Genomic DNA, 70363 nt, shown 5'->3' with positions numbered 1-70363 from the left:
TCCAGGCTCTGAGCTGTCAGCACAGAGCCCGACGCAGGGCTCGAACTCACAAACTGCGAGCTCGTGACCTGAGCCGAAGTCAGACGCTCAACCGACTGAGCCACCCAGGTGCCCCTTGCCACCTGTGTTTTTAACTCTATTAGATGATATAATTTTGCATGTTGGGGGACATTAAATAAATGAAACCGTTCTGTACATATTCTTCTGTCACTTGCCTCTTTTGCTCAATATCCTATTTTTGAAATTCACCCATGTGTATATGTGCTGTTGGGGTGTCTTCATTTTTTACTGCCGTATGGTGTTCCATTTTTTTGGACATACCACAATTTACCTATTCACTATGCCATTGATGGAGATCTGTTTTCCTCCAGTGATTTTTTGTTTGTTTGCTTTTCGCTATTGTAAATAATTTTTTTAAGTGAACGTTTTTGTACCTTTATCCTGGTGCACATGAACAAGAGTTTCTCTGGAAACTATCTAGCTAGGGGTGCCTTTGCTGGCTTATAAAGCTTGAGCATGTTAAGCCTCACTAGGTAGAAGTAAACTCTTCCTTATGGTATTTCCAATTGACCCTGCCTTCAGCAGTGAATAAGAGTTCTGATTGCCCCACAGTTATACTCAAACTTGAGTTGACAGACTTTTTAATTTGGGAGATACGAAGTGGTGTTCTATTCCGGTTTTAATTTGCATTTCCCTGATTACCGAGGAAGTTGGACTTTTTCTCCCCATATGTTTATGGACCATTTGTGTTTACTGTGAAATGCCTATTCAAGTCTTCTGATCGTCTTTGTATGCTGCTGTTTGTATTTTTCTCGTTGACTCGTGGTTGTTCTTTATATATCCTTGATAATGATCCTTTTTTGGTTGTCTGTGTGGCAAATATCTTGTTCCGCTCTTTGGCCTGTCTTTTTACTCTTCTGATGGTGTCTTTTTATAAAAAGAAGTTCTCTGTTCTAATACAGTCAAAATTAGTAGTTTTTTCTTTTTTAGTTTTTTCTTTTACTCTTTTTTAAAGAAATACCCCGTTTTAAACATTCAATGAACTTAACATTTTTTTTAAGTTTATTTATTTATTTATTTATTTATTTTTTTTAACGTTTTATTTATTTTTGAGACAGAGAGAGACAGAGCATGAACGGGGGAGGGGCAGAGAGAGAGGGAGACACAGAATTGGAAGCAGGCTCCAGGCTCTGAGCCATCAGCCCAGAGCCCGACGCGGGGCTCGAACTCACGGACCGCAAGATCGTGACCTGAGCCGAAGTCGGACGTTTAACCGACTGAGCCACCCAGGCGCCCCAATTAAGTTTATTTATTTTTAGAGAGAGAGACACAGAGTGTGAGCAGGGGAGGGGCAGAGAGAGAGGGAGACACAGAATCCAAAGCAGGCTCCAGGCTCTGAGCTGTCAGCACAGAGCCCAATGCAGGGCTTGAACCCACGAACCACGAGATCATGACCTGAGTCAAAGTCGGACACTTAACTGACTGAGCTATCCCGGCACCCCAATGAAGCTTTTATTTTTGAGTAGTTTTAGATTTATAGAAACGTTGTAAGAGTATCAGAAACAGTTCTTATATATCCTATGCCCAGTTTCTCCTAGAAACATTTTACATTACTACAGGACATTTGTCACAACTGATAAACAAATATTAGTACATTGTTACTATCTAAAGTCTGTATTTTATTCAGTTTGCCTTAGTTTTTATGTTTGAGATCCCATCCAGGATACAACATTATGCTTCGCCATCAAATCTCCTCTAGACCATAACAGTTCCTCAGACGTTCCTTGTTTTTGATGACATTGACAGTTTTAAGGAGTACTGGTCAAGTATTTTGTAATATGTCCTTCGACTGCGTTTGTCTAATGTTTGTTTGTTTGTTTTTTTCATGTTAGACAGGAGTTATGGGTTTTCAGGAAGAGGACCACAGAGGTAAAATGCCATTTTCATCACATGACGTTAAAAGTGTATGCTATGGGTGATGGGTATTGAGGAGGGCACCTTTTGGGATGAGCACTGGGTGTTGTATGGAAACCAATTTGACAATAAATTTCATATATTGAAAAAAAAGTGTATGCTATTAGCATTACTTATCACTGATAATGGCAACCTTGATCACCTAGCTGAGGTAGTGTTCATCAGGTTTCTCCACTGCAAAGTTACATTTCTCACCCCTTCCCATCCTGTACTCTAAAAAGAAGGCATAGTGTGTGTACCATACTTAGTGAGTAGGGAGTTATGCTCTACCTCCTTGAGGAAGGAGTATCTATAAGGTGTTTGGAATTTTTCTGTAGAGGATAGTTGTCTATTCTCCCTCAGTTATTTACTTATTCAAGCACTAATTAATATTTATTATAGATATTTGCTTAGAGAACATGGATTGTGGGAGACAAATTTCTCACTATTGGAGAGGGAGGTTAAGGACAAGCAAGGGAACGTGGCTCTGGATGAGAGCTGGAGAGGTTAACATGAACTCATGTCTTGCTTAGCATAAATACTGGTGGATAGAAATAGAAATACTTATAGATGACTGTATATACATATATAGCATACATATATGTCTTTCCTAACTCTGTCTGTTGAGAGGCTCTACATTACCCCAATAGCAATGGGCACATCCAGTGCTCAGATCCAAGAATCTTTGGAGAAATGACTGATTCTAGGACTGGGCAGGAAATATGCAAGATGAGCCTGGAGTGTCTTACAATGCGAAAAACGTAAGGATGTGCTCAAACGCTGCCCCGCCCCCCCCATCATTGGGGGGTATGTCAAAGGGACACAGAAACCTTCAGAGCTCTCCATGGCCAAAGCTAGAACAATTGGAGCAACAAAATAAACGATGCAGTATTGGATTATAACCAATACTTATATAGCTATCCAGGTTTCTATGTCTTCTGAAGTCAGTTTTTGCAAACTGTATTTTTCTAGGCTTTATTCACTTCCACAACTTCAAATTTATTGGCATAAAACTATTTATAGTATTTTCTGAACTGTTTCATTTCCACAGCATCTCTAGTTGCCCCTTTAGTCCCTCATATTTTTCTCTTGCATCTTATCTATATTATTTGTCTATATTTTTAGTTGTTTTTAAGACCCAGTTTATGATTTGATTGATTTTTCTCTTTTATATCTTTTTCAACTTAGTTTTTACTCTTTTTATTTTTTCTTTTCTTATATACTGCTTTTTGGGTTGTTTTGCTTTTTTTTTTTTAATGTTTATTTATTTTTGAGAGAGGAGACAGAGCATGAGTGGGGGAGGGGCAGAGAGAGAGGGAGACACAGAATCCAAAGGAGACTCCAGGCTCTGAGCCGTCAGCACAGAGCCCGATGCGGGGCTCGAACTCATGAACTACAAGATCGTGACCTGAGCCGAAGTCAGATGCTCAACCTACTGAGTCAACCCGGGTGCTCCAAGAAGACTCATTCCTAAGTGTTGTTGAAGATCTAGAGCAACTGGAACACTTTTATGTTTCTTTCTTTCTTTTTTTTTTAATGTTTTTTAATTTATTTTTGAGAGAGAGATAGACAGAGACAGAGCATGAGCCAGGAGGGGCAGAGAGAGGAAGACACAGAATCCGAAGCAGGTTCCAGGCCCCGAGCTGTCAGCACAGAGCCCAACGTGGGTCTCGAACCCACAAACCACGAGATCCTGACCTGAGCCAAAGTCGAACGCTTAACTGACTGAGCCACCCAGGTGCCCATTCCCTCCTAACTTCTTAAATAAGATTCTTAATGCATTAATTCTGAGCCTTCAAATTTTTTCTAATGTAAGCATTTGCAATCATAACACATGGACCCTGCAGCCTGACTGTCTGAGTCCAATTCCTGGATCTTGCTGCTTGCTTGCTGTGTGGCTTCAGGTTGCTCCTCTGTGCCTCAGTTCCTCACTGACACCTGCCTCAAGTGTTGTTATGAGAATTGAATGAGTAAAATATGTCGAGCACATAAAACAATGCCTGTCATAGTAAATGCTAAGAAAATGCTAGTATGGTATATTGCTTCTAAGTACTAAAAACCTGCTTCTGTAATTTTGGATACAGTGTTGTTAATAATTATTAAGTTCTATGTGTTTTCTCCTTTATGTTAGAATTTACTCTTAAGAAGTATGTTTCAAAATTTCCAGTTGTAAAAGGTTTTTTCCCCTGAACGTTTTGGTATTAACTACCATATTCATCATTATTTCCAGTGTGCCTGTCTTCATGGACCTTTGGGAGGATTACACTTCACTGACCCCTGACGTCCTGACGTTAGGCACAGCCAAGTGACTTACTTTGGTCAATGAAATGTGAGTAGAAGCATTTAAGAAAGCAGCTTGCAATTCTCTGTGTTCTCTCCCTTTCTCTGAGCTCAGTTCCCCAGGGATTGGGGAAACATATGAGATGTTGTTAGTACATTGATGCTGTTTCTATAGCATGATCTATACTATTCTACCTGATTTTATTTTATTTTTATTTTATTTTATTCTTTTCTTTTCTTCTAATTTCATTTCTTTTCTTTTATGTTATTTTATATAGTGAGAGCATAACTAGGGAAAAGCGGCAGTAGGAGAGAGAGAATCTTAGTGTAGAGCCCAGTGGGGGGCTCCGGCATGACCCTGGGATCATGACCTGCGCCAAAATCAAGAACTAGATGCTTAACAGACTGAGCCACCCAGGTGTCCCAGATATTTCTATTGTAATTGAATTATGGTCAAAGAATACAAATCTGTCTGAAAGAGATCCTTTAAAGTTGTTGAGACTAGCCTTACGACCTAACATGTGGCAGATTTCCATAAACATTCCATGTAGGCCTGAAGAGAGTATTTGTTCTCTGATTGTTGTGTTGTGTGCAGTATTCCTTTAATGAACATTAGATCAAGTTTGTTAACTGTCTCCTCTATCCTCACCGATTTTTTATGTCTTTAATCTATCCCTTCCTGAGAGAGATACGTTAAAATCTCCCATTATGGTAGTTGATTTATCATTTACTTTTCATCCTGTTATTTTCTTCCATATTTTTGAGGCTATGTTATTAATGCATTTGCATTTGGAATTATTTTAGCCTCCTAATTATTGTCCATGTCTTTGTCTTACTGGGCTACATTCTAGATAATTTTTCAGTCCTAGTTTCCAGCTTACTAAGTTTTCCTTCAGCCATGTCTCATCTGCTATTCAATCTACTCACTGAGTTTTAAGATTCAATGCTTTTTATTTCTAGAAATTATTATTATTTTTTTCCAAGTCTGATTAGTTATTTATAGTCTCTTATTCCCTGGTAATGTTTTTGAGCTTCTTTTTCATTTTTTTAAATCTATTAGACTTAGCTATCTTATGCTTTGTTATTAAAAATTTAAACATCTGAGGACTTTGTGGGTTAGTTCTGCTGATTCCCACTCAGTGTGCTTTGTTTCCATTTTGTGACTTTGACCACGGACTGTAGTTTTCCTTGAAATTTCACCTGTCGCAAATCCTTGAGTACTGGGATGAGGACAAGTTTACATGGAGAGGATTAAATTTGATTCAGCCAGTTACCTGAGTTATTACCACCAACCTAGAATCAGTTTAAAATTTCTCCTTGAGGGTTGTTTTTGTTTTGTTTTGGATCACCCAGGATAAGAATTTGGACTACGAGCCTGGGTTTGTGGTTGTGAATTCTAAGGAAATATTTATGATTTTTCCTGTCATCTGGAGTAACTTAGGCCAATTTCCTTACTATCTCTTTCTATGTGAAGGTTTATTTCTCATTCTCCCTACATAAAGAGTTTTGGAGTGTACCTTCTGAGAGCCCAAGTTTATGCAAGATAATCCCTTGACTGTATCTCTTGTCTCCACACGCTGTGAAGCCACCATCAAAACTCAAGGTTTCCAAGATTCAAAGACACTTTCAGGTTGAAGACCAGTTTTGGTCCTTGTTTACCAATCTCTGCTCCTACTTTCACTTCATTTTGAGTTCTTTGGATTTCTTTCTTTTTTTGTCAGTGTGGTGATACATTTAAGATTTAATCTTAATTAAGATTATTTAATGTTATTTGATTAACGTTAAAATTGTTATTTCAACTGAGAGGGTCATTGAGGGTATCTGATTCATTGCACTGGTAGAAATGAAACCTCTTTGGGGCACCTGAGTGGCTCAGTCAGTTAAGCGTCCGACTTTCGATTTCGGCTCAAGTCATGATCTCACCATTCATGAGATGGAGCCCTGAGTCAGGCTCTGTGCTGACGGTGTGGAGCCTACTCATGCAGAGCCTGTTTGGGATTCTCTCTCTCCCTCTCTGCCCCTCCCCTGTGTGCACGCGTTCTCTTTCTTTCAAAATAAATAAATAAACACTTTTTTTTAAATACTTAAAAAAGAAAACGAAATGAAACATCTTTTTCAAGGCTGGGGTTGAGATGAAGGTAACACAACCTTGACACATACAATTCTTTGTCGATTGTTCTGGTTCCAACACCACTTGTCCTCAAATGCCCTCTATTTGAAGGGTGTGCGTTGTTTGGGAGAAAGAAACATGGCAATAAATCTTTAATGACTGCAGATCAAATGTCAACGGATAGTCTAATGCAGTAAGATAACAAGAGGAGAAACTATTATTAATCACAAAGCAGGGATTGTGTCTACTCACATTCAGGGCTTTGAAAAGGAAGTAAACCAGCTGCAGGCACCAAATCAGCCTCTCTATCAGGCAGATTGCGTTGTCACAACTGACAGGGTATACCATATCAGTCCAAAGTTTAAGTCTTATGGAATGGGGGAAGAGTTGGGGGAGGGGAAGGTGATGTAGCGACATGTGTTTCTCTAGAGTTCCAGCTCCCAATATGGCGGAAGGGGTTGAATTACTTTAATGATATCTAGGAACCAACAGTGGAGATTTTGACATTTGCCTTTGAGATTCACTTCTAATTCCTGTCAAGACCAAGCATTAGGTTCTTGGGAGGAGGAAAAGAGGACAGGAAACTGAGATACTGAGATTACTTTGAGGACATAGAACACAAACTCAGTTGTAGTAATTCATTGTTCTGGGTCCAGCATCCTGTTCAGAACCTCTATTCCAACCCAGTGAGGAGCCAATAGCAGGCATTTTCATGACTGAGCCCTGAACTACTTGCTTAAATGTTTTCTTTTGACCCAATCCTCACCCATGCTTTGGGCTTCACTAGAGGGAAAGGCACAGAGAATGTGGGGAGGTGTTGGCAACTGGAATATTATTCTATTTCAACAGGTCCTTGTCATAGACTCACTGACCATCAGCTTTTAAACTCCTCACCAGTTGACAGATGAGAAGTCTGGTGATGAATAAGACACAAAGATACATGAGGTAAGCTGGGAGCAGAGGGAGGTCAGGAATGAAAGTTCTAAGAAGGCATACTTGGCCTGTCTGGACAGAGAAGGGTGGGGAGGAGAAGGTTTGGGGTAAAAAATCCACCGAGGTGAGGCTTGCGTGTGAAGAAAAGATTGAACCCCTTGGTGGTTCAGGCCTCTTCACCATGTTCTTTCTGGGCTTGGCAACTACCACTCAGAGGTTAGTCAAGCTGGAAAGCCAGATTCTATGAAACCTAACTGAGCGACAACTCTCCTTGAGAATGTGGGTTGAAGTCAGGTCTTTGGTGGTGGCCAAGCTAAGAACGTAAGGGCTACTCTTGTGCTACTAAATATGCACAAGAGGCCACCACAGCCTTCCCTGCTAGTAGCCAGTTTCGGGAGAACTTGTCCTGTTTGCCTCTCTGGTTTAATCTCTTGGGGGCCTGTGGCATCTGACTTTTGGCAGCTGTGGTCCCAGACACAGTCCACAGTAGATCCTACATGGATCTTGCCTCAGGCTTTGCTTCAATAAGCCAAGCGGATCAAAGAATTCAGCTTCTTAGCCTTCAAGAGCTTCTCTCTCTCATACTCAGTGTGCCTCCATTTCTTCACAAAGCAGAGAAGAAAGGAGGCACAGGGTGATACAGAGAGCAAGACCTGGATTTCAAGGCAGTAGACTTGGCCTCTAGTTCTGCTTTGCGACTCACCGGTTGTCAACTTGGATGGGTCACCTAAACTTGCTGAACCCTCATGGTCTATATCCTACCTCTCTGTTATCTAGTGCAGAAGTCTCCAGGGGAGGATGTGCTACATCATCTACTGGATACAGGGGGACAGTGTTAGAGGCTTTCTTTTTTGTTTTTTATCTTTTAAAAATTAAGCTTTAATCATTTAATATACAGATTGACACCAGCACCCTCACTTGGTCCTTCTTTCATTTGGCCACATGTCAGGTATATTGGATGAGGTATATGAATGCAAAGAAGGAGTGTCAGGGAAGTGAGTAAAAAGTTTCAAAAGTATCAAGAACATCAATTGAAATATGAAATTATGATTTGAAATACTTACATTTGTTAATGTTGATAAAGAATCTCCCCCTGTGTAGTGTGGCTTGAGATATGAGGTAATGATAGAACTCTAAAAACCATATTCATGTATGGGGATGGCAACATTTTTTGCCAATAGGTTTTTATAATAAAAATGTTTAGAGGCCACTTTTTGGTTGTAGGACATGTGGATGATACAAACCAACATGAGCCCACTATCAAAAGTCTATTGGAAGTGGAGGTGGACACCAGAAACAAGTTTCAACAATGGTGGCATTTTTAATGACAAAGGACAATGAGGCACATACAACAAAGGGGCATCCATGCTATGCAGTGTTTGTCCTAGGCCAGAGGCCAAAGGCAAAGGAGAGGAGCTGTCAACAGCCACATCTATCTGGAGTTGGGGCCCCAGGGGAGAGTTGTTTAATGCATTCCTGGACTGCTTATGGAATGTCCTTCCTGTTCTGGAGAAAGAAGCAGGCTTGCCCAGGATGAGGCTTGTGGGGCTTCTGCTCATTGGTATGAAGGAAAGGAGCTCATTGTCTAATTGCCTTCGGACACTCCCCTCTGCGGAAGGGGGCTTCTTTTGAGAACAGTCAGCTTTCCCCTGTGGACCTTTGCAGCAGTGATAGGACAGTGCCCATGCTTTCACCTGCTCCCAAGACTCCTTCTCTATGCCATTGGGCCCTCCATTTACATCCCCTACTAGGTTTTCCCCTAAGACACTCTTCCGTAGAAGAGCAAAATAAGAGTTGTCCAAAGACTAGGGGCTAGGGGTCTCTTCATCTCCTACTAGAGTGATTGTAGTTGTTGCAAAACTTACAGCCACGAGCAGTTGTAGAGGGGAAAGGATCCCGAGCTTCTAGTTTATTCTGCTGGTCTCTATGGTTGGAGTCGGGGCTCGAAGAGTCATCACTGTCTGCTGGGGTTTGGATGGGAGCCCAGCAAATACCTGGGAGCTTGGGAGAGCTCTGGAGCTGCCTCTATTTGGAGGTGCAGGTGGGAGTCTATACCTTCATTCATCCGGCCCCTAGGCTCTGCTTTACCATGCCAGCAGATGCTGTGTGTGGGCCAGCAGGCTGGCAGCCTAGGGCTCAAGGATGTGGGAGCAGGTGAGAAAAACAAGTGCCAAAAGCCCCAGGGATGGAGACATGAGCTGGGCTACTGGGAATGGAGCCCTGGAGCCAGATGGATTTGGACTGAATAATGATCAGTGCCCTACTCTTTCTGAGCAGACTCTCCACGGACACTCACTATGCCAGGGTACACAACTCCTCCAGAGCTGTCCTGTTTGGGAGAAATCAGGATTTCTGAGATGCCATGAAACTTCCTAAGCCTAAAAGAACCCCCTCAAAGCTGGGAAAGATGGTAAGCATGGTAAAATAGCTGAGTTAAGGCCACAAAAATTGAGGGGATACATACTGTCTCAGTGACCTAACCTTGACCATGTGGCCTTGGAGAAGGAATCCTCCAAAGCCTTGGAGCCACCATGGATTCTGAGGGCGCGGTGTATAAGCCAACCTGGTTTCTCAAAGGCCTTTCTGGGAATCTCATGATGCAGGTTCTAAATGAGGGGATCCCATGGCGAGAGGGACTTTTTAAACTTCAGGTTAACTGATTGTCAGTCATAAGATCAATTTGATGGGTCTCCTTCCCAGAAGTAAGGCAGGCAGGCAGGAAGGGAGGGAGGATAGGAAGGAAGGGTGGAAAAAAGAATAGAAAATACTGCAGGGCATCTCTTGTTTCATAAAACTTATATGTATGCATGGGGACACTAGGTCATAATTAATACCTATTTCTTATTATGGGTTGCAGTTAAAAATATGAAAAACACTGTCCTGGGGAGACTCTTTTGTTTGGGTTGCTTTCACTGCTTACAGCTTCTTGCATTTATTCATTCCATTTTTACCATCTGGAACATAAACAGAGTGAACACTCCTATCATGGGTTGGAAGACAAATGAGTTACCCTTTCTGGACCTAATGTTTTTTAATCTCTAAAACAAGGAAACTGCAAGGAAGCCTGGTGGCTTCTGTCTTTGGAACCCATGACTTTGTGTCTCTCTGAATGTTCTTTGGGAGTTTGCTGAGAGTCTTCCCTTCATTCCCACTAGGCTCATAACTATAAAATATTTGAGGGAAAAGAGCCCTAAAAAAAAAGTGGAAAAGCAAACAGATGGGAATGCTCCAGAGAGCTCAAAGGGCACATTTTTACCTGGACTGCTGCCTCTGGACAGCTTATAAACTGTCTATAGGGACAGGGTCTGCAGAAACTTGTGGGGACTGCATGATCCACTCCAGCTCTGGTACCATGACGAGAGGTTCAGAGAGGGCCAGGCAGCCTCAAGGACAGTGAACAGGGGAGCCCAACAGAAAAGGGGAGCCCATCAGCTGAGGATTGGCTACAGGCCTGCCTAGACCACCACAGACACCGGAAGCCTGGTAGAGAGGTTGAGAAGCCAGGCTGTGCCTTTCCCCAGATTTTGTAAAATGAAGTACACAGGGGTGGCCTCAGCCTGGCACCTCTGGAATCTTTCCTCCTAGGCAAATCACACCTGGAAGGGCTCTTTTGTTTCTCTACAGCCCCTTGGGTCTACAGCACTATAGCATGGCAAGGTGCACACAGCAAGTGCCTACTAGATATTCCCTGATGTAACTTTTCAGAGATGAATACTGACAAAAACACAATATGAGCATCCTGTAAGGACCACTACCCCTCCCAGGCACCATGAGAACACAAGAAATGTTAACGTCACGGAAAAGAAAGAGAAAATTTGTGTTTTCTGCAGAGGTTCTAGCACGTGTCAAATAGCAGTCAAGCTAGAAGAGTTCAAAGCTATTCTGTAGCACAGGAATGCTGACTGTCACCTCTTCACGAGAACAGGGTCTGGAGTATTTTCTACTCTGCCTGACTCAAAAGGTGGCGATGAATGTCAGACAGAGAGCTGTGAAGAGACTAACGGTCAATGGCTAAGGAATACTCAGCAGTCATCTTTTATCCCTTTGCGATAAGGTTTATTTTCAAGATGTTAGGTTCACTCATCTGGCCAAGTAAGCACCACGAAAGTGACTTCTTCCAGAGGCTCATGGAACTCCCTGAGAATGTCCCAAGGTGTTGGTTATTTGAGATTTCCTGTTCTATTTTTCTTCCCATGAGAATCACTGCTGGCTTTCCCATGATGCTTTGGGCAAGGGGCTTCTTTCTTTTATTTTCATTACAAGCGGGGAATCTATCCATCAGACTGGCAGGGCCCCCAAAGGGGCACTTCCTTTCATCTGTTTCTCAGGGTAGATGGGCCATTTCTCAATTCACCAGTCTGTGTCTCTTCTATTTTTTTTTAAACCTTTCCAGAGAGAAAGTTTCCATGATATTCTCTTAATCAACTGTTTGAGTGCCTAACAAATTTTGCTGTTTGAAGATTCTTCTTTCTGTTTAGCCTCAGTTCATTTCTCCTGACCCCCTTATTGAGAGTTTGAGAGGGGCTGGTTATCCTACAGTCTAGCAAAACTGTCTCATAAATGGTTCAGAGGCTCTTGTACCAGCAGATTTGCTGGGCTGTACTACTGTCCCTCACTGAACAGCTGTGTAATGTTGGGCAAGTCACTTAACCTCTCTGTGCCTCGACTTTCCACCTGTTCAGCTTGTCCCTCTGAGCCACGGTTTCCTCCCCTGCCTAAAGGAGCTCACCAACTGCTGGATGGCTTCGTGGGCATCTCTATTATAGAATATTATATTGTAATTACTATTTACTTATACATTCTCCCACCGGACAGTGAACTCGAAGGAGGGAACCCCATCTTTTTTTTATCTCTCCTCCAGATTCGGTGCCTAGCACATAGCCAAGGAGGCGGAATAATTTCTAGCCAAAATTTTCTATGGCGTATTTCCCCCCATCTACTACAATTCCAGGTCTCATGATAGACTTTTTTTCACTCCTCTCTTCTCTTCACACCAGTGTCGTATAGAACGGGTGGCGGGAGACTGGGGATTAGTCCCGGGAAGCTGACACTAAGCTCGCTCGCTCGGATGAGGTTCGCGACAGGCCGAGAACGTGATCTGCCGCGGGCGAGGGGGGACGATGACGCAGCTCCAGCCACTTTGGCCGCGTTTTCCGTTTGCGCTTTTATCCTATCAAGTGGAGTCGGGCTGAGCTCCCAGGCGCTCTGCAGAAGCAACGCGACGGCGAGCGGCGCCCGGGATTTCCCACGAGCGCAGAGGCCCGACGGTGCCCGCGGCAGACGCCCCCAGAGCCCGGCAGACCGTGAAGTCCGGGTCGGGTCAACCCAGGTGGGGGTGACGCACCTGGAAGAGGCGTGCGCAGCAGTTAGGTGGAACCCCGGCGGCGGGAGGTGGGCGAACGCATCACAGATTAACGCGGGCAGAGCGTGGATCTGCACACACATCACCCTCGAAAACTCTCAGGCACAGAGAAGCAGCATGCCTTCCTCTGTGGACCGCAGCCGTGGAGGACTACCCCGGGCAGAGTCTCCCAGTGGTTGATTCCAAGTCAAGATGGTTGCGAAGCCGCCAGCCTTCTCGGGGAGCGAGGCAGGTCCGCTGGGCGGGGCCAAGGGGGAGGGGCGGGCCCGGGGCGGGGCCTCGAGAGGGGCGGGGCCAGGTGCTGGGTTGTCTCTGCTTGTCAAAAGGCAGCAGCAGAGCGGGAGGCGCCGGGAGCGCGGAGCTGCGTGCCCAGCCGCCTGACCAGGTGCGGAACCGGTAGGAGCGGGGAAGGGGGGTCCCAGAATCGGGATTGGGCCCGGGGTAGGGCTCCGGGGGGGTACCGGGCCTGAGTGCCCGGGTGCAAACACTAGAGGGTAAATCGCAGGGGCAAACTTGGCTGCTGAGATCCGGGCTGTCGTGCCATGAGGCTGAGGCACTGACGGTACACTGAGGTCTGAGAAAGCTAAAGTTCGTGCCAGGTTGGCAAGAGGGACAACGACCTCGGTGCTCAGGCGGTTTATCACACAAATGCTCTGCTACACAGTGCTCAGCACTTGGGCAACGAGAAGCATTTGTTTCCTTCCTCTGTTGGGGAGCCTTGGCACTGAGTGAAGGAATAAGAAAGGGAGATCGACTGTCGATGGTACTAAGGTCCGCTGGAGGCGGAGTGTGTGAAGCTTTATCATCTTCTAGTACCTGTGTACGGTCACCTGCCATGGTGGAGTTGGATCTTTTAAGTAGAGTTTTTTCTTTTCTTTTTAAACCATCAATGATTTTAGACCTAGTTGGCCCTAATGCACTGTATTTATTTTTTCAGGAAAGCCTGTCCATAGATGTTCAGAGGAACTCAGGGGCAAGCATCTAATCCGGGAGGGAGCTCAGGAAGTAGTTTCTGTTTGGGGAGTGAAGGGTCCCTCGTCTGTGGGTGGTGGGGGAGAGTTTAGGGGAAGTATCTAGGAGGGAACAGCATGTGGTCTGCAGGGAGCAGTGGATCCTGACCCCCTCTCCCCCCACACACCCCCAGACCACTGAAGCTGAGACCCAGGCTACCCGGTCTGGGAGGGCACTAGGTCTCCCAGCCCAGGCCCTTCCCGCATCTCCTCCTCCTCCTTCTCCTCCTCCTCTTCCTCCTCCTCCCTGCGGTGAGTGAGTCAGCCTCCTGTCTGGGCTCAGTTGCAGCCAGAGGGGCCAGAGCCCAGGCAAGCAATTGGGCAGGCATTTTCTGAGCATTGCAGAAGCTCTCCTAGGCAGAGTCAGCTCCACTCTAGCTCCCTGCTGGAAGGCTCTCTTCCTCGTGGCCAGTGGTGGCCACTCCTCTGAAGGGAACACCCAACACAGGGATGATTATGGGATCGTTGTGGTATGATTCCAGAAGGGTTGACGGTGAAGAGCTTGTGGATTTGCGGTAAATCCGCATCTCTTATCCTTCTCCTAGGATCAGGAGGTACATCCAACACGGTACACTTCCAGCCTCCCATTCCATTTCTGCCTAGTGATCTTGTTAGCAGCCCGGCTCTGTTAGCCAGGTGGGTGTGCACAAGAAGTCAGGAAGGTTCTGGGACTAGGGAAGGCATGGTGTTGTCAAAGAAAGTTTTAAGCCAGGGTAAGAAGTGGGGTTTGTTGAGGTGGAAATGGATTGTCTGGACACTGGAACCTCAACTCAGTGAACTGTGGGCATTGTGTATTGGGGGGGAGGAGGGCTTCCCCATCCCGTCCTTGTCGAAGTGCTGGAGAGGACTGAGGGTCCTTCTGGAACGGTATACAGACAGACCCGGAGGTAGTAAGACTGTACATTTCTCTCTGGCTTTTCTTTTGGGTGCTTCAGACCCTTGAGCAGAAACGGGAGCCCCAGAGTCCATTGCCCCCCACTCAGTGGCCTCTCTGGAGCCATATGAGACAAGCCCACAACCAGGCTGTGGTGCGGGGCTGACTCAAACTGCAAAATGCTGGGGATTCACAGACTGTACTCCGGCTGGGCCCCATGGCTTCAGTTTGGCTGGTGCCTCATTAGCCACGACTTGGACCCTTTCCAGGGTAAAGAATAAGAAAGGAGGGAAGAGAGAAAGGGTAAGAAAAGAGGAGAGTGAGATAAGGAAGGAGGGAAAGAGAGTTAGGAAGCTTTCCTGACCCCTCACAGCTCCTCAGTCAAGGCCATCACACTTCATTTGTATAAACATCGTGGAAGGCCTGGTATAGTTTGGGGTGCCCTGGTTATTTGTATTTATGGTTTCTCCGTCTTCTCTCCCATCCCCCCTCAGAACTGATCTTTTTTGGGACTAAGTCCCAGAGGAAGTACCAAGAGGCCCTCCCGGACCCTCACCCTCCACTCTCAGACCAAATAGCCAGTGTCTAAAGCCAGTGTCTTCCATGCTTGACTTGGGGCTTGGGGGCCAGATCAGGCGGTCATCCGAGCAGGAGAGGGAGTGCCACTGTTCAGTTCTTCACCCTGCATCCCCAGGAGGCGACAGCCATCCCAGCCGAGATCTGCTTCTGGAACCCCTGCTAGAAACCCCCTGTTGTCTTTGTCTAGCAGTTGGGTGCTGGTGGCTGGAGGGCCAGAGTCAGGAGCACCTGGAAGTCTGAGCCAGGATGATGTTCCAGTCTGTTGCCGGACAGGAGGAGTTGTAGTGGTCCAGCTTTCCGTTTGGCCACGGCTGCAGGTCTGCTTTGGATGCAGGTAGAGGGAAGTAAGGAAATGACAAGTTTTGATTAAATGCCTTTTGTGCACCCAGCTTGGTGCTAGACCCTCTGAGGGATGACAGGAACAGAACCCACCAAATCAGCCCTCTTCCTTGAGACGGTCTGAGCCCCAGGACGGGCAGCTGCTGTCGGTCCAGTTCTGAAAGGATCCAGGTGGGCAGAAGCTAGCCTGGCTATTGCTCTGGACCTCAGGGCCTCGCTTCCAGTCATGCTTTTCTCTAATTCCCTCTTCACCCTCTGCTGTGTCAGTGCCCTCTTGGTGGGCCAGAGAGGGGGAGCGTATAATTCCCTGTCGAAACTGGGAAGCTTTGAGAGTGCAAAGGGGTGCTGTTAGTAGGTTCTGTCAGGACAATTGACATAAACCACAACTGTCTCGGGCCAACTGAAACATTTAGTCATTATGGTGAACAGCACTCTGAACCCATCTGAGGTTACACTGACGAGGGGAAGATGGGTGGGAGTGGGTTTAATGAGGAAGACAAGGTGGGGAAGGTGCCTAATGACGAGGGGAGGATGGAAGTAGCTTAATTCTCAGGGCAGCCCCAACACCCCAGCTTGCTCCCTGATATTATCACCCAATTCCAGTGTTTTCCCTGAGGGCAGCTCCGCTCCCAGCCACCTTCTCCTAGAACCCAACCTACCACACTCGCTCGCTCTTGTGACTTCCCTTCACCCTTGACTTATGACTGGCCTCACCTTCGGCTTTCCTGCCCCACCCCTACCTCCGATAGGGACAGGAAGGCCTGCCAACTCCCCTTCCGCTGCCCCTGGGGGAATTGGGATTTATAATGGAGCCAAGACTTAGCCTCATGCTTCCTCTTCCCTCTTCCCCCGTATCTGCAGCCTCTTCATTTTGTCTCTCCAGCTTCCCAGATCTCTGGGGGACACACCATACCACAGGGAAGTCCAGCTCTCCAGTGGGTAAACAATAAGAAGGGAAGGGTAGTCAAACCTTGCTCATGTGGATAAAGGGCGCAGGTCACTTGCAGTCAGGTTCCGGGGAAATGGTGAGCAGGGTGGAGGGCAGAGCCAGAGAAAAACTGCTTAGCAGGAGAGGGAGTCGGTTCCCCCGGACACTGGAGTTTGACTGTCTCATCAGGTCTGAATATTGGGGAAATGGTCCAGGGCGGGGACAGGCTGTTCTTGCTCAACCCAAGCTATAGGCGTTGGTGGCAGCGACTGCATCGTGACGCTGTAACACGTAGAAAAGAAACTGCCCTCCCTTCTGCATCCGAGGTCCTCGTGGTCCAGATGCTCAGGGCGGGCTCCCTGGAGAGTCCGCAGAGGTCCAGCATGAGAGTGATCGGGGCACCTGGTGTGGGGGTGGAGCCTCCTTAATGATGGTGTAGTGACTGTCTTACTCTGGCAGGAAGGAAGTTGTTCTCATCGCCAACAAATGAAAAGGGCAGGTGAAGACCTCTTGGGAAGTCCCACCCTTTGAAGTGACTTGTGGGGAGAGGGAAGGGGAGAGACTCCTTGGGCTGGCAGGGGGAGGAGCGGGGGTGGCCTGTCAGTAGATGGCAAAAGTGAGAGGCAGAAGCAGCAGGCACTAGGGGAGTCTGAGTGTGTGTCATACGTTTGCAAACCTGCCCTGCAAGTCCTGTGCCAAGGAATAGACCAAGCAGTGTTTCCAGAACCAGGTGCCACACAAAGTCCCCATTCTGCACAGGGGAGAGTCCTGGTCCTGAGGAGGGTGTGGGCAGCTACACCAGTGGGCAAGTGGAGTTTGGGAAGGACCCAGAAGCCGGTTCCTGGGAAGCTGCTGCCTCTCACTGGCCTTCTGACCACAGGTTGAAGCTTTGAGGTGTTACGCAAGGTGTGACATTCCAGGCACTATGAGGCACCCGTGAGCCCCTAGGCTTTGCTGGCGACACATCCAGTGTGTGCCACCTGCTGGCACTGGAGTTGCAGCTCCAGGAACAGCTATTCACTGAGTGCTCAGCTCAGTTGCACCAGGTGCTGTGCTAGGTACGTTGCATGCAGGGCCTCCCAGATCTGCCACAACCTTGTGGGATAGGAACCACTGTTATGCTCCTTTCACAAATGGGAAACTGAGGCTTGGTGAGGTTGAGCCATGTGCCAAGGTGCCACAGCTGATGAATGGGACAGTCAGGACTCACACTTGGGTCTGTCTTAACTTCCATAGAACCCTACCACTTCTGCATTCATGGGAGCCCACAGGGCATTTAGCACCATGCCTTGGACATAATAGGCCTGCAGTAAATGTTTGTGAGTGGCAGGGTTAGATTTACTAACTGGTTTGAACAAGTTGACCTGGAAGCAAGCTTGGTTTGCCCAGAGGTTACTGTGGGGACAGTGGCCTCTCAGAAGGAGGCTCCCTCTGCCAGTACCCTCAGGCCTCAGTGCCTCTCCAGCACTACTGGGTACCTAACTTGGGTAAAAACAGCAGACAAGAACCTGAGAGAGAGAGAGAGAGAGAGAGAGAGAGAGTTCTGTGCCGAGAGATTGCATGGGATCAGATAAGATTTGAATGGTCTAGAAGGCAAATGACAAATACTCTTTCAATGTCAAACAAGCCACTTCATTGATAACCTACTTTGGACTAAGGGCACCAAGGAAAGACCATTGTCCCTTTGGCCAACTGGAGCTAATCTCATCCTGTTTGCCCTTTCCCCTCCTAGCTACCCCTTAAGGAGCACTCGTGAGCCTAGCCTGCCTGGAAGGGGAGATGGACTCTGGCCACATATGACAGCCTCTGCCAGCCAGTGTGATTCCCTTCTCTCCTTTCATCTTGACAGCTTCTCCTTGGAGGAAGCTACTATTACTCTCCCCAGCATGGATATGGGAAACCAAGGTTTAAAGAGATGTCGTAACCTGCCATGCTGTAGAATTAACCCATGACCACTGAGCTACACTGCTGTTAGTGCTGGGCTTGGCCACGCGAACCACTCTCCGTGCCAGAGCCTGGAGACGGGGTTAGAAGGAAGAGAAAGTGCTCAGCCTACCCCTCAGCTGTGCCCCCCCCCCCCCAGGGTTCCTTGGCATATCTCTGAAATGTTAGGTAGTGCTGTTGGAAGCTTTGCCAATAGCCTCGAAGAACAGGAAGAAAGCGGGGTTGGAGTTAGACACGCCTGGGTTCAAATCCCAGCTTTGTCACTTTCTAGCTTGTGACCTTGGGCAGGTTTCTTAATCTCTCTGAATCTCAGTGTCCTTATCTGTTACGTGGGATAAGAATAACTCCCTTGTAGAGCCGTGTGAGGATTCCAGATGACCCAAGTCAAGTGTCTGGCGGGCAGTAAGCCTTCGAAAAGCGTGGGTCGTTCAGTAGATATGCGTTGAGGACCTACGGTGTGACAGGCATTATTCAAGACGCTGGCAGCTTCACAGTGAAAAGTAAAGACTCTTGCAATTGTTCCCAAATTTGTTAGACCAGAAACTTCATCATTGTGAGAGATCCCTTTAGAATCCAAGAATGGCTGTCTTCGCACCTGGCTGAACTCGGATTTGGTACATTTCTCTTCCAGCCATTTGTTAGCTGATGAGCTTGGAAAAGTTGGTTAGCTTCTCTGAGACTCAGGTTCTTCAATTCTTTTTATTTATTTACTTATTTTTTTGACTGTGAAATATATCATACGCACACGGGTATACCATATGCTTATGTATAGATTAAAGAATAATATAGTATATTCTGTACACATCACCCAAGTGCAGAATGGAACGTCTGCAGCGCCTTCAAAGCTCCCGTTCCTCTTCCCATTTGCATCTCCTTCCTTGTTCTCCACCCCACCCATATTTTGAATGTTAGTTAGTTATTTCCTTCCTTTTCGTCGTAAGTTATCGTCTACGTGCGTTTTACAAAACAATATATTGTTTACCTTCACGTGTCCATGGAGCTTACCTATATGCATGTTCCCTGTGATGTGCGTCCTCCACCTTGTGTCGTGCCTGTGAGACTCCCCCCACTGTGTTGACACACCCAGAGGTAGTTCATTAGTTTTCACTCAGGGTGACGTCCACTGTAAGGATGTGCCACAATTTGTATGTCCTCCCTCTTGGTGATGGACGTTTGGGTGGTTTCCAGTTTGGACTTATCATGGTCATACTGCTGGCAGTAACTGTGCTGGTCTCCTGATGTGCGCGTAAGCGGTTCTCCAGGGCACATACCTGGGGCCAGGGCACCTGGGATTCTGTGTTTGGCATTGCTCCACAGCGCCCAACTCTTTTCCACAGTGGTTGTACTGAAAAGCATTCCTTTCGGCAGTGGCTAAAAGTTCCCATTGTTCCCCATCCTTTTCAATACCTGACATAGCCTTGATTTCTAAAATGAAACGGTTGTCCGACTAGATGAGTTTCTAAAGTCCCTTTCAGCTCTCATAATTGAATCATTCTCGGCCGGTTATATGTGTACCCCTGTCTGACGTGTGGTACACGCACAGGTGGTCCTGTACAGGTGTCAGCCTGACTCTGTGAGCTCTGCCCAGGGTCTCCGGGTGCGGCTGAAGCCCTTCCTTGTAACCTTCCAGCAACAGTTAGGGAGGGATCCCGTGGCTCCAAGCCCATCCCGGTACTTAGCGTCCTGTTCAGTTCAACCAAGAGCCTAGTGTCAGTGCTGAGCACATACTAGGTGACCAGTTAGTATCCCCTGGATTGCATTTTTGCTAAGGGTATTGAGACGGTATCTTTTCCTTGGGTATCGATTTTGAGAACAGGACGTGGAAGTATCAGAACTTTGTGTTTGTTAGCTAATCAGAATTCAGGGTGCTGGGGGCAGTGATGGGATTTACATCTGTCCAGGGCTTTTTGGTCATCTGAAAGCTCCAGGTGAAGTAAACTGAAGACTAATTGTTCAGAGTCTGGCCTTGATCTCTGACCCACTGACTTGTCCAATCTGAGAAGCAGAGGGTGCTAGAGGGTTGCAGTGGAGAGAACAGAGGAGGCACCTTGGGGAAAGGAGCAGAATGCCCACAGAGAATCCCTTCCTCTTCCAAGGTTGAACACTCTGCCTGGGGGTGCTGGGTTGAGTAGGTGTTAGGTAGACCCGGTGTTCTGGCGGCCACATAAACAGCCAGCTGCCCACTCACCCAGCCGCCCACAAAAGAATGTGGCTTGCTGGGCAGTTGCATGGGACACCCGAGGCCGCAATCCTGCAATTACCCAGCCAGTCTGTGCGTGTCAGCTCCAGGGGCAGGTGAGTGCCTCTGCCCTGGGCCTCATCTTGGTCACTAGACCCATGCTGGGCTCGGTGGTAGGGCCCCACCCATTCTTCAATCACCTCCCACCCCAACTCTGCCCCAGTGTCTCTCTGTACACCAACCTTTGACCTTTGTGAGGCTGACATAATCATATATCATATAAAAGCTGACAATCGTAATAAACCAATGGCTATTCTAACTTATACGTTCCAGGCACCGTGTTAATTTTTTTCATGCATGTTCTCACCCGGGCCCCTCAATAATGCTATGAGGTAGGCAATACTGTTATCCCCGTTTCACAGAAGAGGAAATTGATGTTGAAAGAAGTTAAGAGGTTCAACTTCTTGCCCAAAGTCATTGAGCTCCTAAGTCAGAACCAGAACTTAAATTTGGATCTGTTGTAGCCTGGGCCATCTGCCCCTGCCTCACCTGCCCACGACCTGTCCTGCACAGTTGTTCGGCTCTGTTCTCTGCCCTCCTCTTCCTGTCTGAGGAGGGCTGGAAAAGAGGCAGTAGGTGGTGCCAGCCGAGGGTGAATGGGACAGTTCCAGGCTGGCCAGGATGATGCTGGAAAACACCTTCGGGGCAGAGTTCTTTGTTCCAAACAGCTCTCAATTTCCGGCCTTCTGCCAGGGGTGGGAAGGTACCTCTGCCCAGCCTATTTGGCAAGCACACCGACATCTTGGGTGCCATGATGTGAAGAAGTGGGGGGTGGCAGCCTCAGGTAAAATTCCACTGTAATGAACTCCATCTGAGATCCAAATGGCTTTGTTGAGATGAAATTATGTTAACCAGTGTGCAGTGGAGGAACTCAGGTGTGGAACCTGAGAAACTAGAGGGGGAAGTGGGGCTAATTTACCTGTAAGTGTCTTTTAGTAAAGCTCTGGAACGTTTTGGAACCTAGGAGGAGAAGGAGAGTCAGAATCACCCCTGGTTCCTCCTTCAGTGCCAAGCTCCCGGGTGGTTGGGGCAGGGCCCGGAGGGGAGAGCTTTGTGTTTGACTCTACCTGGCAGGGCTGTGCCTGTCTGTTCGATTGTCCATGTACCCGCTGGGTTGCGAGGCCCTGAGAACAGGGCTGGGTCCTATATCTGAAGTGTCCTTACTCCACGCAATACTTAACTCATCACAGATATGCTCAATGGCTGTTGATTGAATGGAAATGTGTTTGTAGGTAGACCGGGACCCCTGAGCTATGTAAAGAGAGTTGAGGTGCCCGGGTGGCTCAGTCGGTTAAGCATCTGACTTCAGCTCAGGTCGTGATCTCACGGTTCGTGAGTTCGAGCCCCGCGTCGGGCTCTGTGCTGACCGCTCAGAGCCTGGAGCCTGCTTGGGATTCTTGTATTTCCCTCTCTCTCCGCCCCTCCCCCACTCGCACTGTCTCTCTCTGTCTCTGTCTCTCTCTCCTCAAAAATAAACAAACGCTAAAAAAAATTCTCTTTTGAAGAGAGTTGAAGGGCAGGAGCTTTGTGTGACTAAAACGTTATAAAAAACTGGGCTGCAACTCAGAGGACTTCTCTCCCATTACTGAAGCCAATCCTGCAGAATAACAAGCACTAACATTGCCTGAGCAGGTACCCTGTGCCGGGTGCGGTGCTGAGCCCTTGACCTGCATTATCTCATTTGACCCTCACAGACAAATGAGGTAGGTTTTGCCACTTTTTTCTCATTTTGCAGGCAAGGGAACGGAAGCTTAGAGAGCTGCGGACACAGCGGGCAGGAGGTGTGTGGGGAGGCAGGGTTTGCTGTTGCTCAGGCTGCCTCCAGACCCTCTTCTCTTACCTGTGTCTCCCTGCACACAGAGCTCGGCTATCGCTGAGGGCTGGTTGCCGGGTGGGGGGGTAGGGCCAGGTGATGAGTGAGGCTGGAGGGCTGCAGACCCTGGTGGGGTGCAAGGGCGGGGGGAGGGGGGAGTGGCACAGCCTGGTCTGGAGGGTTAGCTCCACCTGAGGCCCGCAGGGTTGCCCTGGGAACTGCAGCCCGGTGTGGCCACGTTAGCCTTTTTTTTTTTTTTTTTTTTAAGGAGGAAGCTGGATATCCAGAGTTTTTCCAAAAGTGAAATCTCTCCAGTTTTCAAAAACACTGACCACTAACTAAAAAATTTACGACGACCCGGTGGCGATGGTGGGTGGTGGCAGAGTGAACACAGTCATGGCTAGGTTTAGCCTGCAGCCCTGCCCCCCGCCCCCCACCGGCCCCGGATGTCTTCGGGTAGTTTCTTTCTTTGAACATGGGACCGTTAGACAGAGTGGGACCGGTAAGGCCCTTGCTGATGTAGAATTTCTCACGAAAGGCATGATCACCCACCCTCCATGGGTCCCCTTCCTAGCACGTGATAATACTGTATCATGCAGACCGTCTCTTTCTGGAGACTTATAATGAAATCAGCCTAAAGATATTCCATGAGTGAATCCCCTCCTTCCCCACTCCCCTGCCCGCCCCCCCCCCCCAACTCTATATTCCCAGTTAGGTGTTTTTCCAGAGGTGTTAGCAGGCAAGTTCTGTGTAGAGAAATAAAAAAGAAACTAACGGTTAAGCAAAGGGTCTCTAGGGAAACAAAAAATAGAAAGAATAGTGGATGGGGAGCCTGGGTGGCTCAGGTCATGATCTCACGGCTTGTGAGTTCGAGCCCTGTGTCAGAGCCTGGAGGCTGCTTCGGATTCTGTGTCTCCCTCTTTCTCTCTGCCCTCCCCCACTTGTGCTCTATCTCTCTCTCAAAAATAAACATTAAAAAAATTTTTTTAAAAAAGAAAGAATAGTGAAATGTGGGGATTGGGGTTGGTAGGCAATGAATGACGAGCCCACCTACGCTGCACTTCGGGGTCTCCCAGACTGTGAGGGCCTCATGGTGCCGTGAGGGTCGTGCTCCCTGTACTATTGCAAAGTGTGTGTTCACCGCCTTCTCCTTTCCTGCCTGAATTTCCTCCTCCTCTTAAAACCTGGGGCAATAATGGTCAACCAGTAACAGCTTTATGGAGTATCACGATTTCATAAAACACTTTAAATATTTTGTCTCAGATAAATATTATGAGGTGTTTATGCTGTGAGATAGACAAATGGGTGTAGAATCCCCCTTCTGAGGCTTGGTAAAGTGGCGCTGTTTTCTCTCCCTTCTTCCTTCCATTCCACAAGAGAGGAGTAGTCATGGAGCACTGCGGCCCAGGGTGCAGGCAGCACAAGGTCCCCACAGGCCTCCTCATCCCCGCTGTCCTCACTCCTCACCTGGGGTTGACAGGTGGGGGAAGGTGCCTCAGCCCCTGATGAAGGTCCCCCTTCCCTGAAAACCCCACACCAGGGGGAGTATGGAGCGGGCATGGGGATGGCCCCAAACCTGTGGATGGCCCATGGCCAGCTTCCTCCCCACGCCTGCCTCCCCTGCCTGCCACCTCAAGCCATTGTTCCCAAAGCTGGGCAGAAAATAGCTCACTCCAGGGAATTATTTTTGTCTCTGTTAAACTTCAATCCTGAGCTCCTGCAGAGCCTGGCTGCAGAGTTGTTTTTGAGGTCAGGGGGAGCTCTGGCAAAAGTAAGGTGTAGGGGGTGGATAAAGGGAGGCGGTGGGAGGAGGGGGCCATGATGGGCCACAGGCCCCTGGACTCTTGCCCTTCCGTGCTGCCCACGGGCTGCCTGACAGAGTGGAGCCTGCCCAGCCAGCTGGAGTGAGGTCTCCTTCCCACCTCCTTTGAGCTGGTCCCTCAAGTGCCTTCTCCAGGGATGTTTGCTGCCGAGGGAAAGAGTGCTGAGTGAAGGAGCTGTGACTCTGTTACCCCGAGCAGAGGCCCAGGTGGGCAGCAGGCCCTGCCCCAGGGCAGCGGGGAGGGCCGCACACGGCTGACTGTTGAGGAGGGAAAGAGGTGGTTCCTCTTGAGACCCCGGGGTAGCCCCTGCGTGCCCTGCGACACCACCGAAAGGGGCTCTGTGTGGCAAATCTGCTCCATCTTTGCCCCTGGGTATCAGAGGAAAACAAGGAAGAGGAAGATGGCCAGTGGATAGGGCTGGGGGAGGGGACTATAGTTTGGAGAGGGTTCACAGGTTAGGACAAAGGCAGCTATTTCCTACCACTTGGTGGCTCTGGGGAAGAAGCCTCCTGACAGATTCGGACGTTTGGGCCTGAAACCTCGAAACAAGGTCATCTTCAGTTATAGCTCTGAGGGGAAGGCCCGGCATGTGTTGTTGCCAGCAGTGAGCATGGACATTCCGACTCAGGGTACGGGCTGGTGTGTGCCCACACAGGTCGGGACTTTCCACAGGTGTCCGTGGTGCAAGCTGTTTGTGAACATTGTGTGTCTGTGGCTGATGCCCTTCCTTACAGCGATTCCTGGCAACAAGGAAGTGACCTCGTTGACCGGGAGAGAGCAGTGAGCCACGTGGAACAGTGGAGGCACGTTCGGGGATTGGGCGGCTGTGTGTAACTCAGCAGTCCCCTTGCCGAGCAACCGTATCCAGCCACCCTGGACAGACTGATGCGTTAAAGAAGGATTGAGCTGGTGACATGCAGCTGAGTGGGTCACCAACTTCCGTCTGCCCTTATTGAGCCTTTTGTTCTCTCTTTGGTTTTCTCTCAGAACACTTATTTTCGCGTCCGGCCGGGTTGAGTTTTCCAGAACTGTCTCCTTTGTCTCTGCCTTTCAGCTCAGTTATGCTGGTCCTACTTGCCCCCCGCCCCCCGGGGTAAAGGAGCTCCCCTGCAGGGTGGTGGCCCTGGGTGTGCACCAGCTGGGACCTCGACTGTCTAAAGAAGAAGCCCACTGCTTTGCTGACCTTGGGGCACTTTCTCAATAAATCAAGGGGAGAGAGCCCTACTTTTACTTTCCGTATAAGGCTGGAGCTCAGTTCAGGTCAGAATGGGAATCCGATTGGACTCTGAAAGTCTTCAGTTCAAATATCATTACAATAATTAAAAATTCCTGGTATTCAAGTCTCAACGGGTAGAAGGACTCAGTGGAGGAAAGAATGGAATCCACTTTCTATTACAATGAGTGTGGTCAGTTGGTTCATCTCTTCCTGGTGCTCTCTCTCTTTCCAGCCATGCAGAACCAGTTTTCCTGCCTCCAGCCCTCTCTTTCCCTTTTGTCTCTTGGCCTTTGCACACTCGCTGTCTGCCCGAAACCCTCATTACCCTTCTTACCACTGCCGTGTTGAACTGTGATCCTCCCTGTCTCTGTTAGCGGGCTAAGAAGTGACCTCCTCTGAAGAGCCTTCTTTACCCTATGGGCACAAAGCCAGGAGCTCTCCTGCACACTCTGGTCACGTGTGCTTACCTATATCGTAGGATGGATCCTACCTGTCTGTCCCCCTCAGTGGACTGGGAGTTTCAAGAGGGCAGGGTCTGTGTGTGGCTCTCCATTGTGTCTCTGACTTCCAGGACAGGGCTTGCCATGGTCTCAGTGCTTAAAACCAACCAGGGGTCACCATCAAAAGTAAGGCATCGAAGGCCAGAACCAATGCCCACCACGGTGTGAGGCCAAGAAAGAATGTTACAGCTCCCTGGCCATCCGATGGGGTCCCCAGGAAGAAATCTACACAGCAGGATAGCTGGAACTCTGACGAAACAGAAGTTCTGGAAAAGACCGTTAGGGGGAAACCATTCTAATCAGAAACTGAGGAGCAGCTGGTGTCCCCTTGGGGTGACTGCACTGCTCCTCTAAAGTGAATGGGAACCTATTTGGTCTAGGCCCGGAAAAGCTTCATGAATACATGAGGAGTGTCCACCCCCTTGCTAGTAATCTAGAAGATAGAGAGGATGCCTTTGGGTAGATCAGTACCTTTGGAACTGGAGCCGTCCTATGTATCTCAGAAGACCCAGGATCCTTCACTGGTTCTGACACAGGCCTAATAGTGTAAGTGAAAGGTGTTCCAGGGCCCCCCGAGGGCCAGAGGCAAATAAGAGTCCAGGCCCCCTGAGCCAGAGCCAGCCCAGTGTCTGGGTTAGGGGCCACAGTGGGCCTCCCTATTGCCAGGGAGGCTGCAGCCCTCACTGCTGCCTCTGGGCTCCAGCCTTTGGCTCTCCACCTCAGTCTCCCCTGCCTTCTGCACTTTCGGTGGTAGGCAAGAGCAGCTGAGGAAGTACCACTGCCCTGATGACACACAGGCAGCCTCATGGGGCCGCTGAGCCTCAGGTCCCACTAGGGGAGAACAGATATGTGACAGATGCATGACAAGCCCCGGGTGACAGAAGAAGTAGGAGAGAGATGGCATTGGGGGACAGAGGGAAAGGAAGGGAAAGGCAATGGGCCCAAGGGCTTGGTACTCAGTGGCACCTCGGGAGCCACGGGTCTTATCCTTCTTGCAGAGGAAAAGTCCAGATGTGTAGCTCAGCTTCTCTGCATATAGGGGAGAGATTAGCCATTGGCTGTGGCTTCCAAAAATCTGGCTGGGAAAAATTTCCCCACCCTGAGAAGCCAGATTTTTGGAAGCCACAGCCAATGGGTGGGGTGGTCAGTTTTTTCCCAGTTCAGTGGAAATGTGGCTTTCTGGGCAACGTTTGTTTGGAGTAGCATGTTTGGGGCTGAGAGCAGGCCTGCTGCCCTCCATGGCACCTCTATGGGGCCTGAAAGTTTCCTGATTTTCCAGGCTCTGGTCTTGTACTGACAGCAGTTACAGCTTTAGTAGTGAGCTCCAGCTGACATCCAACCACACTGTGCCAGAGACTGTGGTGAGCGCTAGACAGAGAAGTTGGTCCTGTAACAGCCCTGTGACCCAGGCGTTCTCTCATGTCCGCATTGGCAGAGGAGGATGCAGGAATGGGCTTTGGGGTACGCTGGACGGTAGTCACATTGCCAAGCGCATCAGGCTGGCCAGGGCAGTTGTGGAGGTAAGCGAGGGATCTGACGCCCAGGATTCTGAGTATTTCAGTGCCGGCAGGACCTGGCCCTTTGGGTACTGACACAGTGCAGAAAGAGTGTGAGTGACACAAAGACTGCATTGGTCCCAGAGGAAAATGAAGAGAAGAAGGCTGGCCGGGATGGACGGGTTTGGGGGCGGGCGGTGGGCTCAAAGCTATCTGTCTGGGCAGGAGCAGACTCAGGTCTATGTGGACCTGGGCCGGGGACCCAGCAGTAAGAAAGATGCTTAGTCTGGGTAGAGGGCCACAGAGACGCTAGAACTGGGCTTGGGAATCTCTTGGGAGAACGAAGCAGCTTTCTTCTGATGTCCTGAGGCCATTGTTGTTGTTTTAAATCCCATTTAGCCATCACCTACATTAGCAATAGTAGGAGTTGAAGTCTCCCCAGAGGAGGGCTAGAACCACTTCCCCTGTATTCTTGGTGTTCTCCATTTGGGCTGCTCCAATTTCTATTCTTTGGTCTCCAAGTAACTGGACCAAAAGCCTCCTTGTCCCATCAACCTTGATCTGGAACACATATCCCAGGGAAGAACCCCCATCCTAGTGTCCAGGAGAGGCTCCCAGAATAGTGAGAGAGCACACCAGGCACATCCCACTTCCGTCTAAGATCTCCCCTTACCTCTCTGGGTCTGGGTCCATTTCTTCAGGCCATGGAGGCCAGAGCCAGGAGCTAGAGCTGGTTGGGCAAGAGCAAGTGGGTTACCCTCACTCTGTTCCTCTGTGTTGCTTGTCTGGGATGACATCGGTGCTGGGTGGTCCCACTGCAGTGTGCTTCAGGGCCTCCCCCATGGCTTCCCACAACTCCCCTCCTCCAAAGATGACATTCATGCCTCCTCCCATGGCCCATTTCTCTCCCACACCACTCTGACCCCTGGAAGCTGCTCGGGCTGGTGATGAGAGGTCTTGGGACTTGCCCAGGGTGGAGGTGGAAAAACACTCTCTTTCCTTTGTACTCTTGGGACAAGCCGCTCCCCCTCTGATGGCCCCAGTTTCTTTGCTCTAAAACCAGAGAGATTGGACTGCAGATTATGAATGGGCAGCTCCCTACGCTTCAGCAGACACTGTCACTGCCCACACTTTCCAGCAGTGACAGGGCCTGGCCTGCTTGTTACCTGGAGAACCGTAATCAACCCAGAAATCTTGTTGACAAAGCTAAGGGCAGAGTTTCCATTGGAAAAAAAGCAGCTTGCAGGAATAATTGTTGTCGATAAGAAGTGGAACTATATCTCAGCAAGCTATGTATCTCTAGCCCCACTGTCTGGGGCTGGGGCCCTGTGTGTTCCTGCCTCTGGGTTCTGCTCAGCTCCTAGAAGCTTCCAGCACTCCCAAGAATAACAGGACAGTCAGCCAAGAAAGAGTCTCAGTGGATGGCTGATAGAATGGGAGCTGATAGCATGGTTTCTAAGGAGTGACCCACTAACCCTTGGCATTGCGTGGGATGTCTGTCCATGACCTTTATCAGGTTCTCAAAGGTGATATATATATTCCCCAAAGGTTTGATTTAGAAGCACTTTCAGGATAAACTCCTTCCTGCGACTGTTGAGTCATCAGTCACTTAGATAGTTAGATAGTTAGGGACACATTGCCTGTGTTCTTAGTGCTGTAGTGCTGGGGGCCAGGCTCCCCTGGAGATGGCTGAGCCAAAGACAGAAGAGGGCAGGCAGGCTTGGGGGAGTGTATTCAGCTACTCACACTCTCCCACAGAGCCCTTTTCTTGGACTGGAAACTCTTCTCTCCAGGTGAAGGCCATGGAGGCAGACGCTGCACTCATCCCCTTATTTACTGCCCTTGTGGGAATCACGATCATACCCGGGAAGTTTATGAAGTCTGAGCCAAAATTAAATGCAGCCCCCGTTATCTTTTCTGCTTTTCCCTTGCAGTCTCACTCACATCATAAACATCATAGATTTTTCTACTTTCTACAACAGTTTTCTAGCAGATGAGGAATGGGCCCTTTTCTAATTTGCACGATGGCGCCATGTGGTGGTCTGGCCAAACCTTCCTCCAGAGACGCTGTGGGAATCGCTTAGTAGCTTCATTCTATGTCCATCTTAGATGTCCATCCATCTTAGATGGCTGTAAAGAGTTTGTCTAGGACCTGTGATTGAAAGCTACAGGGGCTCTTTCATCTTGCATAGTGAAGAACTTTCTAAGCATACAGTCATCCAAGGAAAGTAGCAATTGCCATGGGAGATAGTGCTCCATTAGGAAAAATATTCACGTACAGGTTAGAATATTATAGAGGGGATTTAAGATGGTTGGACTAGGTAGAGTTTCCTTCCGATCCTGAGATGTCTGAGACGACTGACTAGCTAGTGGGTTTTACTTTGGACATTACGGTCTGCAGAAAATAATCCAACCATTCTCATCCATATTTAAAATATGTGTGTGTGTGGAGGGGCTGGGGAGACAATGAGGCAAGGAATATTTAGACAAGTTCTATTTATATAATATGCTTTCCTCTCCCCCTTCCCTCTTTTTCACTCTGTTCCTCCTCAGCTGCTTCTGGGAGGCAATGCTGAGACTGTTCTGGAAAAAGAATGTGTATATATGTTGGGGATGGTGGGAAGGAAGAAAAGACATCACCTTAGCTGGCTGTGACATTGCTGTGCCTGAGTTACACTAGAATAAAGAGATGACCAACACTAAGTTAGATCCTACAGTGCTGAGCACTCTGTGGACAGAGTTGAAAGGATGATGAAGTGAAAATCAACGAGAAATGGCTGTGTGCACATAAGCTCACGTGCAGCATGGCTGGCCTACACACTCCAGAGAGAGCCCCCCACGTGGTTCATTCTGTGTGTGCCAATTTCAGGCAGAAGAATTTTTCTCTCCCTTTTCTGGGAAATCACTTAGCTTTCCGCTTCTTTCTAGAAGGAGGGGGAACTCTGAGCCAATGTCAACAATTAGAAAGCTCAGTTTCGGTCATTCCAATCGCAGCCCAGCTGAGCGTGGCCCCCTGTCCTGGGCTCCCGTTCTCCATGGGGCCCATTAGGGGCCACACTGCTCATGTCCTTCCTGGTCCTTGGCATCTGAGGATGAGTGAACCCCCCTTGCACTAGCATGGTGTCGGGGCTCAACTGAGGGGTCCGAGAGAAAGCTCAGTGAGGGAATCTCACTTTCTGAGTGGTCTTAAGGCCTCATCATGATGGGAAATCTGGCCTTGGAGTTGCACACTTTCAGAGGTGGAAAAGACCTTAGCAGTCAGATCTCTTGTCTACCACTTATCCTCCAGGCCATAGCTTTACGGCCCTCAGGACTCTGAAGAGGGTTCAGTGAGTGTGGTGGGGTTAAAGTGAGTCTAGCAGCACTTTGATCTTTGTCTTCCTAGGCTCTTCCCAGGACACCCTGTAGCCACCATATCACGAGACTGTTCTAGGCCAGCCTGCCCCGGTGATGCCCATTTAGCAGAAGCCCCGGAAGACGGGGTGTGTGTTGTGTGCACCGACAGGCAGACATATAGGAGAGGCAGTGGTTATGGCTTCGGTGACTGGAACGAAACATGTTATCTCTTCACTTCTTGCTAAGGCAAGGTCAGGACTGGGTCAGGCTCAGGCAGGGGTTTTGATGTGGGATGCAGTCCCCGGAGGAATGGAAGCCAGGGGCTTTCTGCAGACTTGAGCTCCCACCATGTTTCTCTGAGGCTCAGTGTCAGGGACTTGGGTATTTCTAATACCAAGAGCAGGAGGGGGTTGCTCTGGGGACAGCCCCAGTAGAAGCAATGGGATGTCCTGTGTACTCAGAACATGAATTGCGGGCAGGGGTGGGGAGCTGTATGATGTGGCAAAGGAGGGTGGTATTAAGCGCTTATTTTTCCACTTCTCCTTTGCTACCCTGTATCCTTGACCCACTTTCCTCGCACTTGGAACTTTAGGCTAAATCTAGGTTAACCTCTCCTAAAAGGACCATCCAGTAGTACGCGGTTGCATGGGGAGGAGCGGCCAGCGTGTTGAACGAGGTTTTCCTGGTAAGAGGGGATGGCTGGCAGAAAGGGGATCCCGGCTAATGCCTGCCACCCTGAGACTTTGGGAGCTTTGGAAGGAAAAGCGCCATGGCATTCTTCCATCATGACCTGTGGGGATTGTTCTCTTCTTTGCCCCCGGACTTGGTGGAAGCGAAGGGCCTCCAGGACTTAGGGCTGATGAGATGACTGAGATATCTCCCTTAGGAAAGGCAAGCAGAGGGGGGACTCGAGGCAAAAGGGTCTAAGTTCAAATCTGGACTCCAAAGACAAACAACTTCCCTGAGCCTTAGTTTTCCCATGGCCAGAAGAGGGATGATAACGGGACCCGCCTGATGAGGGTGTTGTGAGGACTGAATGAGAGAGCATACTGGAGAACCCGGAGCGGGGCTCAGAGCGGACCGCCGTGTCCCCGCTGATGATTATCACTGGGATATGGGAGGGGTCAGCAGGAGACAGCAGAAGCACGTGGACATGGCACTAAGTTTGCCTTGTGTGGCCCCTGGCCCCCCACTTGCCTGGCCATGGCGCCCTGGGCAAGTCGTCCTGGACTTTGGTTTTGCCATCTGTAAAATGGGACTGCTCCTCACCTCACGGGACTGTTATGAGGCTTATGTAGGTCATGCGGCTAGAGCCTGGCAGGTTGGCACATAGTAGATACTCCATACACTCTTTTTTCTTTTTCTTTTTCTTTTTTTTTTTTTAAGCTCAAGGGTGGTAGTCTAGCTGGGTCTCGAGTCTGGCTTTTGAAAACCTTAGGGGTTGAGGACAGGAAGCGGTGGTCCTTTCTGTGCCGACTTGGCCCTCACCTCAGCCTCTGAGGAGCAAGCGGGGATTCTGGGAAATCGATAAGGCCATGGGGTAGAATCCAGAAGAGGGTGGTCAGCCGGAGGCGATGGACGGCACAAGTACGGGGAGCAAAGGAGAGCCTGGCTTGGGGGGTAAGTGACAGCATGTCTGTCCCCAGCAGCGGTGCCTCGTCCCACCCACGGCCCTTGGGAGCCGGCCGACCTGGCTCAGGTTATTTTAGCGCATCACCCACCGACATTTTCTTTTCTTTCTTTTCTCTTTTTAATGTTTATTTATTTTTGAGAGAGAGAGAGAGAGAGACAGAACGTGAGCGGGGGAGGGACAGAGGGAGAGGGAGACACAGAATCCGAAGCAGGCTCCAGGCTCCGAACTGTCAGCACAGAGCCTGACACGGGGCTCGAACCCACGAACCGTGAGATCATGACCTGAGCCGAAGTCACGCACTTAACCGACTGAGTCACCCAGGCTCCCCCATCCACCGGCATTTTCCTTGGGTGTTTGCTGGGGGCTGGCAGTGCCCAAGGGGATGGTCAATAGGCTCGGGGAGCTGACAGCCCCAGGGCCCACAGTTTGTAATTCCCATGGGCTCTTCCCTTCCCTGCCTAGTTGGGCCTCTAGGAGGCAGAGGAACAAAAGCTAGGGGTCTGGACCTTCCCCATCTGGGGATTAGCTTGAAGGCTTTTGCCAGGTTTCAGGGTCAGGCACCTTCTGTTGGCATCAGGGAAGGGAGGAAGTGTGTGTGTGTGTGTGTGTGTGTGTGTGTGTGTGTGTGGTCTGTCTGTCTGTCTGTCTCTATGGGTAGACAAGCAGGGCTGGATGTGGGTAGAAGTGGGACGGGTGAAATTCTGCCAGCCCCACCTTGGTGACCCAGCATATGCCAGTAGCACACAGACTCTGGGCACCAGAGTCAGCCCGCCTTCAGCCCTTACTGAGGTCGGGGGTGTGGAGCATGTCTCAGGAAGAGCTAAAAGTGGCAGAAAACATCCTGTTTGAAAGCAGCGAGTTGCTGTATTTAACCCCTGCAGCGCTCGCTCCGCCTACACCGTCTGCACAGACGAGGATCTCGAACACCTGTCTGTGAAGCCGTCCCAAGAGGCCAAGCCCTGTGCCGCAATCCCAGCCTGCACCCTTCCCAGCGCGCCTGAGGGGTCTCGGCAGTCCTAGCTGGGGTGGGATCTCTTTCCTGCCATCAGCAGTATGCTAGGCCATCCTCTGGCTCTGCTCCCCCCTCCCCGAGGATCCTTCAAATCTGGGGCGGGTGGGGGGTCCGTGGGAGCAGCAGGAGCCGCAGAGCTCCCCTAGATAAAAGCCCTCCCTCCCTCTCAACACCCTCTGCAGTGGAAGAAATAGGGAGGCTCTTTCCATCTGCCTACATGCTGGTCGCTGCCCCCCCCCCCCATCCCTCCCCACTGCTTCTTGCTACTCCCAGCCTCGTGGGAGGGCTGGTCCTGGCTGCTGCCAGGCTCCACCCCCTCACCCCTGCCAGCGATGACATGGCACGCCTGTGCCCAACAAATCACTCTGTCAAGTTTTCAATCCCTAATCTCGGGACTAAAGTCTCTTGAGAGAACCTCCTGTACCATTTATTGGACTCGCCAGAGGACTGGCTATGAGGTCAGTGCCAAGCTGTAGACGAAGTGTTTCCCCTTTTTCGTTTCAGAGTCCTTTTGGTTGGACGTGTCTGTGAGGTCACAGACGGGCATCCCCTCCCCCTTGCCCCTTCAGGTGGGTGTTTCCTCATTAGTCACAACCTCTGTGGCTGGCTGTTTTCCAGGAGCAGGTGCGGGCCATGGGAAGGAGGGGGGACAAGGGAAGGAAGAGGATACTACCCCGGGCTTCACAAATGCGGGTCGGATCCTGTGTCAGCAGAACCGGCAGCAACCCGCAGCCCAGACCCAGAGCCAGCCGGAGGCAGGGGAGGGGCTCAGAGAGGGGCTCAGAAGGGAGAGGCCTGCTGCCTCTCAGGCCAGGACACCAGGCAGCTGTCCAGCATAGTGACATTTCCTACTCAGCTCCAGTCTGCTCTTTGCCTCTCCTGCCTCCACAGTCTCTTCCTGCCAGCTCTCTGGCCATGTATGCCTGGGTTCTCTTTTGCACCTCTGGACTCCGGTCCCGGGCCCTGCCTCCTCGGTAGCAGCAAATAACCCCAAGCCGGCTGAGTTTTCTCTCAGCTCACCTGAAATGGTCCCGTTTTCTGTGGGCCTCCAGCTGATGGGTCCAGCCTTCTGTCCGGCTGGACTGGGGCCCCAGGCCCCCCAACCCCTGGCCAGGAGCCTTCCTGATGTCAAGGTAGTAGCTCAGCCCATTTCAGGAAAGCACAGTTGCCATGCCGGGGTAGACTGTTGTCCTGATGCCCTTGCATCATGACGTCACCAGCGAGCCCGGGTGATGATGAGCCCTCGTTGGGCTGATTCGTCTGGCATTCCCCCCACGCCCACATTTGATTTCTCCTTTTTCCACCAAAGCCACCAGATGTTTAGTCGCCTGGGTGACACAGACCCTGTAGCAACATCATGATGACTGAGAGTTGCACCATCTCAGCTGACCTGGGGTTAAGCCACAAGCATCCTAAACAGTTTCTCCTATTGCCCCACAATGGTATTGGGCCTCTGGGATCCCTGCCCACAGCTTGGATGTGTGCGGCACTCTAGAAGCCCTGGGGAGTTGGCTTGGCCTTGGGATGGGCTACAGGGACGATGTTGACAAACCCACGGGTGCTTTATCCTTGCTTTTTAATTCTTTGAAAATTGCGAAATGTTTTATATACGCAGACGGGCATATTAAACGTAAAATCCTATTTTAATAATTTTTGTAGTTTATTTTTTTTGAGAGTGACAGAGAGAGCAAGCAAGGGAGGGGCAGAGAGAGAGAGGGAGAGAATCCCAAGCCGGCTCTGCACTGTCAGCACGGAGCCCGAATGAGGGCTTGAACTCACGAGCCGTGAGATCATGACCTGAGCTGAAATCAAGAGTCGGACACTCAACCAAATGAACCACCCAGGAACCCCATTCATAACAATAAAAATATAAGACGCCTATACCTACCACTCAAAGAAATAGGATATAGTGCCTATGTAAGGCCTCTGCATGCCTGTCCCCGATCTCAGTCCCTCAAAGGTTTCTATTAATCATTCCCTTGTTCTTTTTTTTTAGAGTCTTTATTTCTGTGCATGTGCATATGTGTGTGTGTGTGTGTGTGTGTGTGTGTGTGTCTAAACATTGCAGTTTAACAAGTGTCAATCTAGCTGTGATGGGGACAGGCAATAGTGTCACTATAAGTACATCAAAGTTCCCAGGAAAAGAAAAGCTAAGAGAGACGGGATCTACATCCATCTGTGATCAGGGTCCCCTCCACCCTGATCCTTATCCATCCTACTTCCTTCCTTCGTTTTTAGAAAATTAAAAAAAAAACCTTAAGTATTAAAAAAAAAAAAAAAAACTTAAGTAAGATTTGGGCTTCTCTGGGCCTCATTTGTAAAGAGTGACATTAAAGCACTTACCTCCCGTTGGGTGATTTGAAGAGCAAATGGGGTAAGACTCAAACGGGCTTTGAAATGCCAAGTCGTAGCCCCGGGATTCCATTGGAAAGAAGCTCAGAAACTCCCAAGGGTCCTCCGGAAGCTACCTCTCTCACTTCGGGGTGGGAGAACATGGTACTGGTTCATAACTGGCTTTCTCTCTTCTATTTCTTCTGCCCCGAGGGACCCTCCTGCCCTGGGGCCAAGCAGCCATGCGAAGGCCCTTGTGACGACTCAGATAGTCTCAGACTCAGATAGACTCAGATAGGAGGCAGCAAGGTCTGAAGCATCTTAGGGAGGCCTGAGGAGCTCTGAGTCTGACCGCGTGGAGCCAAGGGCCCCATCTGCCTAATGGAAGAGTTAAGTCAACCGCTTCCCGAGAAGGATTTCCGAAAGCTAGTAGGTTGTGTTCCCTCGGTCCTCCCCACTCCTCAAGTGTGAAATCCATCTCTAGATGGTAATGCTTATTTATCAAAGCCATCTCTGAAAACAAGTTTAGTTCACTGTATATGACTCGCGGTATTCGGAAGGACGATTCGGTCAAATCAATGTGTTATGTTTTTGCTGGAGAAAAAGAAAAGAGAAAAGAAGAGGGAACAAGATTTTGATTACCTCGGCGCAGGGACACGGGGCTGTCAGTTCCGAGCCACGTGGCTGTGCGGAGCGGGGGTTGGAATATCAAGGTCTGATTCGGGCATGTGAGCTAGTCCGTTCCCCAGACAGAGGGGCTGGGGGCTTCTATCTGCACTTGAGGGGGGGGAGGGGCCCCTTTTCTCTTGGGGGGGTCGTGCTGGGTAGAATAGAGGCCTCTGGCCTGCTTCAGGGCTGCTCCTGAGGTGAGTCGATGCCTCACAGCCTGTAAAGGAAAACGCCACTCTTCGGGTGAGGGTCGCAGGGTACAGAGAGGCTAAACACCTCACCCACAGCAGCTTGGCTAGTAGGCCGCAGATGCAGCCTTTGGACGCAAACCACGCTCTGAGTGGCCTCACCACAGCGCCCCCCGCAGATCGCTCCGGACTTGGGAGAGGGAGCCCATCTTCTGCTCCACAGAGAGTCCAGAGGGTAAGCTGTGGTGTGGCGCGTCACGAGACGAGGGCGCCAAAGAAATCCTGCTCAGGCCTGCAACCTGGGGAGCTGCCCGACCTCGCCGAGTTCCTGGCAGATGGGGGTAGGGGTGCAAAGGATGCCAGCCAGCCCTGGCACTGACTCCGGCTCTGGCCTTGGCCTGCCTGCTCTTCTTGCAGGGACGGAAGCGATGGCAGCCAGCACTTCCCTGCCTGACCCTGGCGACTTTGACCGGAATGTGCCCCGAATCTGTGGGGTATGCGGAGACCGAGCCACCGGCTTTCACTTCAATGCTATGACCTGTGAAGGCTGCAAAGGCTTCTTCAGGTGAGTCCTCCCCAGGGGCCAGCGGAAGGAGAGGAAGCAAGATTTCCCTGCATGAAGAGAACCCCTGCATCTTCTCTGTCTCTGTCCTTCCCGTGCCCATGGAACATGCGAGCTCTTACAGCCACCGGGAGTAACAGGGTCTGGGTGAGAGTATCTTCTTCCTCCCCTCCTTTCAGCTCCAGCTACGTCCTCTGACCTTCTCAGAAATGGTTTTCCTGAGGTTTCTGTCTAGGTCCCCACTTTCCCATTACCCCTTGACCCATAGTCCCCTCTATTAACCCACATGTCTGTCCTGGAGTGACAGGGCCTCCTAACAGATGGATGACCACAGGCGTGCCCTTGGGGGAGTCCTAGAACTTGGCCTCAGAGCTTGTCCTCCCATCCACATGAAACCATTCCTTGGAACAAGGGAAATAGCACCCTGGTTGGACCTCTGTGCTTGATCTGTGCCCATATCTTCACCCATGGCTGGCTGTCCCAGGATGGAAAGCTCAGGCGATGTCAGCAAGGTGCCAGCCGTCCTGTTCAGTCAGGGCCAGTTTCTCTACCCGCTGCCTCTCCTCTTCTCCAGCGAGCCCAGTGTCACAAGTGCAAACAGTATGGGGAAGGTATTGGAAAGGCTGAATGAAGGGTGTTCCCATCCAAAGGCAGGAGGGAAGGATGGGAAGGTGATGAATCGCAGTATAGGACTGAGAAACATGAAGAATGAGCATTGGGCATATATTGGAGAGAGAGCAAGCAGGAGAGAAGCCTGGAAGAAAACATGAAAAAAAAGAGCTTCTGTATAAGAGTCTTAATTGGAGGTGAGTAAAGAAAAGGCCAGCAAGAGAGGAAAGAGTGAATCAGGTCCAGAACAAGAAGGCAGAGGTCGGCCTGGTTGTCTGAACTGAAGGGCCCACCCACTGGCTTCTGAGGGCAGAGTGAATCAGAGCCTGGGACATTGTGAGATACCTGCCCTGCCCCCTCCTCCCCCTACCGAGGACAAGGACTCGTGGGCCGTCTGTGAACACAGCTCCCAACTCACCTGCCCCCTGTCCTGGGAACCAGCTGGCCTGGAGTTTCCCTGCCTTGAGCAGTCGCTGGGCAGCGGGGTTTCTGTGGGTGCTAATTGACTGTTTGGCCTGGCGCGGGTTGCCCACTTGGCTTCCTGGCAGGCTGCTCCCCAGCTTGGGGAACCAGACCTGCAGCATCGCTGGCTGCAGACTCTGCTGCCGTGCGGCTCATTCCTCTGCACTTCCTGCAGGGTGGGCCTTCCAGAGCCCCACCTGGACCCTTTCCTGCCACGGCCTTTGAAGTAATAATGGGGAAGGAGGGTGTGTGCGCACATCAGGGCTGCTTCCTACCATAAAAGCAGCTAGAAGTGTGTGAGCTATAGCGGTGGCCATGCCGTTGCCCGTCCTTGCTCAGATCTTTTGACTTCTCTGTTTCAGTTACCTCAACCACGCACCTGACTTTGTATATCTGACTCCTCTTGTATATAGTGTTAGTCTGGGGATTGATTCGATGACATATACAAAAGTACTTTAAAAAACATAAAGTATGATATGTTATTTTGGAACCTGATGGGTCAATACTTACGTCCTTCATGGAACGCTGCCCTCATGAAATAAACAAACGTCTCTCCAGCCACACACCTTCCTTTTGTTTTTTTTTCTTTGACACATTCACTCAATGGATTTTAATGAGCATCTGTTATCAAGGCACTGGGCAAAGAGCTGGCAATATGGGGACTCTGACCAAAGGTCATACGTCACCCATCTGCAACCCAAAGGTCTCCAACAGCTCTTGGGGCTGTTTGGTTAATTCCTAGATCCCTGTCCCCAACCCCCTCTCTTTCTAGGTCACCTATCCCTGGGGTTCAGCTCTGGGAGATGGGACTCTTAGGTGGCTGCCTATTGGGTTCTGACATACTGGAGGTCAATTCCTTGCCAGAGTGGCTCCAACTCCCATGCACCTGTGCTTCCTCCCCTCAGACACACCACTGCTCCTTGAGGCAGGACCATGATAGGTAGGCATCTAGGTGGAGGGAAGACAGGTTCCCTGATGCCCAGGGCTAGGTGTGGGAAATGGCAAAATGGACAGGGATGGTACGTTTGTATGTCACCCACCCTTAGCCCCTCTTTCCAACAACCCCTGTGTGGAAGTGCTGGTATTACGGGCAGCATTCTGCTTTTGTCCTGTTCCCCTGTCCTTGTCTGCCTTGTGTCTTTACTGTCCCTGCTGTGATGACTGGGCCAGGATGCACTTTCTGAAGAGCCAACACCTCTTGTTGTTTGTCTTGATTTTGTTTGATAAAAATACACACCCACCCACCCACCCCCCACCTACCCACCACACACACACACACACACACACACACACACACACACACACACAATCAGTCAATCTTCGTTATTTGTAGATTCTGTATTCACAAACTTGGCCACTTGTTAAAACTTCCTTGTAGTCCCCACATCAATACTTGCAGAATTTTGTGGTCATGGTGGTGTCAGAGTGGTGAAAACATCAAGACCCACGACGCACACATTCCCAGCCAAGGTGGAACAAGGTGACATCCTGCCTTCTTGTTTCAGCTCTCATGCTACAAACAAGTGTCCTTTTTGTGGGCTGCTTAGTACCACAGTTTTTGCATTTTTGTGCTATTTGATGGTGATTCCACTGTTTAGGATGGCCCCAAGCATAGTGCTGAAGTGCCATTAAGTGGTCCTAACTAAGCACAAGAAAGCTTCGATGTGCCTTATAAAGAAAACAAGTGTTCAAGAAGCTTCATTCAGACATGAGCTATAGTGCTGTTGGCTGAGTTCAGTTTTAATGAATCAACAATATATATTAAGTAAGGTCCTTTTAAATAGCACATGTGAAACAAGGTTATGTATTGATTGATTGATGAAAATGTTATGACCAGAGGCTTCCAGGAAGCTAACCCTGGGAACAGTGGTTCAGTATGTGTTAATTCAGTGCTCATGGTGCCCTCACAGAACATAACTGTTGCCAAAAAGAAAAATCAATTAAATATACATAATTGCTCCTCTTTTCTCCCCCTTCCCCTTGCTTCTCCTTTACTTCATCCAAATTCTATTTGGTATTTTTCTATTTTTAGTCTATTTCAGATAGAACCCCCTTGCCACTTATGTCTGTTTGTGAAATCCTGATCCCAGGAAGAAAGGTCTACATTGGCGGGGGGGGGGGGGGGGGGTACCTTCTCTGTGTCAGGTTCCCCATCCTTAGGAGCACAAAGATAAGTGCAACCAAGTCCTTGCTCTCGGGGAGTTCACTCAACCCTTTCATGGTGTTCTCAAGGAAAGAGGATCCCTTTCGTGCTGAGTCACTGGCTATTTACCAAGCCCTGGGGACCAGTCTGACTGTTCAGTCTTTGGTTTGACTTCCAAGATAGTCAAACTAACCTACCATAGGAGCTCATTGTGGTCATCCCAGCAGGTCCAAAATTCATAATCAAACCAAAATGGGATTATGAAGGTTGGACAGTGACCACAGTTCTATTGATCTATGGTCAGACCATAGAGACCATTAGAGACCACTGTTGGCCAATTTGTCCTACAAGTTATTTCATGCTGTTTCTGCTTCACGTTCCTCTGGAATACATGGATATCCTGGGGGGCAAAATGATATGTCCAATGTGAATAAAATGGCATGGGTAGGCTTGTAAAAGGCTATATGTCTTGGCTCTGTTAACAGCCAGAGCATAAGTAAGGGCCAGAGGGGAAAAATACGTAGGTCTACTACAAAGGATATATATATATTGGATGATCTGTGGATGTGAATGAATCTCTGGTCATGAGTGGCTTAGTTCAGACTCTAATATAAAATAAAGGAAAAGGTATAAAGGACCGAAGAAAATCAGAGGGACCTCTTTGAAGAAGAGAATTAAGATATGGTGAAGTTTAAGAGGTGGTCCTGGGGGGTGCCTGGGTGACTCAGTCAGTTAAGCCTCCGACTCTTGATTTCGGCTCAGGTCATGATCTGGCAGCAGTGAGATCGAGCCCCATGTCAGGTTTTGTGCTGGGCGGGGAGCCTGCTTGAGATTCTGTCTCTCTGCCCCTCCCTTGCTTATGCTCGCTTTCTCTTTCTCTGTCTCAAAACACAATAAAATAAAATAAGGGGAAAAAAGAATACAGATAAAAAAGGTGGAATAAAAAAGGTGGTCTTGGAATGCAGGGTTGAGAAACAGATCACTGCCTCTTCCTCTTGTCTTCTTCCTCCTTGTTGATGCCTCCTTAATCCAGACACTGTGAAGGCGTGCATTGCAAGTGCCAAGCTAACAAACACAGAGTGGAGAAATGCCTTCTTGTTTGCGGGCCTCAAGGTGCTCAGAGACCTTGTTAATTATGAGTCCTGTGGAGTGCAGGGGGCAAAAGGCAGGCTGGTGAGGATCCGGGAACACGAGGAATGTTCTGGCTTTCAGGAAGTCCACCCAGCTGATACTGCAAGAGCTGTGATGTGAAGGGGAGCAGAGAAACGAGGTGGATGGCCAACGACTTAAAACTCAAAGGGCTTACGAGCACTGGAGTAAACAGAGAGGAGAGAGGAGCAGGGCGTTCTATGAGCGCCAGTAAATGAGTCCCCACGACGTCGGGGCTGCCGGAGAAAACTTTGTCCAGTTCAGCTTGGCAGCTGGAAGCTATTCCATGGCCGCTCGAGACTGTGACTGAAAGAGAACGAGGAAGGTTGTCCGCAGATGGGTCAAGAGTAGTTTTGGAAGCTTGGGTAGAGGAGGCCGGATTATTTCAGAGGGAATGTCACTGGAGTTGTCAAGAAAGGCAGCTGCAGGCATGTGAAGAAGATCTTACGTTTTGCGGGGGAACTCAGCTCTCTCATCAAGGCTCATTGGCAGGAAGTCACTCTCGGCACACGCGGGGGTCGTCCCTGTGCTATGGCAGTATAGGGCCAGTGGAGAGGACCACCAGTGGTTACCCCTCATTTCCAAACCACCCCTCTCAGGGACTGTGTCTCTCCCAATGGCTTTGTGCCAGAGGAGACCCCCAAAGGGCCTCTGCTGCACGTTCCTGAACTTTATAGGGCACTTTTTTTTTTTAATTTTTTTTCTAACATTTATTTATTTTTGAGACAGAGAGAGACAGAGCATGAACAGGGGAGGGGCAGAGAGAGAGGGAGACACAGAATCTGAAACAGGCTCCAGGCTCTGAGCGGTCAGCACAGAGCCCGACGCGGGGCTCGAACTCACGGACCGTGAGATCATGACCTGAGCTGAAGTCGGACGCTCAACCGACCGAGCCACCCAGGCGCCCCTAGGGGGCACGTTTTGATGGCTACTCTGGCTTGCATTGAGGTACGGTATATTCATAAGGAGGATGATGTTATGTAAGAATACTGGAAGCTTTGGAATCAAACAGATCTTGATTCGGATCCTGCTTTCACACTTATTAGCCGTGTGATGTGAAGCAAGTGATTTAACCCTCCAGTCCTTTTCATATCACCTGTAAAATAGGGATAATGCCCATCCTGAAAGGTCGTTGATAGCCTTGGAGATAATATGCAAAGGAGATAATATGCAAAGATAATATGCATCGAAGACTCTCGGGAAGCGGAGGCTATTATCATCGTCCTTTTGTAGTGTGTTGCCTCTGAGAACAGACAGCCCTTTCCTCTCCTCTCTCGGGGAACCTGGAATGTGTGTGTAAATAACTCCTGTGCGCAGCTCAAAAGAAGCAGCAGCAAATGGTTTCAAAAGAAGCAGCTCCCATTTCCAGAGCAAATGGTCCGGAAGGGCATATGAGTGAAAAGCAAGTCTCCTTCCCTACCCAGTTCCCGTGCCCCTACCTCCTCCAGAAGCTGTCGCTGTCACCAGCTGGCTGTGTTCGCTGCCAGACTCTTTATATGAAAGCACGTGTGCGGGTTTATGTGTGTGTGCACAGGCACGCACGTGCACGGGGAGATAGGAGTATATACTACATTCACCCTCCCGCACCTTGCTTTTATCTACCACAGAGCATTTCTTCAAGCTGGTTCCCGTTTCCACGTTCTTCCTCTGTCCTTTCCACAGCCCCGTCATCTTGCATGGATATACTATGATGTGATGGACCAGTTCTCTCTCTTTTTTTAAAAAATGTATTGGAGAGAGATGGAGCATGAGTGGGGAGGGGCAGGGAGAGTGAGGAAGAGAGAGAATCCCAGGCAGACTCTGTGCACTGTCAGTGCGGAAGGAGCCCAAGTCGGGGCTTGAACTCACGAACCGCGAGATCGTGACCCGAGCCGAAATCAAGAGTCAGGTATTGGACCGACTCAGCCACCCAGGCGCCCTTGGACCAGTTCTCTCTCTTTTTAAAAAAATTTTTTTTTAATGTTTTATTTATTTTTGAGAGAGAGAGAGAGTACAAGCAAGGGAGGGCAGAAAGAGAGGGAGACACAGGCTCCAGGCTCCGAGATTTCTGTGGCACTCAACGTTGCGGTGGAGACAGAGCCCAGAGCTGGTACTTGGCCCCGGGCTTGGGTTTCACAAGGTGTGTCTCTGGTGATAGGGCCACCTACCCGAGAAGGACCCTACTGTCCCAAGCCCGAGACGCTGGCCTCAGGCACTTCAGGCTTCTGTGAATTGCCTGTCATGTTTTGATGAATTGGTCAATGTCCTCTCTCACCCCTGACTTTCTAGAAACTGTGTCTATATTTAGCCTGGCTGCACCACCCCTACCCCTCCTTCCTGAGCTGGGGTATAATTGCCAACCATCCAGAGGATGACAGGGTCCAGGCTTAGAGAGGAGCTAAGGCCATGGGCTCCCACAGAAACTCGAAGCTCTTGTTTCTCAAAACTGAACCAGCTCACAAGCAATTAGCACTGGGAGGAAGACAGGGCAGGGCGTGGATCTTTAGGACAAAGCACAGAGCCACGGCTGGCCAATCTGGCTGCTCTGACTCCTTGTGGGCAGAGGCTAGATGACAGCCACATGTGTGGAAGTGCCCTTAGAAGGCAGGGGATCGGGGAAGAACAGGGTCTCAAGCTCGCAGGACCTGCAGCCCGGCAACTGGGCTGGACTGGGTGTACCTGAAAGCCATTTCAGAAGAGGACCTGGGTCCGGCCGTCGGAGGCGGTGAGGGAGTTTCCATCTCCTGAACACCGACCCACGCTCCAGAATGTGACAGTGTTCTCTGTGATGGCTAACCTCCATCTTCCTGGCTACAATTCCAGGGTCCTGCCTCTGATTCTGTCTTTAGAGAAGCCAGGGCAGAACTGCTTACTATAATTTTGCATACTAATAATTTAAGAGCTGCATGAATTTATGGGCTCCTTTCTGCGTTGTTCAACTAATGTGCAGACACGCAGCAAAGTTGGTGGGCTTTGGGACAAAGTGTGGCAAAGGGTGAAAAGCACAAGCGGCATTCTTTTCATTTTTTTATGTTTATTTTTGAGAGACAGAGAGAGAAACAGAGAGAGAGGGAGACACAGAATCTGAAGCAAGCTCCGGGCTCTGAGCTGTCAACACAGAGCCTGACGCGGGGCTCGAACTCACGAACTGTGAGGTCATGACCTGAGCCGAAGTCATATGCTTCACCGACTGAGCCACCCAGGTGCTCCCACAAGTGACATTCTTACGCCAGATCTGAGCCTTACTGGGAGATAATGTGCCTGGCCAGAAGGCTTTTAACATTTTCTTCCTTCCTTCCCTCCCTCCTGCCTTCCTGCCTTCCTCTCCTCCCCCTCCTTTTCCTCCTTCTTCTCCATTTCTCCCTCCTCTTCCTCCTGCTTTGTTTCTCAGTACTCATGAGAGTACTTCCTACTACAGAGACAAAGCTGGAAGCAAGGATACTGGGTCCTCCCTCCCCAGTGTTTTCTTTTAAGCCAGATCTGCTTTTTTTTTTTTTTTTTTTTTGGATTCCAACCCAGCCTTGTTTAGAGTCCACTCCTGTTGTCAGGCAATGCTGGGCTGAGTGGCTATCTCCAAGTCCTCTGTGTGTGGAAGCCTGGGAGGGGGGCTTCAGATTTACAATGAGGAAGATAAAAGAAAGATGGTCATGGTCCACATCTCTTTCTGAGCGACCTGGCAGGTGGGAGAGGTGCCCACCAGTGAGAGTCAGAGGCAGGTGCACTAGAGCCCGAGGAAGGAGGGACAGGCCTCCAAGGGATGTGAGGCTGCCTCTCGTGGGGGGCCTCAGGGAGCTCTCAGCCCCCAGCACAGGGCTGGTGGGAGGCTTTGGCTTATGTGTCTGGAGGTGCCACATGTAGGCTCCTCCTGGTGCCCCAAACCCTGGAGAATGAACAGGAAGAGCTCTGAGCCAGACAAGACAGTGGGTGGAAGGAAAAAGCAGACCCTCCACTTCTGGGCAAAATGCCTGGTTGTAAAAAAAAAAAGGAAATGAGAGTTTACTCTGAATTAGAAACTTCTGGCCCTTGAATAAGTTTAGAGAATTACAGGCATTCTGGGGCCTGAGCCTTTGTGGTAATAGGCAGAGCCACAGGAGCCACGAGTGGGAAAGAGGGGGAGGAGTAAAGGAGTGAATCCATCTCACATCCGGTGGTGACAGCAGTATCTCTTTTCAGGGTAGCCAGGGTACCTCCATATTTGCTTGTCCCTCTGGAGAACTACAATAGATGGATGGAGGCTCAAGGAGAAGGGCTTTCTAAAGCCCTTCTTAAAGGCAGGCAAAAGCCTAAAGTACAGTCCCTGCCTGGGTAGTCACTGCAGGGGTGGATGTGGCCTTTAGTGGTCTGGACTTGACCCCCATAGCCTCATGTTTCTCCACCTCCCTGTGTAGCCCTGTCTACTGGGGTCCCCTTGGGTCAGAAGAGGCATAACAGGAGGGTACGGGCAGCCAAGGTCCAAAACCAAAAGCAGCTACCTCATGGGCCATTGGGTCATCGTTGGCCTTGAGTTCTCAAGAGCCAGCCGCCTGGAGCTCTTTGCCTGTGGGCTCCACCTCACTGAGCACCTTGTTTCTAGAGATGAGAGGGGTTGTACACGAAGCTAAAGCTGAGCCTCACATCTCTAACAGCCAACCAGGGAGCCTTCACTTCTTGCTAAATCACCTCACTGAAAAGTTTCTTCCCCTCGGTGGTCCCATCTATGAAATGAGGAGGTCCACCAGGAGTCTCTTGGGTCCCCTAACCATCTGTCCATTATCCGCCAACGAGTATGTTTGTCTTAAACTCCGTATGTCTTCTAGTGAATGTGAACAGTGAGCCATTTTTCACCAAGAAATAAAACTAGTGTGTGGCCAGCTCCTCTCTAAGAGAGAGAAACGGTTGGACCCGGGCCTTTGCTTCCAAGGCTTGGGCATCTATCGCCACAGCTCCTTGGAAGGTGCTGCTGCTCACAAAGAAAGTGATTCTGCCACCATCCCGCCCCAACTAACTCCTGTCACCCGTCCTGGGGCAAACAAGTGGGGCCTGCCCCTGCTAGGGCTGGGAAGAGCACGAGGAACCTGTAGGACACGGATGATGCAGCCTCCCCAAATCCCATGTGGTGTGGCTGGCAGCAGGGGAGAAAGCCAGATTAAGGAAAATGAGCCCTCAAGCTTGCACATGCACGCATAGGCGCGCGCGCGTGCACACACACACACACACACACACACACACAATTTTACATAGAATACCAGCGGCCGAGGAGACCAGCTTCCTAGCTAAGAACCTTTGGTAGTTTTCTGTCCTTGAAGAATCCTTGCTTCCTCTGCCTTTTGGAAAGCCAAGGCCAGACCTCAGGGCCCAACCCGCTCATCTGGCCTTTTCTCTCTGGACATGTTACCTGGATGCCTAAAGCTACGGTTCGGGCCCTTCCTCCCTTCTCCACGCACCCATGCGCATGTCTGTTCCTGGACCAGGGACGCTCTAATCACAGACCTCCAGGCTCTAGATGACTTAAAGCGGCCACGAGCGCCCTCACCTCTCATAATGGCTCACTAAAAGCAGTGAGGGCTGCTCTACAGATTTCAGGATTTTTGTTTCTTTAGTAAAAAAAAATGTTTCTTTATTTATTTTTGAGAAAGACAGAGACAGAGCTCCAGCAGGGAAGGGGCAGAGAGAGATGGAGATACAGAATCTAAAGCAGCCTCCAGGCTCTGGGCTCTCAGCACAGAGCCCAAGGGGCTGATGGGGGTGCTTGAACTCAGGAACTTGGAGATTGTGACCTGGGCTGAAGTCCCACGCTTAATTGACTGAGCCACCCAGATTCCCCAGTATTTTTAAAAATTTCACTAGGCTAATTCATTCATGTATTTCCTGTGTAGTAATGATAATAATAATAATAATAATAATAATAATAATAATAACAATAGAGTGAGAAGTAGAGTGCCATCAAAGTAAATCAGGGGCGCTATGCTGGCTCAGTGGGTAAAGTGGGCAGATCTTGATTTCTGGATCATGAGTTCAAGCCCTGGGGGTAGAGCCTACTTTTTAAAAAAAGCAATCATAGTAACAATAAATAAATAAATAAATAAATAAATAAATAAATAAATCCTTTCAAATAGTAAATAAAATAAATAAATGAAAGCGATGATGGGAGCAGAGTAGGCAATGACAGAAAGAGGAGGAGCCTGGAGTGTGGGGGGAGGGAGCGGTGGTCACTGAGAGCGGCCGGGGCCGGGCCCCAAACTCTCTGTGGGAGACGCGGAGATCCCAGGGGTCTTGCCGGCAGGTCTGGGTGGTCACAGTCCCTGCTGGCAGCCAGGGCCGAGGCTGGAAGGTGGGTGGCACAGAGGTGGCAGGTGCTCTCTCCCTCGGCAGGCGAAGCATGAAGCGGAAGGCGCTGTTCACCTGCCCCTTTAACGGCGACTGCCGCATCACCAAGGACAATCGCCGCCACTGCCAGGCGTGCCGGCTCAAGCGCTGTGTGGACATCGGCATGATGAAGGAGTGTGAGTGCTCGGGGGCCAGGGCGGGGGGTCAGCACTAGAAGGGGAAGGTTTCATGCTGCTGTTCACGCAGGTTTGGCCCGAGAGGTGTGCGGTCCTTCCCCTGGGGCTGCTGGCGCCCTGCATGTGGAGCTGGGGCCCTGAGGCCAGAACAACAGGGTCCAGGCACCAAGAGGGTACTGCGAGCCTCTCTAGGGTCTGTATATGCGTCTCAGAGGCCTGGGACAGCCCCTCCAGAGTGAGGCCTGTGAGGAGGGCAGCGCAGGGCACTGCCTTCCTGAGCCCAGAGCAGTCCTCCTCCAAGAGTACATCATTATGCTCACCAACCTGCTCAATGACCCAGGGTTCTTTGGACTTTGGGAGAGCGAGCTGCTGAGCTTGGGGAGGGACAGGAGTGGTGAGGAGAATATTGAGAGCCCAGTTGGCATCTGGGGTCTGTCCCCCCTCTGCCTCTGCAGCCTTCCTGCCACTCTGGTCCCTGGGCGGATCTGCCGGCTGGAGCCCAGAGGAGACCAGGGGGAAAGAGTCTGTGAGGGGAAGCACCGGACTCTAGGATGACCCTCTGGATCCAGATAGAGAGAGAGGAGCAGTCTTAGGACTTCCCATCCAGCTCTCGGGTTGGAGGAGAGGACCAACAGCAAATTCGTTTGTTCTAACCTTCGATTAAAAACAGCCCCTGGACTTTGTTTCTGAGCTGTGGTACCAGTTATTTGGTAACCAGAGTAGCCATTAAATTCAGCAGACCCTGGGAGGGGCTAGCCTGGCCCTCCCCGGCCTGGAGACCAGGGCACTGGGCCAGCCTGGGCATGGGTGCCCCCTGCACATTCAGCCCTGCCTGTCTGCAGTCTGCACGCTGATCCCCTCCTTGGCCCCGGGACAAGGCTTGTGCCCTGCTAACCTGTGGGCCTGGGGAGGCTAAGGAGGGGTGCTCAGATGCAGGCACCCCGGGAGGCCCTCCTGGCTATGGGGCTATCGTTTTGGGGGGCGAGGGAGGCAGGTACAGGGAAGATGTGTCCGGAACAAGGGAAGAGTCACGGGATAGGGCTTAGGGGATGGAAAGTTTCTTCCTTGATGGGAAAAAAACCCTTCTCTGTTGTTGGGGAACAGAGACAGCGTGAAGGCCCTCACCTGGAGCCTCCTCCTTGGGCCTGGGGATCACAGCCCTCCACTCCTGATCCCGGCTCCCCAGTCAACACTGACAGTTCTGGAAGAAGTTTCCAGGCTGTTGTTCCTCCTCGCCCCCACGGGAGCGGGCAGGCCTGGACATGCTGATTTCTCCTAGCCCAGTCCCCTGCCCCACCCGACTCCCGTGTTTATCCTGGAGCAGAGCAGGCCAAGGCTGAGTGCCTCATGGGGCTTCTCACACACTGGCTTAGTGTGGCCTCCTCTGTGCGAGGCACGAGGGTGGACACAAACCAGATGCGGTTCTTAGAGCCCCTGCTCCTGCCCCCAAGGAGCACACATCCTCCACAGGGCAGGGAGCCTGCGTCTCAGGCTTTTGCCAACCAAGAACCACCATGGTTACACGTCTGGGATTCAGTAAGGCTCTGCCCCAGAACGTCTGGTCGGTGCCAGCCTCACTGCTGTTCCAGAAGCCCCTCTCCTAGGTCTCAGGAGGAAGGAGGTGTTGCATCCACTTAGAATAGGGCGAACACTTGGAAATCATCTGAGACCCAGAAAAGTAAAACTACCAGGACTGGAGTCAGAACGCGAGTCTCCATGTCTGCTTCTAGATCCCTCCTGGTCCGCAAAGAGAGCTCTGCATCCATGGTGATGAACAGGTCTTGGGTGCGTCCAAGTGCCTCCCCCCAAGAACACCGTGTGGTGGGGGGGGGGGGCCGCAATCCACAAATGGATGCCCACCCCTCAACTCCCAACAGCTTTGCCCTTCAGCCATCCCAAACACAACCTCGGTCTTCCCCAACAGAGCCCTGTCCCCACCCTGTTATATATCCACAGTAATCCCACACCCCTGCCCTGCTCTATGCCCAGGGCACTTGTGTCCTTGCCCTACTGTGTGCAACCCTGTGCTCCCATCTTGCTATACGCTCAGGACAGTCCTGGGTCCTCACGCTGCTGTATATCCACTGTAGGCCCACACCCCTACCTTGCTGTATGCCCAGGGCAGCCCTGTGTCCCCCAATCTCAGGATGCCCGTGCAGGGAGCTCTAGTGAGTGAGGTGTGGGCTGGTAGAGCTGAGCTCTTGGAGTCTGGGCCCCAGAGCTCCTGTTACATGGAAAGTTTGAGCTAGCACTAGGCGCATTCTTGCCGCTGCTCTAAGGGAGGGTCCTTCAGGAAGAGCTGTAGTTCTCTGCGTCAATCTAGCCCAGCTTAAAGAAGTCTGTCAGAGTGTCTGAGCCTAGAGCTCCCAACTCAGAAACCTAGGAGAGCCGCTCATTTATCACCTGGGCTGGTGATTGCCTTAAGGCTCAGCCTCCCAGAGACAATTTTGTATCAACATTTGCAAAACCCCCCGGACACCTCCGGGCGGCTCGCTACGAAGGGAGCTGCAAACACAGGCTCCCTTCTGGCAGGGGCAGAGAGGGGGCCCTTCCCTAGAGGCAGCTCAGGAAGGGGAAGGGGCTGGGTGTGGGAAGTCCTACTGAGTGCAAGATACATGCTGTTTCTGGTTAAATTCTCATAAGAATCCCTAAAGATGTACATACTTCTGTTGTTTTTTTCATAGATGGGGAAGCGCAGAGGAATTAAAATTTCATGCTTTTAAGCTAATAAGATGGTGTGGTATGGGCATTCTGACCTAGGTCTGTTTGCTTCCAAGGGCCAGGTGAGTGGGCTCCACCCTGGCGTAGCCCGTCAGGTACCCCCAGTGGGCCAGAGCTCCCCCGCTGTGCATTTCCAGGCACCTTCCAGGTGCCCAAAGGGATGGGCATAAGAGACTGTTCCCACCAAAGGCTCCCTTTCTCTTTCTTCAAGTCCTAGTTGACTTTATTCCTTGGAGCCCAAGAAATTCCATGGTTGAATTCTTACTTCTGGTTGACCTATCCTGCGTGGAAACACCTATATGTTAGTTTGTTCCATGTTTTTACAGATGTATGTCTCTTCTGCCCAGAGTTAGCACAGCTCCTGGCACAACATAGGTACTCAATAAATACGTGTTGAATACATTAGCTCCCCATTATGCTCATTTGTACCTCTGTATCTCCCACGGGTCTATAGATCAGAAAGATCTCCCAAATCTGCTATTGTCCGTGTCATTCACTTGATCACACTTCCAGAGCTTGACTTCCAAATGCAGTTCTAGACTTCATGAAACAGGGAACATCCTGCATGGGAGCACCGTGCGCAAAACCATTTTAGGACTCAGCAGGCAACCTAGACGGAAGGCAGAAAAGCTACAGAGGAGCCATATGGGTTTCACAAAATCTATAAACACAGCTCATGTGCTTTATTCACTGGAGAGCCCATCAAATGTTCTTTCAGAACCTGTTCACTCTTATTCTAGGTCAAAGGCTTTTCAACTCCAAAACGTGGGTCCTCCTACATCATGGTCACGGCATTTTCGGTAGCAAATTTCTTGAGAAAGTGATTTTTAAAAAACGCACCATTCCCCATGAAATTAGCAACCCCTTTAAACAATGACCTATTTGACAAATCACAATGCGCCTCTGCACATGTGAGACACTTGTGACTTACCCGGTCTCCAGACAGTTTTGCCTGGAGGGAGGCTCGGGGATTGGCAGCCCCCGTTAGAAAATGGCAGGTCTCAGCATTTCCTTCGTTAGCACTGCACACAGGAAGGCAGTAGCTATTTGATACAGTGATTGAGAAGAACAATGGCATAAGGTTAACCTTGGATCTTCTTAACTTTGTCCTTTGAAAGTAAATCATTTACAAATTTTGCTACTTTATTTACTTTTCCATGCTCTTCAGACGGATTGGAACACTCTGTGTGTTCCAGGGCTGAGGACAAGAGTCCCACTGAGCAAGCAGAGCCAATTGTAATCACAGGCGGTAGGGAGTAGTGGTTACAGTTACGGATTCTAGAGCCTTATTGCCCAGGCCCAAATACCGGCTTCACCATGTGTTAGCTGTATGACTTTGAACAAGGTACATAGCCTCTGGGCCTCCATTCCCTCATCTGCAAACTGGGGATAATAGCACCTGCCTTAAGAGGTTTTTATGAGCACTAAATATATGCGCTAATGTTTAAGAAACATTTAGAACGGTGTCCAGCACATAAAAAGTTCTATATTTTTAATCCATTTTTATTACCACTGTTTTTTTTTTTCTTCATAAAACTTGATTACCAGGATTTCCAGCTCCCCAACAGACTAGAAGTTAGCTGTTTATGGGAAGAAAGGCAGGCACTGATACAAAGGGACAACACAGAGCTTACCAGAGAGGGGGTGACTGAAAGCTATGTGAGGTAGCACAGGAACGCCACATCAGGGGTGCCTGGGTAGCTCAGTCGGTTAAGCATCCAACTTCAGCTCAGGTCATGACCTTGCAGTCTGTGGGTTCGAGCCCTGCATCGGGTTCTCTGCTGTCAGCTCAGAGTCCACTTTGGATCCTCTGTCCCCCGTCTCTCTGCCCCTCCCCTACGCACTCTCTCTCTCTCTCTCTCTCTCAAATAAATAAACATTAAAAAAAAAAAGAGCTCCTTGGTGCACCTGAGTGACTCAGTTGGCTAAGTGTCCAACTTCAGCTCAGGTCATGATCTCATGGTCCGTGGGTTCAAGCCCCATGTTGGGCTCTGTGTTGACAACTCAGAGCCTGGAGCCTGCTTTGGATTCTGTGTCTCCCTCTCTCTCTGCACCCCTCCCCCCACTCGTACTCTGTCTCTGTCTCTCTCTCAAAAATAAATAAACATTAAAAAAACTTTTTTTTTCAATTAAAAAAGAAAAAGAACTCCAAATCATAGCAGGCTAAGTCATATAGTGCACGGACACAGCCCTATACAATTCTGAGGTTATAACCTTGTTCCTGCAAAGTCCAGTAATTGTTCCGAATGATGATGCTTCTGAATCATCAAGAAAAGGTAATATGATGTTACGGGTGTTCTGTTACAAGGTATTCTGTCTTGAAAATGTTTCAGTCACAATTATTGAAATTAAAAAGGCAAGCTGGGCTCAGTTATCTAGTGGACTGGCATTCAATGTGTGCCATCCTGCCATTTTAAGGTACATGCAGTGCTGGTGCACGTCTCACTATCATTTCCTGAGCAAAGGACAATGACTAGCACATAGTAGGTACAATCAGCATAGATGTGTTGGGTGTGCAATCTTTCAGACTATGGAGTCAACACCATGGCCAGGAAGCCTCGCTGGGCTAGCCTTTATGCAGAAACCACAGGAAGTGTAAGATGTTCGCCACCCCCTTAGGTATCCTATGGTTCTAGTGAAAGAGATCTTTATGTTTTAAGTTTATTTATTTATTTTGAGAGAGAGAGAGAGAGAGAGAGAGAGAGAGAGGTGGTGCAGAGAGAGCAGGAGAGAGAGAATCCCAAGCGGTCTCCAGCTATTGGCATGGAGCCTGACTTGGGAACCGTGAGACCATGACCTGAGTGAGATCAAGAGTCAGACATCAGGGGTGCCTGGGGGGCTCAGTCGGTTAAGCGTCCGACTTCAGCTCAGGTCACGATCTCGCGGTCCGTGAGTTCGAGCCCCGAGTCGGGCTCTGGGCTGATGGCTCAGAGCCTGGAGCCTGCTTCCGATTCTGTGTCTCCCTCTCTCTCTGCCCCTCCCCCGTTCATGCTCTGTCTCTCTCTGTCTCAAAAAAAAAAAAAAAAAGTTAAAAAAAGTTAAAAAATAAAAAAAGAGTCAGACATCCAACTGGCTGAGCCACCCAGGTGCCCCTAGTGAAAGAGATCTTGAACATCTTAGGTTCTATCTGCGCAGGCATTTACTGGAGCCTGTACTAATCATAAATATTACAGAGTGGAAGATACTTTGGTGCCAGTGTGTGTGGGAGACAGTAGACACGCCCCAGAAATGAGAAATGAATGCACAGTGCAGATCAGGGCAATCCAGAAAGGCTTCGTGGTAAAAGAGGACTGTAAACTGGGGGCTGAAGAGTAGACAGAGCTTGCACCGCTACAGGGGAGAGAAGACCCAGCTGGACAGGCATCCAGCGTAAGTGGAAATGAGGTGGCAAGAGCGAGCGGGTCATGTTCACAGGTCAGCAATCTTGACGTGACCAGAGCACGAGCTGTGTGTCCAGAGGCCCTGGGAAGTGACACTGCAAAGTTAGGAAGACGTAAAAGCATGGAGAATCTTGACTTTAATTTGGACCGTGGTAAGCAGGAAGGACCCAGAAAAGGTTTCTGAGCGGGAGAGGGATGTCATAGAATCCCAAGGGGATATCAAAGCCTAGTCAGGCTGAGAAACACGTTCTGGGGTGTCTGGTGTGACAGGCAGAGCACCCACCCTCAGGGGAGCAGGAAAGACCAGACACCTAATCTTGGATTCCCGAGGCTAGGGCCTTGCACCTTGTCTTGAATGGAATGCTCCCTGCTCCTTCCCCTTTCACCCCACTTGACCTCTTGGAGTCTGAGCAGACACCCTCTGTGGGAGGAGGCCTGGCAGCTCTTTGGGCAGGTGAGTCAATAACCTGGGCGTGGCCTCCTGCGGTCCTCTTAGTATGGCTTACCTCAGCTGTGGAGGGAACTCAACATCCTTTGCCACAGGCTTCCTTTCCTGCCGTGCCCGAGGCTCTGGGTGCCCAACCCCCCCCCCCAGGCTCTCCCTCCCCTCCCACCAGCTTCGTGCATTCTCCCCCCACCTGAGGGGGCCGGGCCAGTGGGCCTTTCTTAAAGCCCAGAACCCACCCACCCTGGGGTTCTACTTCCTTTCCCTGCTGTTGTGAAACTCCCCAGGTCTGTGGGCAGAAGCGCTGGCGACACCAGCACAGAGCAAGTAGCTACAGGCCGAGGGCCCCAGTGCCCACTCCCGCCGCCAGCACTCTGCAAGCCCCGGCCGGGAGGTCTGTTTGCCCGGCTGCTGTGCCAGGCGTCCCTGCTCCCAGCCCCGCCCTCCCAGGCAGCTGCCCAGCGCGGCGAGGTGGGCACGGCCCTGGGGCCCCTGCACAGCCTGATGGTGGGGTCTCCCCCTTGTCAGACACCCTCACTAGCAGCTGGAGAGAACTGCAAATCAGAGCTTCACGGTGTTATCTTTGGGACTTCTAGAGGCCTGGAAAACTTCCTTGGGCAGAAGTTTCAAGACTAGACAGGCCGGAGGAGGGGTTGTTTTGCGGGAACCAAAGAGCAAAGTCTTTCTAAGTTGGTCAGAGTAGATCAGATGCCCGAGTCCCATGCCTGGAAACTTGGGTGTGGGAATGGCTCCAAAGAGGGGCCTTTCAGCATCTCCCAGCTTCCAACACTGGGACTGGCCACACAGTGCCTCTCACCCTTCCTCCCCCAATGTCTCCCTCGAGATCATGCGCAATGAAGGTTGAGGGAGAAGAGACCGGAATGAGCAGCCGCTCTGTGCTAGGCATGCATTCAGTTCTCAAAACAGCCCATCCTTCAAGGCAGGGGTTATCACTGCCACCACTCTGCCACCCCACATACACACGCTTTTCGGAGGCAGGAGCAACAAAGGGACCTTAGAAGAGTTATGATGGAACAAACTTCTTGGTTTGATTAATGAGAGGAAAGCCCAGAGAGTTCACACGGTTTGCCCAGAATCGTATCACTCGTTCCTGAGAACCCGGACTCGCTAATAATGCCTGAGCATCCCACCTCTCAAATCCTTTCTCCTCCTCTCTCATGCACCTGCCTTTTCACCATGGGAAACCCAGTTTTCCATCCATGGGGTGGACCTGTGGCAGGAAGCACGCCCGCCCTGTGAGCTCCAAGGGTGAGGGGAGCAGCCCCTCCCCTCTTGTGCCGTTAGTACCTGGAGGAAGCTTTCACATCCCTCTTCCTGACCCCCCCCCCCCCCCCCAGTCATCCTGACGGACGAAGAGGTGCAGCGGAAGCGGGAGATGATCCTGAAACGGAAGGAGGAGGAAGCCTTGAAGGACAGTCTGCGGCCCAAGCTCTCGGAGGAACAGCAGCGCATCATCGCCATCCTGCTGGATGCCCATCACAAGACCTACGACCCCACCTATGCCGACTTTACCCAGTTCCGGGTACGCGTGCTCGCCGGCTGGCCGGGAAGGATGAGCTGCGGTGGTGAAGAGCCACAGGGGGAGCCGGGGCGTGGGGAGTGGGCGCGGAGGACCACGGGCATCCACACCGGGGCAGCGGGGGCGGGGGGGGGGGGGCTCCGTCCCTCTGGCACCGGGGAGGCCTCCCCCTCCCGTCAGCCTTCCTCAGAGCCCCTCCTGCCAGAGATCAGGGGCAAGGTGGGAAAGTGGCCCCCAAATGTGAGCCTCTGATCCCCCGTCCTTCCCTTCCAGCCTCCGGTTCGTGGGGATGCATGCGGAGGCGGCCCTCCCTCAAGGCCCTCCTCCAGACACACGCCCAGCCTCTCCGGGGACTCGTCTTCCACCTGCTCAGATCACTACGCGGCCTCGCTCGGTGAGCCCACTGCCGCCCCCAGGGAGCCCAGGGAGCCCAGCGTGGGAGGAGGGCCCAGAGCTCCCGCAGCCCATCTGCCCTTGGCTGCGGATGGCAGGGTAGCTGTGTGCCAGTGTCCTCCGAACAACCCCCACCCTGCTTCGTTTTGGGGTTTTTCTTTTTCTTTTTGTCTTAAACAGAAGAGGGCTAACTAGCCCGAGGGCCGGTGCTGGGGGGAGGCCAAGCCGGGTTCTGTCTGCAGAGTCCCTGTTCTTTCCTCCAAACAAGGCTTCTGCCCCTGCCTCCGTCCCTGGGGCTAACCTGGTTCCTTTAAATGGTATTTTGAGCCTGGGCCTCTCGGGGGTTCTGTTTTTGTTTTTTGTTTTTTTCCAGTTTAGTTGAGATATAATTGCCATGTACCATTATATTCGTTTCAGGAATGCAACGTAATGATTGGATACCTGGAGGTGTGGCAAAATGATTACCGCAATAAGTTTAGGTCCTCTCCATCACCTCACAGAGTTACAAAGTTTTCTTTCCCTATAGTCCTCAGAGCCTTGGAGGGTGGTACTCCAGGGGAAGAACATGTGGGTCCGAGCATAGCCTCCCCTCCCCCCCCCCCCGCACCCCCCCCCCCTCCCCGGAGCTCTGTGGGAACCACCAAGGCGCTGGAGGACCTGTCACTTCCAGCACTTGCTTGCTTTTCCTCTTATGGTCCTTTTCTACCTTCTTCCTTATCGTCCTGCCCCTCCTCTCCCCATCCTTCATCCCTCTGCCTCTCACCCAACCCTTCTGCCCTCTGTGTGAGTCCTGCAAAAGGACAGGGATGGGAAAGCCCCTTCCCTCTGGGGAACTAGAACCCTCAGATATGGTGCTTCTGTGCCCAGATCCAAAAGCATTGGGAGGGGTCTCAGTGCAGCTGGACGAGGATAGCCATGGAGCCAGACCATTGTGTCTACCCACCCAGGAGTGACAGGAGGGAGGTGGTGAGGGACTAAAGAAAAGCAGTGGCCATTTCACGGACTGACTGACCCTATGAACCCCTTGTCTTGTAGGGGTTCCTCCCGTGTGTTAATTTTCTCTACCCACTTAGCTGCTCCTGTCACTTAATGGCGTATTTTGCACCAATGAGGATCAGTCTGCATGTTATACATCCAGCTTTGAATAATTCCATACTATTTAGGAGTTTTGATCCCCTCAAAGGTTAATTGATTTGCGGTGCTCACCCCCACCAATGGTATGTTCAGTATAGCATGTGTTTATTTAAAGGGTTGCCTGGCTGGCTTAGTTGGAGGAGTGTGTGACTCTTGATCTTGGGGTCATGAGTTTGAGCCCCATGTTGGCCATAGAGATTACTTAATAAAAAAATTAAATAAATAAATCAATAAATAAATAATTCAAACTAGTTAACGTTTTTAACTTTTTTAAAATATTTACTTCATTTTTGAGAGACAGACAGAGCATGAGCAGGGGAGGGGCAGAGAGAGAGAGAGAAAGACACAGAATCTGAAGCAGGCTCCAGGCTCTGAGCTGTCAGCACAGAGCCCTACATGGGGCTCAAACTCACGAATCTCGAGATCATGACCTGAGTTGAAGTCAGATGCTTAACCAGCTGAGCCACCCAGGTGCCCCAAACTAGTTAACATTTTTAAAGCAAACGTAATACATGTTCATTAGAGACATTCAGAAAATATAAACTAAATTATATATATGTATATATATATATATATATATATATACACACAATAAATATATATATATATTTATATGTAAAATCTTTAAGCCTACTACCCAAGGGTAGTCACCGTTAACACTGTAATATGTCTCTTTCCCATCTTTTTAAAAATTTAAATGCATATGTATATTTACGCAGTGGGATTATGCTGGACACAATATACGTAGCTTGCTTTTTTCTCTTAACAGTATATCATATTTTCCTGTTATTCAATATACCTTTATATTATGTTTAAAGCTGATTAGTATTCTGGGGTATGAATATACAATAACATATCTGGTCTAGATTGTGTCCCAGTGTTTCATTAAGATAATCATATGCTTGTAGCTGAAGATTTGCATTTATTCCAGACTTTTTTCCTTATGATGAATTTATGGAAGTGAAATTACTGGTCAAAGGGCATACATAATTGTAGGTTGCAGACGCCTGCTGTCTTCAATAGCTCTCTAGATTACTTGCATGAATTTATGCTTCCTTTAGCACCCCGTGTCACAAGGGTTGCCTAATTCCCTGCACCTTTACAAACACTGGCACCAAACATATTTGTTTCTAGTTTACTGAGGAAAAGTGTAGACGTTCTAAGTTGTAGATCTTGAATCACTAGCGAGGTCTACAACTTAGAACGATCTTTTCCATAAGTTCATTGGTTCCAAATTCATGTTTGATTTGGTCATTAGAAACACATGGTCTGTAACATCGTGGCTCAAGGAAGTCTCATTTCTTGGGGCATCTTTGATCTTTGATTTCACTGCCTTGCTCTGCTTGAAAGTTTTCTTTCAAGTTTCTTTTCAAAGTTTCTAGGATTCCTGGGGAATCCTAGAGGGAAGCCTGGACTGAAGAGTGACCTTGGAGAGAGGCAGTCGCTATGGGATTCCTGGCCAGTGACCTTGGAGAGAGGCAGTCACTATGGGATTCCTGACCAGACCTGCTGCTAGGGCACAGGAGGTCCTCACGGAGCCAAGAAGGAGAGTGTCTGGCTCACGTATCCTCAAGAAGTTCTTTCTCTTTCCTCATCCTTCCTCAGATGTGATGGAGCCGACCAGCTTCTCCAATCTGGATCCGAGGGAAGAAGATTCAGATGACCCTTCTGTGACCCTGGACCTGTCCCAGCTCTCGATGCTGCCCCACCTGGCTGACCTGGTCAGTTACAGCATCCAAAAGGTCATCGGCTTTGCCAAGATGATTCCAGGGTTCAGGTAAGAAGAGTCAGAATCCTAGACTGAGCTAGAAGAAGGCCTGGAGGTCAATCCACTGCTTCCCAGAATAGAGACTCAGACCCTACCCCAGACCTCCTACAGCAGGATCTCTGGGAAGTACAGCCCATCCAGCATCACTCAGCAGGCCAGCACTGGAGAGCTATCCATACTCCCACAGTCTCTGGATGACAGAACAAAAGCCCAGAGAGGGTCGGTGGCCAGCCAGGATCATTTTCTAGTGTTAGAGTCAGTATGTGTCAGAGCCAAGGTCTAGAATTCCAAGTTCACTGCCACGTCCCCTCCAGCTGGCTTGGGTCTAACCCTCATGTTAATCCTTTAAATTAAACTTCCATTAATCTCTCACACCCAATGCTGACACCCAAATGAAGTGATAGAGAGGAGAAAGGGTTGGGCAAGAAGACTTGTGAAGTAATTTCAAATCCCAGAGGGAGACAGTTTTCCTGGCACATGTAACCGGGGCCTCCTTCACCCCAATTTCCATGAAAAGCCCTTTTCCTAACCATACTGAGACCTTTTGCCAAAACAGATAGGTATGAGGAGTTCTACTGGAGTAAAGATCCTCTGTTATGGATTCATTGCTACAAATTTCATTCACTCACCTGTTTTATTGTTTTGGTAATGATGGCACATATATTTAAATGGCCATGCAGTGTTAAATATTCTTAAAATAATAGAGCATTGACACTTTCAGTAGAATGTGGGGAGCTAGTTATATCTATACTGACATATGATTTATATCATTTGGAGCATTGCCATGCAATACGTACACAATGTAGTGGAGAGAAAGAAAGAAATCACTAACGTGCACTATAAACCATCAATTTCGGGAACAATAATTGCAATTGCAGCAGAAGGGGCCTCGGATGCTTTCTAGAGGCCGATGCTCAGATTCATTGCTGGAATTCTGGGAGCCTAGAAAGACCTGACATTGGCCAGCTCTGGATGGAAATTAATGTGACATGCTATTTATTGTTTTGGGAATCTCTCTGCCATGCAAGGGTGCCATCGGCTACTGTCTAAATGACTGCATTGCCAGCTAGATGGTGACAACTCACAGAGCCAAACGCAGTTCTGCCCAGTGTGTACCTGCCCTGAGACGGCTAGCTCTATGTTATTTTATGCCTGTCAGCAACTCAGATACCAGGGGCCCTCCTATGCTCTTCCCCTGGGAATGAACGTGACAATTGTAAAGAAGAGAAAAGCATGAAACGCCCTTACTGCAATGAGACACCCTTGAGACGCTCTTACTGCGTTGCACGTTTCGGTTGCCAAAGAATCCAGGGTCACCGTGGCATCCGGCAGGAATGAGCTGCGGAGTGTCACCTGTAGGCTGAGTGGTGCACTGGGCCTGGGATCTACCCTCCAGAGCCTTTCCTTGGAACTGACAACACATTCCACTTCCCGCGAGTTCCAGCTCCCTCCTACACTCTTCAAGATAGTGTTTGCAAACTCTCTCGGTTCCAGAGTCTTGTTTTGTGTAAACAGCTAGAGACAAAAACACTTCAAGGTGCCGATGGATACACGGTAGCACCCGGCTTCCACCCTAGTTCCAGGGAGCTGTGTGTGCAGTGCTCCTCTTTCCTGGGCTGGTGGGGAGCTGGGGGAGAGCGCCCCTGAAGCTCTGTCCAGATGCTCACGTTTGCTGATTCTGAGTGGTGGCTGGGATTGCACACATGCGGAAACTGTCCTAAAAAAAAGCCATCTGTTGAACCAGGTGACCCCAAGGCAGCCCCCTGAAGTAAGCAACCCAAGCCCCCATTTTTCTCCCATGCCCTTGGCCCCCATCCCTTACCCTTGCCACATACACCCTGACACAAATAGCATGACCCGCCGCCCCTTGGTGTCTCTCTCCAAGAATGAGTTGCAGTCTTCCCCGTCCTTCCATATCCAGGCTCATTTCCAGAGTTCCCTAGTCTAGCCCTGCATTCATGGCCACAGTAAGGTATAGAGGAGCAGACACTGAATCAATCCAGCTATTGATCCAAAATCAGTTACATTGATCCTGCACATGCTTGGGTTGGCTTCTCTCTTCAGCCTGACTTAAGAAATCTCAGCATGAGGAGCACGTGGGTGGCCCAGGTGGTTGAGCGTCCGATTCTTGATTTCCGCTCAGGTCATGATCTCATGGCATCTGAGTTCAAGCCCCGAGTTGGGCTGTGTGCTGAGATCATGGAGCCCGTTTGGGATTCTCTCGCGCTCTGTCTCTGTCTGGCTCTCCCTCCCCCTCTCAAAATAAATGAACTTAAAAAAATAAAAAGAAATCTCAGAATGGAAGGTGTTCCAGTAAAAACGGAGCCGGCCTTGGCAAGAGCTCTGAGGGTGAGGGGAAAGGACACTGATGTGGATACTCCCAGGCTTTGGTGGGACCCAGGTGGGTCTCCAGCTCTGCTGGTTTCCCAAGAAGTGAGAGAACAGTGGCTGCATCCTGGCTTTGATCCTGTTGCCTGTAGTCAGGGGTGGAGGGTGTGGGGAGGGCAGAATGAGACTTCTGTGTGGGTGAGTGCAGGGGGATGGAGGGGAGAGGCTGAGACTCCAGCGCATACTTGGGACCAGAGTGGGGCGGGACTGAATGAGTGTGTAGGGTGTGAACTTCACGGTGACATGGCCTTGGGCCTGCTCCTGCTTCCCACCTCCCCTCCCTCAACCTCTCAGTCTGCACCCCACAAATCTCCCTCCCTCAGCACTTCAAAAGTAAGGCATGGAGGAAGTGGCATCAGGAGTAGCATCCAAATGGCCGGGAGCCATCTTGGATCTGAGAACCGAGGACCCCCAGGTTTCATTGCCAAGAGGTATAAGAGGGACTAGGCCAAACCAACTGGGGCCCAGCCTTCTGGGCAAAAGTGAGGCCTTTGACCTCACTGCCATTTCTATTCCCAGGGGATCCTTCCTGGGTCAAAGGCCTGGGGTCATAGTGCATCCCTCTTCCTATGCCTTCTGTTCTGTATTCCTTGTTCATTTCTGTAACAAATAGCTTTCTTCCTGTGAGGGCTACAAGTTGACTAGGACATAGTTCCTGGCCTCCAGGGTTCAGTGTCTGATGGAAGAGATATACACTGAGACAACTGCTATAAAGAGATAAGAGCCAAGAGAGGCCTGCTGGAGATACTGTGGGAATGCAAGCGGGGAGGGGCCGGGCTCTGCTGGGGTGGGGGGACGAGACAGTGGGTCTCCAGAGCACCTTGCAGATGCCCAGAAGCGGCCAGTTACTGGTGTGAAAACTGACCCGGGTATAAATATGACACAGGTCAGAGAGAGGAGACACAGAGCCTGAGCTGGTGCCTGTCAGCAGGAACGAGATCTCTTGCTGATATCCCCTTTATTTCCACCTGTACCCTGCCCACCACCATCCCCACTTCTGGCCGTGAATTGCACTTAAAAAGTCCCTGGATTTCTGGGCTGTAATTTGAGGTCGTTCTAGGTTTGCTTTCATAGAAGCAGTGTGCCTGGATCACAATTGGCAGGGTGCCACTGAACTCTCTCTGGCAAGGCTCACGTGGGATGTTTGTTCACTTCTGGCCATCCATTTCAAGTGGGCCATTGAACTAAAGGTTATGTACAGAAAATATGCCTCATGGAATTACTAAAAATAGCAAAAATTAGAAGCAACAAAAATGTCCAAAAAATAGGTGGATGGGAGACTGATTACATAAACCGCAGTATGTTGATAAAATACAATCTTATGCAACTCATTATGAACCGGGCTACAGAAATGCTCATGGTGTAGGAAGTGGGACACAGAACTACTATGAACTCAAGCATGTTTTAAAAAGAGATTTCAGGGGCACGTGGGTGGCTCAGTCAGTTAAGCGTCTGACTCTTGATTTCCGCTCGGGTCATGATCTCACGGTTGGTGGGATTGAGCCCTGAGTCGGGATCTGTGCCTGCTTGGGATTCTCTCTCTCACTCTCTTTCTGCCCCTCCCCAGCTCGTGCATGCTATTTCTTTCTCTCTTAAAATATGTAAATAAAAATTTAAAAAATAAAAATAAAAAGACGTATCTGCATTAAAAAAAAAAAGATAGGAAGGAAATACACCAAAAGGGTCATTGTGGTTATACAGCAATTTTTACTCACGTTGATATTTTTCCTGTATTTTCCAAAGATTTAATAATGAGCATCTTTTATTGTCTAATGAGTTAAAACCAAAATGGGACATTAGTTTATATTTTCAAAATGTGATTTGAGCATCGAGGGAAAAGTGACAAGGATGGTGAGATGCCTAGACCCCATGTCATTGTGGCTGTCTGTCCTGGAGAAGACACAGGGGCCCCGGGTAACTTTCAATAGTTAAAGGATGCCCCACGCCTAATGGAGAAGTCTGGTGCTGTGTTCCTTGAGAGGACAGAAGTACAAGCGATGGATGAGGGTGTCCTCCTGTGGGTGTAGCTCCATAGAAGAAGAAGCCATTAACCCAGGAGCTAACAACCCTATGGCTGTATCCAGAGACCATGAGCTTCCTGACCCCGGAAGGATCCTGCATCTGTTATGAATGCGGAAGAAGGAATTGGAGCGCGTAGCCTCCATGAAGTGCCTTCCAACTCTAGCACTTTGAGACTTCTTTTTCAATGCAGACCCTTTGCGGCCATCCTCACCACCATCTGTCACCTGTTGATGCAGCCCTCTCATCAGTTAACATCTGCTTCCCACCTTTCCACATACCAAAGTGTGGCCATGGAGAGGATGACTGCCCTCCCACAAGATAGCTGGGTGGAAATACACAGTCAGGAAGAGAAAAGGAGGGAAAACTGGAAGCAAGTTGGTTTGCGGGTGCTGCTTTTTCCTTGTCATTGTTCAGGCAAGCCCAGCTCGTGACTCAGAATAGTGGAACCAGTCATTGGCCTCTTGACTCATCAGCACGTAAAGATGTGACCTTCTCATTGTGCTCAGAGTTCAATAATCATTGTGTGAGCAACTCTAAGGTGATTGGGAAGTGGTGCTGGCCCTTAAGTAGCTTGCGGTGAGAGCCACACACAAGCATATGAAGAGAAGGGGTGAGGTGGAAAGAGCAAAGTAGGAGCATAAGCCACAGGCTGTGAAGAAATGGCACTAATACTTCTGAAGGTAACCAGGGGGTGGAGGGCACTGAGGGAGACCTCACTGGGTTCAGAATCAGGACGGTAAGGTGGAGCAGTAAAAGAAATGCGTTCTTGGCTGGAGCTGTCCCACGCCCAAAGGCAAGGTGGTGTGAGAACACACAACATTGAACGTGGAATAGTCTGAAGTTGCTAGAGTGGAGGGTTGGAGTTTGTGAAGGGAGGAGTACTGGAAAGACGGGTTGGAGCCAAGTGATGGCGTATGGGCTTGATCCTGAGGGGGTCGAGAAGCAGTAAGGTTCCTCCGCACACAGGCGACGTCTCCCTGAAGCAGCAATAAGAAACACGGAAGAGAGAGACTTGATTCCAGAGTTCTAATAAGAGGCAACTGAAAAAGATGAGGGAGCTCTGAACCAGAGCAGTCCTGATGGTAGTGGGAAGGAGGTCAAAGGCTCAAGAGATGTCCTGGAGACAGAGTTGGCTGAGCTGTACTTTTGAGAAGGACCAGAGGACATGAGGGGCGTTGAAGATGACCATGGCCACACCTCCTGCAGACGTCCGCATTCACGCTCTAACCCTCACAGCTTCCTCAGGCTCGTCTTCCCTAATAGCTCTGGCTGCTTAGGCCTGGGAGGCACTGGCACGCCCCTGGGTTCTCCTGCCTTAGATGCTGAGCTAATTTACCTTCAGCATTGGTGCACAAACACAGGCTTGAGTTGTTCTCCCTCAAGAGACAGTTTTATCCTTTCCAGTCAGGCCACCAGCTCCTCAATGGGGGACCCAGGGCACATGCGGGTCACCTGGCAGGCACCTGTGAAAACATACACTGATTTGCCTGACTTGAAGTCCTTGACCAGTAACCTGACTCCTCCCTGCCCTCCCTGGCAGAGACCTCACTTCTGAGGACCAGATTGTGCTGCTGAAGTCAAGTGCCATTGAGGTCATCATGTTGCGCTCTAACCAGTCCTTCCTCATGGACGACATGTCCTGGACCTGTGGCAGCCAGGACTATAAGTACCGCATCAGTGATGTGACCAAAGGTACATTTGGGCTCCACCTCCACCCTCTCCAGCGCCCAGACTCTGGCTCCACCCTTCCTGGGGTCATGAGGCCTGATCAGGCACATGGGAGGGCGCTAGACAGCAATGGGGAGACAAGGGTGAGACACAGGCCCCGTCTAGGTTGGGGGCGGGGTGGGGTGGTTTGGGTGTGTGGCTCCTCAGCTCTGCCCACAGCATCTGGCCATCTCTCTCCTAGCCGGACACAGCCTGGAGCTGATTGAGCCCCTCATCAAGTTCCAGGTGGGGCTGAAGAAGCTGAACTTGCATGAGGAGGAGCATGTCCTGCTCATGGCCATCTGCATTGTCTCCCCAGGTATGGGGCCCAACAGTGGGGAACTTGGTGACCTGGGAAGGGGGAATAGAAGGTACTGAGCCCTCCTGAGGGCCAGCAGGGCAGTCTGGAGGGAGGAGTGAGCAGAAGGAGAGACAGACGAGGAAGCGCCCACTTTGCTGGGTTTGCACAGCCCATATGATGTGTGTATATTGAGGGGTCCCTCACTGCCCTGGACCCTGAGACCATAGGTGATTCATAGGTGGAACTCTGAGGAACGAGATAAATGGGTTTTCTCAGGTCACAGACAGGTCTGGATATTCCCAATATGCAGGTTCTGCTCTTGTGTGAATTGGACTGAACTTTGCAGACCTACCTGAGATCCCCTGTGGGGTTGGGTACAAAAACTTGGAGCCTATAGGTGATTCTGCCCAGAAAGCTTGCCTGACTGATTTTGGAGGCAGTGTGCTGTGGCCCTTGAGCTCTTCTGTCTATTGGGTTTGGTGGAGAGAGAGAGGTTGAGGAAGAGGGAGTCATGGTCCTGGGGATGTTATATTGGTGATGAGGCCAGGCTGCCTCCGTCTGGACTATGCTGAGGGAACAAGAAAGTGGCCTCTGATCAGGGATGGGCTGGGGACCCATGGACATGGGTTACCCTCCCCCTGCCCATGGAGCATTCATTCATTTGTTCATTCATTCATTCATTCATTCATACACTCAGCAATGATTTATTGAGCACCTGCTAAGTACCAGGCATTGTGCTGGGCATAGGGATTCAGCAGCCAACAGGACACAGACTTCTTTTCCACAAAGTGTAGGAGGAGACATCAAGCAATTACTATTCAATGACTAATTTTAATGTGATGAAAGTTTTAAAAATAAAGAAGTGATACTATAGCAGGGTATAATAGAAGGAGAGAACTTGATTTAGTCTGGGCCATGGAGGTAGGGGGTCATCAGGAATGGCCTTCTTGAGGAAGACCTGAAAAATCAGTAAGAGTCAAAGATACAAGAGCTAAGTTCCATGCAGAGGGAACACAAATGTGAGGTCTGGAAGCCAGAGAGCTTGACACATCAGGGTACTGATGGAAAGATGGACCATAGAGATGGAGGGAGAGAGTTGAGCTGAAGACAGGGCCAGGTGGGACGTAGGACTTGATCCTAAATGCAACAGGAAGTGGTTGAGAGGCTTTAGGGAGGATGATGGTGTCACAGGTCAGCAGCCATACAGGGGTGACCTAGGAGGATGCTAAGCTTGGGCATTGGTCTGGACATAGGGGCACTGGAGAGACTGAATATTACAGGACCTGGCTCAGAGCTCCCATGCCTTCTCCCCCTGTCTCCCTGTACTCACAGACCGTCCCGGCGTGCAGGATGCTGCGCTGGTTGAGGCCATCCAGGACCGCCTGTCCAACACATTGCAGACCTACATCCGCTGCCGCCACCCACCCCCTGGCAGCCACCTGCTCTACGCCAAGATGATCCAGAAGCTAGCCGACCTGCGTAGCCTCAATGAGGAGCACTCCAAGCAGTACCGCTGCCTCTCCTTCCAGCCTGAGTGCAGCATGAAGCTCACACCGCTGGTGCTGGAGGTGTTTGGCAACGAGATTTCCTGACCAGGGCGGCTGGCAGGGGCACCCGGGTGGTGCTGCTCCTCTGGGGCCCTGTGCCCTGGCCTGGGGCAGGCTGCTGCCCGGCAGCCCTTCCCACCCCATCTGGAGTTCAGCCCCTCCTCCCCTACTGCCCCTCTCTCCCCAGCCGCTCCCATCTCCTGCCCAACCTAACACCAGGTCTCCCTTTCCTGCCGACCACAGGCTACCCCCAAGCCCTTGGGACCTCAGTCGTGAGGAGTTGCTGTTTATTTGACAAAGAAACTCAAATGGGGGCAGAGGGCAGAGGCCGAAGGTGGGGCCTTGCCCAGGGATGCCCCTACCGCTCCAAAAGTGACTGCTTGGCCGATGCCGAGGGGACAGTCGGGCAGGAGCAACGCACCCATTCCTCAGGGACAGAGATACCTGTACCTCCCCCCACTCCAGGCCTCCATGTCCAGAGCCTAGTGGGGATCTCCTTCCCCCTGCCCGCCCATGGTACATGACTAGCCACCACCCCCACCCCACCCCCATCTCAGCCTACTGCCAGTCTGTGCTGTCTTGTCCCAGGCAGTGTGCCACCGGCGGGGCTCCTCCCTTTGCCTTCCCACCCTGGCCTGTCCAGGAGACTCACTGCCAAGGATGACCAAAAACAAGGTGACAGAGGTCACAACCCCCACCCCTCTCTGTTGGCCAAAGGGCACTTGCCCGACACTTCAATGCCCACCTTCATCTCATTGCTATGGTAACAGTCTCCCTGGAAGTCGCTAAGGTAAGATGGGCTTTCTCCTCCTGGCAGGGGCCGCTAGCCCAGAGCCCACCTGCTGAGAGGCCCAAGGAGAGAAGAGAGCAGGGCCTAGGAGGTAGGGGACAGGCAAACCCAGCCTCACAAGAGGGTGGTGGGTGGTGGCCACAGCTGTCTAGTCTCCAAGCCCATGGCTCCTTGACCTGGATCTAACAGGTTGGTCGAGCTGAGAGCTTTCCTTCCAACGATCCACGTGGCAAGACTGAGTTGCCCCCAGGTTGCAGAGAAGTGCCTAGCAGCGTCCTCACCCTCGCCCTGCCAGTGCCTTACCTCCCACCCAGGAGAGAGAGAACTGGTGGCCGTGGGTGCTGGAGGAGCCTCACCCGAGGATGGTCAAGTGTGATGCAGAGATGGGAGCACCTTCCCAAACACTTCATGGTCTGGAGAAGCAGTGCCCCTCTGCGTGCCAGCAGGCTACCTCTTTTCCACTTGGTAGGGTAGGATGGAAGAGAAGAACCCTCAGACAGACCCCGACAGCCCAGGCCATGCTCTCCCCCCGCCCATCTGGGCGTAGTTCCCAGACTGCCATCCCCCAGAGACCCAGGAGCTAGTGCTCCAACACCTCGTTGTGGGAGGAGGGAGAGCGGGCTGGCTGCTGGGGACTAGGCAGAGGGAGGACTAGGGGTGGAGTCACGTGGGGCTGGTTCCCTTCTTATTCTCACTCCACCACCACCCCCAAATCTGGAAGGGGTGGGGGGGGACCTAACTTCCGACTCCATTTTCCCTTCCAGAGCTAGCCCAGCCCAGGAGGTGGGAGCTCTTGTTCTGTTTACTCTGGGGTGGGGTCCCCGGGTACGTGAGTCATAGGTGTGTGGGACCACTGCAGACGGAGCTCTTCCGGGAGTCTGAGAGGGTCCCTCGGATCGCTGCTTGAGTTTGGGGAGCACAGCCGCATTCAAGATCTCAATGGTGGGGGGGTGGGTAGTCCCTGTCAGTCGATGCTGCCTCCACCCTCCTCTGTTCTCCCAAAGCCCCGGGAGCAATCAGACTCACACTGTGAGCACCATCCGTGTCCACCGGGCCCAGTGTTTCTTCCAGTGGGGAAGCATCTGAGAGCCACGTTTCTTACCGCACAATACCATCTGCATGGCCAAGTCTGACATTCATCAGCCGTGAGTCGTTTCCAGAATCAGACTCCGTTTTGTACTACATTCGAATGTAGCAGGTAGTAGACACCACTGATGAGGAGATATTTCTGGAAGAAACACTTACTCTGTAAAAATTCCATACGCCAGTTATTGGTGTTGTCCTTGCTGTCCTTTTACAAATTAGGGCGAGAGCCTGGTTGGATTCTGCAGAAGACTTTGGTCTCACTGGCTAGTTGGTGGGAAAAAAGGTTTAAAAATCGCTACACTAGTTCAACTCCCTTGCTAAGGAAAACGGACGTTTAGAAGGAAGTGTGGCTGGCCAAAGTCAGACAGTTAGTTAGGAGGGGTCCAGAGCTGGCCTGGACTGTGAACCCCCAGACCAGTGCTCTATTCACAAACCACGCTCAAGCTCGGGCCCCTGAAGGCTAACCTGGTCCCTTAGGGGAAGGTCTGGATTTTAGACAGCAAACCTAGATCCTGGACCCCTGCCTTCCTTCCTTGAGTTGTCACCCTCCTGACCCATCAGGAGGAGGAGGAGGAGGGACTCCTCAGCCTGTGTCTCAATGTGAATCAGACCCCCCCCCCCACCCCTAATGTGGCCCTGGCCGAACGGGGTCTCTGCCTCAGCTCTGTATCATGCTGTTGCCTTATCAATAAAATGCATTTGTGTTTGTAATGTCTCTACTTTCCCAGTTCCCCCTCTCCCCCTGCCTTCTCCAGGGCACCCGACCGGCCACCCTGGGAACACCAGCTGCTCAGCTCTGGGGCCCACAGCACCAGCTCACTACCAAAGGGAAGTCTAGGAGTAGGGGAGGAAAAGACTGGAGGAAAAGTGAGGTTTCACAGGACTGAATTGGGAGAAAATATTATCACCTATTGTTTTAGAATATGAGAATGAAGGCAGACATTTCTAAGTCTAAAACCTTTAACGTATATTATTGGAAATGCTGGTAAGTGTGCACCAGAATGCCAAAGACAAGATCCTGGGACATGGGAAAGTCCTGCTGGCTAACGAGAAGCAAGTTGGAGAATCCAGGGGAGGCCAACAGAGAAGCTTGGAATGTAAGACAGATCTGGTGCAAGGAATAAAGGAGCAAAAGAAGACTTTAACGAGTGTCTCTTGAGTGATTTCCAAGACAGTAACCATTTGCC

General features: G+C 50.4%; 1 protein-coding gene across 3 annotated transcripts; it reads left to right on the top strand.

Annotated features, from left to right (window-relative positions):
- The first annotated feature begins 12672 nt into the window (after window positions 1–12672).
- On the top strand, window positions 12673–69882 carry VDR (vitamin D receptor). Of its 3 annotated transcripts, none has more exons than XM_060657817.3 (9): window positions 12673–12870; window positions 36986–37133; window positions 47824–47954; window positions 55859–56043; window positions 56314–56434; window positions 59173–59344; window positions 65286–65437; window positions 65655–65771; window positions 67086–69882. In XM_060657817.3, the coding sequence occupies exons 1-9, from the start codon at window positions 12831–12833 to the stop codon at window positions 67343–67345; spliced, it is 1326 nt and encodes a 441-aa protein (XP_060513800.1). In that variant the 5' UTR covers window positions 12673–12830; the 3' UTR covers window positions 67346–69882. The 3 variants fall into 3 exon arrangements, with proteins under 3 accessions (XP_060513800.1, XP_060513802.1, XP_060513801.1); XM_060657819.2 differs by lacking the exon at window positions 12673–12870 and adding an exon at window positions 12912–13023; XM_060657818.2 differs by lacking the exon at window positions 12673–12870 and adding an exon at window positions 12934–13034.
- The last annotated feature ends 481 nt before the right edge of the window (window positions 69883–70363 follow it).

The sequence above is a fragment of the Panthera onca genome, chromosome B4 (genome assembly GCF_046562875.1).
Source record: "Panthera onca isolate mPanOnc1 chromosome B4, mPanOnc1 haplotype 2, whole genome shotgun sequence".
Taxonomy (NCBI): Eukaryota; Metazoa; Chordata; class Mammalia; order Carnivora; family Felidae; genus Panthera; species Panthera onca.
Note: the sequence above shows the minus strand (reverse complement) of the source record. Positions and strands in the feature narration are given on the sequence as shown.

What these genes read in the sequence shown, in the direction of transcription:
- VDR (XM_060657817.3), top strand. Translation starts at nt 12,831, where the DNA reads ATGGTTGCGAAGCCGCCAGCCTTCTCGGGGAGCGAGGCAG. An exon ending in CTTCTCGGGGAGCGAGGCAG is followed by an intron (nt 12,871 to 36,985) that starts GTCCGCTGGGCG and finishes CTCTTCTTGCAG; the next exon opens with GGACGGAAGCGATGGCAGCC. An exon ending in TCACTACGCGGCCTCGCTCG is followed by an intron (nt 56,435 to 59,172) that starts GTGAGCCCACTG and finishes ATCCTTCCTCAG; the next exon opens with ATGTGATGGAGCCGACCAGC.